The 69455-nt window shown below is 34.8% G+C and overlaps 11 protein-coding genes and 1 long non-coding RNA gene across 16 annotated transcripts in view; 5 read left to right on the top strand and 7 right to left on the bottom strand.

Moving 5' to 3' along the window:
• LOC109585040 (uncharacterized) overlaps positions 1-1042 on the bottom strand; it is a 4840-nt gene extending 3798 nt beyond the window's left edge. Inside the window, exons 1-3 of the mRNA XM_020000964.1 lie at positions 936-1042; positions 542-892; positions 441-494 (exon numbers count right to left, since the gene is read on the bottom strand). Of these exons, the coding sequence (XP_019856523.1) occupies positions 441-494; positions 542-892; positions 936-999 (469 nt within the window). The 5' untranslated portion in view covers positions 1000-1042. The remainder of the gene's footprint in view (positions 1-440; positions 495-541; positions 893-935) is intronic.
• A 2794-nt stretch (positions 1043-3836) lies between these two features.
• LOC100633057 (fibrillin-1-like) lies at positions 3837-7565 on the bottom strand. Its single transcript, XM_020000962.1, has 20 exons — positions 7437-7565; positions 7264-7363; positions 7095-7217; positions 6931-7047; positions 6769-6882; positions 6603-6725; positions 6438-6560; positions 6249-6374; positions 5959-6198; positions 5792-5911; positions 5623-5745; positions 5462-5575; positions 5280-5405; positions 4986-5231; positions 4815-4934; positions 4648-4773; positions 4473-4601; positions 4391-4425; positions 4279-4348; positions 3837-4230 (listed from the first exon to the last, which is right to left on the bottom strand). The coding sequence occupies exons 1-20, from the start codon at positions 7563-7565 to the stop codon at positions 4037-4039; spliced, it is 2598 nt and encodes an 865-aa protein (XP_019856521.1). The 3' UTR covers positions 3837-4036.
• Positions 7566-10121: 2556 nt separating this feature from the next.
• LOC105314031 (neural Wiskott-Aldrich syndrome protein-like) lies at positions 10122-12532 on the top strand. 3 transcript variants are annotated; one of them, XM_020000970.1, is made up of 8 exons: positions 10122-10285; positions 10488-10625; positions 10837-10923; positions 11020-11113; positions 11228-11408; positions 11666-11711; positions 12130-12327; positions 12405-12531. In XM_020000970.1, exons 1-7 carry the CDS (start codon positions 10190-10192, stop codon positions 12145-12147), a joined length of 660 nt encoding a protein of 219 aa, XP_019856529.1. In that variant the 5' UTR covers positions 10122-10189; the 3' UTR covers positions 12148-12327; positions 12405-12531. The 3 variants fall into 3 exon arrangements, with proteins under 3 accessions (XP_019856529.1, XP_019856528.1, XP_019856530.1); XM_020000969.1 differs by having other exon boundaries at positions 12384-12530; XM_020000971.1 differs by having other exon boundaries at positions 10153-10235; positions 12384-12532.
• A 657-nt stretch (positions 12533-13189) lies between these two features.
• Positions 13190-25289, bottom strand: LOC105314038 (serine/threonine-protein phosphatase 6 regulatory ankyrin repeat subunit A-like). Its single transcript, XM_020000968.1, has 6 exons — positions 25211-25289; positions 24849-25169; positions 24205-24276; positions 18076-18797; positions 17988-18030; positions 13190-17927 (listed from the first exon to the last, which is right to left on the bottom strand). Exons 4-6 carry the CDS (start codon positions 18562-18564, stop codon positions 14014-14016), a joined length of 4446 nt encoding a protein of 1481 aa, XP_019856527.1. The 5' UTR covers positions 18565-18797; positions 24205-24276; positions 24849-25169; positions 25211-25289; the 3' UTR covers positions 13190-14013.
• On the top strand, positions 20986-23757 carry LOC105314037 (uncharacterized protein K02A2.6-like). The gene has a single exon (XM_011407944.2). The coding sequence runs from the start codon at positions 21202-21204 to the stop codon at positions 23734-23736; it is 2535 nt and encodes an 844-aa protein (XP_011406246.1). The 5' UTR covers positions 20986-21201; the 3' UTR covers positions 23737-23757.
• A 28-nt stretch (positions 25290-25317) lies between the features above and the next one.
• Positions 25318-29862, top strand: LOC100632931 (neural Wiskott-Aldrich syndrome protein-like). Its single transcript, XM_020000967.1, has 10 exons — positions 25318-25504; positions 25705-25842; positions 26093-26179; positions 26278-26371; positions 26472-26652; positions 26900-26945; positions 27379-27718; positions 28414-28571; positions 29070-29184; positions 29632-29862. The coding sequence occupies exons 1-10, from the start codon at positions 25409-25411 to the stop codon at positions 29679-29681; spliced, it is 1305 nt and encodes a 434-aa protein (XP_019856526.1). The 5' UTR covers positions 25318-25408; the 3' UTR covers positions 29682-29862.
• LOC100632805 (ubiquitin-conjugating enzyme E2 Q2-like) lies at positions 29827-36077 on the bottom strand. Its single transcript, XM_003389170.3, has 8 exons — positions 35733-36077; positions 35418-35540; positions 34917-35024; positions 34407-34579; positions 33690-33874; positions 32908-32968; positions 31422-31786; positions 29827-30104 (listed from the first exon to the last, which is right to left on the bottom strand). Exons 1-8 carry the CDS (start codon positions 35889-35891, stop codon positions 30073-30075), a joined length of 1206 nt encoding a protein of 401 aa, XP_003389218.1. The 5' UTR covers positions 35892-36077; the 3' UTR covers positions 29827-30072.
• A 31-nt stretch (positions 36078-36108) lies between these two features.
• LOC105314036 (uncharacterized) lies at positions 36109-38591 on the top strand. Its single transcript, XM_011407942.2, has 4 exons — positions 36109-36233; positions 36303-36449; positions 38016-38282; positions 38444-38591. The coding sequence occupies exons 1-4, from the start codon at positions 36222-36224 to the stop codon at positions 38534-38536; spliced, it is 519 nt and encodes a 172-aa protein (XP_011406244.1). The 5' UTR covers positions 36109-36221; the 3' UTR covers positions 38537-38591.
• A 1183-nt stretch (positions 38592-39774) lies between these two features.
• LOC105314034 (heat shock 70 kDa protein 12A-like) lies at positions 39775-46803 on the bottom strand. Its single transcript, XM_020000972.1, has 4 exons — positions 46025-46803; positions 45819-45960; positions 41235-41311; positions 39775-41182 (listed from the first exon to the last, which is right to left on the bottom strand). Exons 1-4 carry the CDS (start codon positions 46442-46444, stop codon positions 39851-39853), a joined length of 1971 nt encoding a protein of 656 aa, XP_019856531.1. The 5' UTR covers positions 46445-46803; the 3' UTR covers positions 39775-39850.
• A 4717-nt stretch (positions 46804-51520) lies between these two features.
• Positions 51521-56266, bottom strand: LOC109585044 (uncharacterized). Of its 3 annotated transcripts, XR_002186290.1 has the most exons (11): positions 56177-56266; positions 55644-55686; positions 55431-55589; positions 54823-55013; positions 54465-54623; positions 54264-54416; positions 53891-53962; positions 53718-53847; positions 53126-53460; positions 52368-52483; positions 51521-51793 (listed from the first exon to the last, which is right to left on the bottom strand). It is a non-coding gene; the product is annotated as an uncharacterized LOC109585044 (long non-coding RNA). The 3 variants fall into 3 exon arrangements; XR_002186289.1 differs by having other exon boundaries at positions 54264-54623; XR_002186291.1 differs by lacking the exon at positions 53891-53962 and having other exon boundaries at positions 54264-54623.
• A 131-nt stretch (positions 56267-56397) lies between these two features.
• LOC105314033 (ankyrin-3-like) lies at positions 56398-62513 on the top strand. The gene is made up of 9 exons (XM_020000961.1): positions 56398-56455; positions 56511-56705; positions 57558-57623; positions 57730-58457; positions 58502-58547; positions 58624-58656; positions 59089-59280; positions 59419-59619; positions 59707-62513. The coding sequence occupies exons 1-9, from the start codon at positions 56398-56400 to the stop codon at positions 62424-62426; spliced, it is 4239 nt and encodes a 1412-aa protein (XP_019856520.1). The 3' UTR covers positions 62427-62513.
• Positions 62514-63427: 914 nt separating this feature from the next.
• On the bottom strand, positions 63428-65139 carry LOC109585038 (lon protease homolog, mitochondrial-like). Its single transcript, XM_020000960.1, has 4 exons — positions 65116-65139; positions 64963-65076; positions 64417-64626; positions 63428-63526 (listed from the first exon to the last, which is right to left on the bottom strand). Exons 1-4 carry the CDS (start codon positions 65137-65139, stop codon positions 63503-63505), a joined length of 372 nt encoding a protein of 123 aa, XP_019856519.1. The 3' UTR covers positions 63428-63502.
• Between the last annotated feature and the right edge of the window lie 4316 nt (positions 65140-69455).

Here is a 69455-nt window from a genome sequence, read left to right as displayed (position 1 = left end):
TAATTGTAGGTATTTGAAAATAGTTAATGGGCTAATTTTGGTAATTTCTATTATGTTATAATTAAAAGTTAACTTTTCTTTAAAAATTCATGGTTACACAGGACAAGAAAAAAAATGAAAAAGTACACAATCATGACTAATTAAAACAATATTGTTCAATCATTTAATTTGCATATTATTGTGGATTTTTTGTACAATAATATGCAAAATCAAATAATTCAACATTATTGTTTTAATTAGTCATAATTGTGTACTTTCATTATGACTCATGAATATGATTAATTGATCTGTTGTTACAACAGAATTACGGTATAGCATTGAAGATTTTGTGGAAAACTATTTTTTTACCAATTTTTTTCGAAACTGCAAAATTGAATTTTAATTGAATTTATGTTAAAGGATTCACAAAATTATTTTTTGAAAAATTGAGAATCACTTACCAGTTGAACTATTTGATTTTCCATTTCCAGGTGATATTGCATCCCTTCTATTTCCTAAAAATATATTCACTATCATTTCTAATTTGGTAATTATAGTATACCTATTGAACCAGGTGACATTCCTTCATTATGAATAACATCAGTAGAGACTCCCACAGTAGCTGGTAGAGGATGTTCACGAGCTATTTCATCAGCTAATGCTGGATCACCTCCTCCTTCTTTAACAGCTACACACACTCTCCTCCAGCAAGGAATACCATGAGATTCATAATCATAATCTTTCCTTAACCAAAACTCTATGACTTTCTGCAGACAAGCAATAGTATCTCCACGACAATCAGCTTCTATCCTGTTAATTGTATCTAGTTCAAGATGCCAGGAAATGGCTATCTGCTTCCAGCCAGCTGAAAGTGGTTTGATTCTATCATAAACAGCATAGAAATTTTTTTTGCCTACAAAATAATCGTTAAATGTCAAATATACCCATAAACTTACTTAGTTCTTTATTGCAAACGTTTATAAAAGGAGCAAAGCCACAGGAAGAAGAGCTTGTATCCATTGTTACCTCGATTGTTGCTGAGGCAGAGTATACACCCACGCACAAACATGACCCCACCCAAGAAAAAATTCATTAGCACTCTAATTAAGCACTGATGAGTGATGACTAGACAATAATGGGTTGAAAGCGGCTGAAAGTCTTAAACATAGATACTACATGAATAGCCCCGAGTTACTCTAAAAGTTATTTTATTAATTTTATCAAGAGTAAATTATTAATTTTAAGATCAACTGAATATAATATTATAGTGTTGGGTCATGTGACAGCAAAAGAAAAGTATATAGAAATGCAATTAATTGTTATTATTAATGTCTTCAGGGGAAGCTGTGTTGATAAGGTTTTGTGGTTGCTAAAAGATGTGTCCTCGGCTCCTGGTACATACTTAGTTTAATAACAAAAGTGGCCAGAGGTTTCTATTTTAAGTTTAAGTCTTTTAACCCTTCACTGCTCAGCATAGATGATAATAGTACCGTACAAGATGATTTATTGGTGAGAGTAGTATTTGCTGGATTTGCCTTTGGAAAGTTAATTGATGAATTTTATATTGGCAATTTTGTGCCACATGCCATTGAGCATGCTCAAATTGAAACAAGATGGCAGACTTTATATTGAAGATTTTATCATATAGAATCGCCAATTGCTAATATTAATTCCTCGCCAATAAATCATCTTGTACAGTATTGTTGGATGGTGATAGGCTGATGACTACAGTAAAAGTTTCAGTTGTTTATTACAAATAATTCATTATTGTTTGGCCAATGACTATTGACTAATAGTCTAGATAATAGATCTAGTGTGCAGTGGCTAGATTTATTATAATTTATTATTATTAATTATGTGTATAATTATTACATATATTTATTCTATTCCTAATATACATTCTGTATTAAAGCCATTACTACAAACTGATGGAATGCATGACTTACCTAATGATACAGTAGACTGGCTGACTTATAATTTTAGGAAATGAACCATGAACATTACATCTGAAGTAAATAATAACAATAGTATTAATATGTACTAAGTACCATAGTTGGCCTGATTTTTGAGCACCTTAATACTTGTAAAAAATCCAATTTTGATTAGAATGAACTGAAACTTCTACATAATGAATGATAAGTGCATGTATGGTTATCACTTATCAAAAAGAAGTAGTAAAAAGGAGACATCTTTTTTTATTTTTGGCAAAATTTGGCCAAAACCTGTGCTACAACACAGGGACTTTTGTTCAATATTTTAAGCAACTTAAACAATTTGTTGTAAAAATCCAATTTTGATTAGAATAAGCTCAAGCTTTCTCCACAACATAAGTACATGTATGTCAAGGAAGAATAAAAAAGGAGAAATCTCTATTTTTCATTTTTGGCGAAATTTGACCAAAGTCCCTGTACAGGACTTTGGTCTAATAACTAAGCAACTTAAAAAACTTGTAAAGAATTCAATATTCAACATAAGTACATGTACATATAAAATTACGTATCAGACAGATTTGGTTAAAATTGTCTTGTAATTACACGGCATGATGATATTATTGTTAAAGTGGTGACAGTTTCATAGACTTTATTAAACTGGAATATTTATAATTATAAAAATGTACTAATGTGATGCATCTATGCTGCTGGAAAACCTGGAATGAATGAGGGCATAGGCTACTGAGATTCTGTTGCACTTAATCCAATCTTTCACAAAAATGACTGGACTCTGGCTTGACCTTATTGAAGATATCTACTAAAATATAGAAGAAGTTCTTGTATCCTGATATCTAACTCCCCAATTCGACCTGTAGTAACAACTATTTTTTGTGAGTCAATAATTTACTCAACTTGGTGGTAATCTATATTTTTCTATACTTCTACATTAATCTATGATAAATTTTACTGTGCATAGTCCACAATTTCATCAACTCATAATCTTAAAAGTCAATTTCAATCTCACCTACATGATGATCCCATAATTCATTATTGGTTGGATCATGTGGTTTTGTCTTTGTTAGACCATAGACACTGTAATAAAGTGTCTATGGTTAGACAAAGTATGTGTAATGAGGGTTTCAATCGGATTATAATCTTGCTTTTAGTGTATAATCATTATTTGTGCAAATACTGTTAATATTTTTCGGTGACAATTTTATGAGTAGCTACATAGTATGTAGTTTTATGACTACTGGTCAATGACAGTCTTCCTGAAATCTGTAGTTTTAATTCAAAGTTACTAAAATCAAACTATTAATAAGTAACACAAATCTATATGGTCAAAATTTATGGCAACAGGTGACACAAAAAATGTAATAAAGTAACAACAAACAGTATAAATCTAGTATAACAAAGATAGCATTATATAGCTATGTGATGTTAGGGCAAGCTTAGCTTTCTTCAGTGTTAAGAAGAGCTCTTGTCTAAATTTGTGGCAGTCAATTGATTGCTTATTCTGAAAATTTGCTGCTTTTTAAAATGGCCATAACTTGACAATTATTTGTTAGAATCATTAAATCTAGTCTCTACATTATAATGTGTATGCATCAGAAAGTGTAATAAAATTTGGGAGTGAAATCTAAGCATTTTTTGAAAAAAGCATGGTATTTTTAGAATTTTTAAAAATGTCCATACATATTGATGTCCTTAAGCTATTCCAAATAATAAATGGAATAGCTTAAGAACATCAATATGTATTAGAAAATGTTAAAAATTGAAAATAACAAGTTACCTACCACCGAATACATGTGTACTATATAAAACATTTTGTCAGAGCATGGTTTGTTGGGCATACAGATTGGCTTGCCCTAACACTTATTTATGGTTAATTAATCTTTGCCTGATAGTTGCAGTTATCAATGGTTAAGTCTGGTTATCTATGAATGATTAAACTAACTGTAAACTTTATTTTACTATTGTATTGCTTTTACCACAACAAAAATAAAGCAATACAGTTTGTAAAGTACAGCATTAATTTAATGACAACACATTTATTATAATAGCGTAGCTATAATCAATACAAAAGTATACTATTAGTTACATGATATAAGATAGACCTAAATTTACTATGTGCAAGTTTCATAGATATCATTTTCAATGGCTTCCTTATCCATCGTTAGATCTTCCTTTTCACTTGAAAAATACAGGGGATTAAATCTTGGTTCGTGATCTTCCAAATTCGACACTGAATATTCTTGAGCCTTCTTTTTGCTTTTTAGAATCAAAATCAATAAGGCAGTAGCAATAATGATGATCACAACTAATATAAAAGTCATTTAAAGTTAGTTTTTACTTGAGAAATATTTACCTGCTGTTACGACAATAGCAACTGGAATTCCAATGTATGCAGAAGTTTGATCAGATTCAAGGTTTAAATGCTACAAACAAATAAATCTTAGTGTACATCATGACACACTTACATTATTTCCATTGCTTATAGTTGCAAGCCCTTGCACTAAAATTAAAAAAAATCATGATGTTAATTTCTCAAATCGAACATACTTTTGCAGGTAAATGTACGTGTATCATTATTTAACACATAGCCATCACGACATGTACAACGAAATGAGCCATCTCTATTGATGCAAATCTGATCACAACCTCCATTAGCTTGACTACACTCATCAATATCTTTAAGTAGAATTTAGGAACACTGAATAAATTAAGTTGAACTAACCAAAACAAGTATGATTATCACTGCCCAAGTAGTATCCAGGCAGGCACACACAGCTATAGCTACCTTGTGTATTTACACAATTTTGACTACATTTGTACATTTCGTTATGCAAACACTCATTAAAATCTATAAAGTATAACTTTAAATTGAATTGACACTGTTGATACCTATGCATTGAACATCATTTTCTAGAGTGTAGCCACTTAAACAAGAGCACGTAAAACTACCATCTGTATTTGAGCATGTCTGATTACAACCTCCATTTTCAAATTCACATTCATTGTTGTCTAAATATAGACAATAATAATTAATACAATTATAATTATAATTTAACTTACCAGCACAGCTTTGATTGTTGCTAGTTAATGAATACCCTACCCTGCATGAACATACATAACTACCATCTGTGTTACGGCAAATGTGTGCACAGCCTCCATTGTTATCAGTGCACTCATCAATATCAATACATGTGTGATTATCAGTGTTCAATTTATATCCATTATGACAGCTGCAAGAGTAGCTACCAATAGAATTTATACACATGTCATCACATCCAGAAATGTCTTCTTCACATTCATTAATATCTTAAAAGAAGAATTATAACATCAATCGTAATTTCTCAAATTACTTACCATAACAAGTAGCATTTGTTGTAGCATTCAATTTAAATCCAGAATCACACTGACAATAATATGATCCAATAGTGTTTAAGCATGTCTGTTCACAGTTATTATCATTTGTTATACATTCATTAATGTCTAAAACAACCAAATAACACAAACATAAATAGTAGAATAATTGGAAAATAATTTACCTGTACAAGAAACACTGCCAACATAACCAGGATAGCACGAACATACAAAACTTCCATTCGTATTTTTACACTCTTGTTGGCATCCACCATTACTGATGGAACATTCATCAATATCTATATTAAAGGAATAAACACAATACAATAGCAATATGCCAGTTTACCTATACAGTTTGGTGAATTATTATCAAGTTGATATCCATCATAGCATTGACACTGATAGCTACCAACAGTATTGATACACGAGTGATAGCAGCCACCATTATTATCAGTACATTCATTAATATCTGTTTACGTAAACAAAATAGTTGCAAGACAAAATTTATAGTTAACCTGAACAATTGTGTCCATCAATATCTAGATAATATCCAGTGTTACAAGAGCAAACATACGAACCAATGGTGTTGTTGCAAAAGTGTGCACAACCACTATTAGCACTGCATTCATTAATATCTTTAACAAAGCCATGATTATTAATATTACTATCAAATCAAACTAACCAACACAGTCATGGTCATTAAGAATAAATCCAGCAAGACACGAACATGCATAGCTACCATTAGTATTCTGGCAAATATGTGCACAGCCACCATTGTTATCAGTGCATTCATCAATATCAATGCAAGTGCGATTATCTGGATTCAATTTATATCCATTATGACAGCTACACGAGTAGCTACCAACGGAATTTATACAAATGTCATCACATCCAGAAATTCCCTCATTGCATTCATCAATATCTTTAAAATAATTGTAAAGTGAATTATAATTATGCTTCAGAACTACTTACCATAACAAGTAGCATTTGTTGTAGTGTTCAGTCTAAATCCAGAAACACACTGACAATAATATGATCCAATAGTGTTTAAGCAAGTTTGTTCACAGTTAGAATCATTTGTTATACATTCATTAATGTCTAAATTAGAAAGCGCAACATATATATATATATTATACTTATTATGAAAATACATGCACATGCCTTCGCAAACAATGCCATTAGAACTCAATGTAAATCCACTGTTGCATCCACAATGAAATGAGCCATGGTCATTTGTACAAACCTGATCACAATAAGCAATGCCAGTAGAGCATTCATCAACATCTGAAGTAATAAGTAAAATTAAATATACTCTAAAAAACTAACCTAAGCATGTGTGACCGTCATTATTCAAGTAGTACCCTGTTTCACAATCACAGTAGTAGCTACCAACAGTATTAATACAAGTTTGATTACAACCAGAAGCATTCAGATCACACTCATTAATATCTGCATGATCAATTCAAAGTTAAACTTATGTACAATGAAATACCTGAACAAAACACACTACCAAAGTAACCAGAATAACAAGAACACTCAAAACTTCCATTTGTATTAGTACATACTTGCTCACAACCCCCATTTTCAGCAAGGCATTCATTGATTTCTATAAATGAACATGCAATTATAGCACATGTAATTGGCTTGAACATACCAATACAGTTATTATCATCAGATTGATATCCACTGTAGCATTGACACTGATAACTTCCAAAAGTATTAACACATAAATGGGAACAGCCACCATTGTCATACTCACACTCATCAATATCTGAAAATTAAAAGATAATTTTTAATAATTTTTATATTTAAACTGATCTGTGCAGTTAAACATGTCAGAAGAAAGAGCAAATCCGGTATGACAACTACAGGAGTAGCTACCCAGACTGTTAGTGCATAATTGACTACATCCATTACTTTCAAAGTTACATTCATCAATATCTGTTTAAAGACTTTGTTTTTTTAGCTTGTAGAACATTAAACTAACCTGTGCAATATTCTAGTACCAGTGAGGTCCATATAAAGTTCAAATACAAACAGGGTTTGCAAGGAATGGAGGACAAAGTTGTATGACTGGCCTGCAGTGACTAATATATTAGAAGCACCACTGAGCTGTGGATCTGAAGGGACAGTGATGCTGTTTGAAGGAACTATGGTCACACTGCTGTTGTCAGAGCAACCGACTATCAGGAACTGACTGGGCTGATCGGACCAACCTGTTGTGGAAACAACATAGTAAGTATATTCACTAGTCAGCTGTGAGTGACATGGAAGAGCAAGATAGGACATGTAAGCTGTAGAGTCTCAATAACTCCAGGCCACAACAGATACAGACTCTGTTGCAGATGTTGATATTTTGAGTCCCTTTCTCCTCGAAGAGTAGGTGCGGTCATACACTTCATCATAGGTGTTAGGGACGGCAACGACTCCAGGGTTGTTACTGGTAGTTGTCCCACTGTAAGTAAAGCCTCCATCAAGGGTAGTGATGCTGAAGGAAACTGGAGATGGCTTACGAGTGTGATGTACAATGTGATTGACTGTGCTCCACTAATGTGCTCATAGAATCCCACAGAAAAATTACTTCCAAAAGCACTAATATTTTTTGTTAGCCCTAAAGCTGAAAGAGATATAAAATCATTGAGATGTTAGTGTGATACTATTTACTGAAATGAAAAAAGGAAAGCAAAAAACAGAATAGACTTCATGCTTAATTTTGCAAAAATGCACTCTAATTGTGGTGTTATGTAATTATATTGTACTAAATCACAATATTCACAAAGTGGGGTGATTGTGTGTATCGCATTACATTACAATGAAAATGTAATTCATAATTAAGGTGGAGTGACTGGTCAGTGGTGGATGCGCATTCATATTGTTTCATTCAGAATAGGAATATTAGATGCTAAGTTGCACTCAATTGAAAGACAATGAAAATGCTATTCACAAGGTGGAGTGATTAAAAATGTAATTACAGCTATCATGCATCTAAAGACTACAACCTTTTGACACATAAAATGATACCAATCAAAATTAAATTTTTAAAATAAATTCATAAAGTTACTCAAAAATATTTTGTGAAAAATGGCTCTACAAGAATTCTTTTTTTTTTTCTGATACATATACATGTACAATGTTCTTTGCTGTGTTGGAGGTTTCAGCTGATTCTGATTAAATTTGGATTTTTAAAAGTTGCTCCCTATACACATACGGGTGTACATCTACATATACATGTACTACTATAGCTTGTCACCTTATGAAGCATGCTTTTTAGTTCACTTAGCATGCTTTGTGAGAAACTCAGGTCCATCAGCCATTTTGACTAAGTGCAAATCTTTGCGGCAACTAATGTTAAACCTATTAATAAATGTGGCATTGACTTTTACATGGGTAAGTCACATTCAATTTCATGCTAAAAGTATACTCGATCTTCAGCCTTGTGCACCTCTTTAGTGAATCGACTAGAAGCTTATGCTGATAAACACATTGCCTCATGGATTAACTGTTATATAATCTCTTTTGCACCAGATCATGAATACACACTTTGAAGAAGGCATAGATGTATTGGACAAAATAGCTTTGATGCCATGAATGGCCCTAATACTGTATAGCTAGAAAATTCGGAGCGTTAAAATTTGGCGAAATGACTCTAAAAGAGGATTGGAGGTTAAAATTTTGGTAAAATTTTAACTCAGTGTATGATTCTATGGAACCTTAATCAAATTGGAGACTAAAAATTTGGCGAATGGACCTTAATTTGCCAAAGTTTAACTCCAAGAAATTTTCTACTTTCAAGAAAAAATTTAATTCATTGGACATCAGTTTGCTAATGACAACAATGGAGACATAATAGAAAAAGCCTTGGTTCAAGGAAATCACTCTGTATTAATTCATAGCAATTTTTCAGGTGACTGCTAGACCCCAATAGATCCTCAAAATGCTTTCTAAACTTCTGAAAAGGGCCTCAAGAAGGTAGCAAGGCAAGATGGTTTCTGTGTGGGCTAGATATACAGTACTTAAAAGTTATGAATATACTGGTATCTATGTTAGAATGCACATCCTTTATTAGAAAGAGATTTTTAGTGATTGGCAGGTATTTTAGTGAACTGCAATTAGAACACCAAATCCCCCTAGATTCACATAGCCAGATTGATCCCTTTTTTATAATACTGCATAGCGGAAAATTTTCGTGGCCCATAATTTTCATGGATTTTGCGTTTTTCAAAATCCACGAAAATGAAATTTGCGAAAAATGATTTAATACGGTTCAAGATGGCCGAAAAGTAAAAAAACACAAAAATTAAAGCCACGAAATTGATTTCTGAACGAATCCGCAAAATTTTGGGGCCACAAAAATTTCCAGCTATACGGTATTGATCAATGGATGCCGGATTGGGTGGGTGACACCCAAATATCAAAAAGTGGAGGAGTCTGGCTATCATCCAGGCTATGCAAGACTAAAAAGCATCCAGTATGATAAGTGTTTACCTTTTGAACTATATCCACTTTTATTACTTGATCCTGCACCTGCAGGTAGGGTAGCTGATTGAGGATGAGGAGTAGCTCCTCAGTCTTGCAGTACTACTGAAGTGGCGTTCCTTCAGCTCACAACACAAGCAAGGTGTATACTTCATTCATCAGCTAATGCTAGGTAACTTCCTTCGTCTCTACTTAGTCTCAGAGCTTAGGGGTCTGGTCTACGAGACTGCTTCCTTTTTAGTATTTACAGCATTCTATGATTGATCGATGGCTCGACATGCCAGTAATGTTGCCACATTGAAGAGGGTGTGGTTTGACTTGACCCCGCCCATAAGCTTGATCATTATCTCTCACTGTGCTGTCAGTGACAGTGTTACTGTTTTGCGGTCTCTCTCTCTCTCTTTCTTCATCCTCTCTTCGAGCCTCTCTTGGCCATTATGTCTTCCAATGCTCCTGCACAGAACGAGCCCTCAAGTCTTCTAAGTAATGAGGAGAACCAAACCATTTTTACTATTCTTGGGGCAAGGAGAGTGGTAAGTGACTGTATCATTCCTCAGTCTTCTTTAAAGCTCTCTCTTCTTCTTCTGAGCCTGTTGTTTCCTTTTATACTTGCCTTTCTTTTTTCCTTTTGAATTTTCCTTCACTTGATCTTTATTGCCTTTCCTATTCTCATTTCTTGTTCTTTTACATTTTTTGTATTATTCTTCTTTTTTTATTCTCCCCTCCCCCTCTCAGACCAGAGCTACTGCTGTGGTTCAGATGTATCATGCTCATCCAAATCCAAACAAGTGGCAGAAGATTAGTACAGGTGTTGTTTGCTTTGTGAAAGATAATATTCAAAAATCTTATTTCATCCGGCTCATTGATCTAAAGGTACGTGTATAATATCAATTACATGTATATTAATGTACATGTACAGTGTATGCATACATGTATTTAAAGTTCAGTGTGTATTGTGATACCCTTTTGTGTACATGTATATTGTATAATGTTACAGCCTACAGGTGGTATTATTTTTATCGTACATGTACGTGTGTGTGTGTGTGTGTGTGATATTGATTTTTATTTATACGTGTTTGTGTAGAACCGTTCTGTGGCTTTTGAGCAAGAGCTGTATGATGAGTTTTGCTATTCAAAAGATCGTCCTTACTTTCACTCATTCCCTGGACATGTGAGTTGTCTCTGTTATACATGTACTGTATACATTCATTAATTATTCTCTTTCTCATGTTCCAATTATTGTACTTGATCCCTCTTCTTTTCTCAGGATTTCATGGTTGGTCTCAACTTTGCCAGTGAAGAAGAAGCTGAGAAGTTCTGTGCTGCTGTTGAAAGCAAAATCACTTATGCACGAAGAGCAAGTAAGCTCTTTAGACCTTAAGCATAGACCTGTACTCCTTTCCTTCTGTCTCTTTCCGTATCTTACTTATTCTTCCTTGTTATTTATGTCATTTGTGACTTTTCTATTCTTCTAGCCATGAAGAGGAAGCCTCCTTCTGAGCCTAAGAAACCAGTCAACACTGTTGCCCCTGGTCCTGTGGCTAATAAGGATCCATACAGTCTTGGGGTTGATGGCTCTGATAAAGGGAAACTAAACAAACCAAAAGGAGGAAAGAAATTGACTAAAGCAGGCATTGGATTACCAACTGAATTCAGGTAAAAACATGAAAGGAGGGAAATGTACATGTACATGTACATGTACATGTACAGTACATGTAAATTAAAGAAGTGAAGGAAGAAGTTACATGTACTTGTATGTGTACTGTTGATATTATTTTGTTTTTTATTGTCACTCAATCACTTGCTCAATTATATTGTGTACATGTACATACATGTACTGAAGGCTGTGCCCATGTATCAAATGACGCACACCCCATCATTCACTGATTGTTATACTTGTTTTATTTCAATAGGCATTTGGCTCATGTTGGTTGGGATCCACAAACTGGTGCTTTCAATGTAAGATAAACATGCATTCATCATACAGTTATGCATATTTTCATATACATTTTACGTGTAGATTAACATGTACATTTATGTTGTACAATACTCTTAGCCATTACTTGTGTACGTACATGTATATGTGTGCGTACATGTATATGTGTGTTCTTGTTGTACATTGGTTGGATAATGTGTGGCATTTACAGATGCATATTACACCTGACAGTTACAAAAAACTTTATTGTACACAATATGTACATGCACTTCTTTCCTTTCTTTTCTACATTTACGTGTACATTTGTACACCTTCTTTTTACCCATTTCTATATGTACCATATACATGTATGTACTTTATTGTATGTATGTACATCAGTAATTTACATGTATCTTTACTTCTTTTCTTCCATAAATTCTTCTCCTATTATTACCTTTCTAGTTTGTGAGTAAATCATAAATGATGTCAGTCCTGATTTGACCTAATGCATCCTGAATCATGGATTTTGCATGGGCAGCTAACATTGCAATGAGCCCAGCTTTAATATTATAGAGTATAAATAGTTTGATCTGGTTAAAGTCATGCCATTTTCTAATGGTGAAATTAATAATTATAATAAAGATCAATGGATGAACAAAGGTACCATATGTTTATGTATTAATTAATAATTTATTTATTGTATTGTGTTACTATAGAATTAAATGGACAAACTCTAGCTAAACAATTGACACTGTCTGATGGTGTACCTGGAGAACTAAAGAAGACGCATGGATATTTAACTTGTATAATAAAAGTATATATAAAAATTATTAAAATATAAAAATAATTTTTAAAAATAATATTATTAATAAATAAAAATTATTATTATTAAAAACATCGGTTAGACAAACAATTACTAATGCTAAAAAAATATTAATAGTGATAAAAGTGTATGAGTACAAGACCATTGGATTCATGGCTATTATAAGGTGTAATGGTATCATAGCAATACAATGGTTCATGGTACATGTATAATGACACAAGGTAGGACAATGGTACGATGGTAATAAGGTGGTACGATGTAATTGAGGAAGGTGGCCATGGGTACGTTAGTAATAAGATGGTACTAGGTATTTGGTGTACATGGTAATGATAAGATGACAATGGTGGTTAAATGTCAAACGTAGGCCATGTTTACACAGCAACGAAAACGATGTGATCCGTATAGTTTTTTGCCTGTTTTATGCTTCCGTTTACACAGAAACGAATGAAAACGTGATACAATCTTGATAGAATTCTATGAAAACGAAAACGGTGTTCAAAGTGGATACTTTAAAAACGATGCGTTTTGCGTTGCTGTGTAAATGTAGCCTTAGTATAAAGGTGCTAAGATTAATGGTGAATCAAGTTAAGATATTACACAAGTATTGTATAGGTGATATTGATAGCCATTGGTGTATGGTGTAATAGTACAATGGTGATACAATATAGCCCAATGACTGTAGGCTGGGGAATGGTCTGGTATAGGATTGGTGATATTGGTAACCATTGTGGGTATATGGTGTAATGGTGATGATGGTACTAAAGTGGTGTAAGGTAGTTAGATGGTGGCAAGGTGGTAGAATAGGTGATGATAATAGGTTGATATGATGGCAAGATAGTAATATTCATGGTGATAAGATATATATGTAGGATTGGTATAATGATATTGGTAACCATTGTAATGGTGATGATGGTACCAGTACCACAGTGGTGAGGGTGGCAAAGTGGTGCAATATATGTAATTGTTATATTGTTAGAATTATTACTTTCATTGTATTAGTATAATAATAATTATTATAGTTATACCATCATTATTATTGAACAAATGGAAGAACAGCAGTAGCAGTCACAAAATAATTTATAATAAGTTAAAATTTAAATATTAAATTTATATGAAATAAGTTAAAAATTAAGGATAGAAGGGTTAATAGGAGCATCATCTTCAATTAACATTGGTCTCAATCTGCTCCTAGTACCTCTAGTACCTTATTATTATAGTTATTATTATTATTTTGTGACTATTATTTCTATTATTATTACTTCTTTACTGCTAGGTTTTTCAGTTCTTCGTTATTATTATGATTTATGATTATGCAATGATGATGTAACTACGTGTTAATTTTGTTTATGTTCTGTTATGTAGTCAGTAACTGTTTATATAAGTGCATGCTTTTAATCTGTTATCAGTTCTGTAAAAGCTCTATTCAGTGTCATCCAAATTCTGAAATATACTTCTGAGAGTTTTGCCGTGGTTGCCTTTCATGCGTTTCGGTCACAGCAGTAATGGTGATACATATCGAGTGTTTAAGATATGATATCTTTCTTTTGTGTGCCAGTCTGTTGTTGTTGTTGTTGTTCAAGTTTCTCATGGTAAGTTTCCCTTAATTTTTTTTGTTCCTCCATCATACCAAATATCATATCCTCATTAATCTTTTGAAGATATTTAACAACTGATGAATCAGGAATAACTGATTGAGCTATTTCAATATCATGTGGGCGAGGTTTTAAACTGAATGCATTAACTAAAAACCAACAAAGCTCTAAATTACAACTTATACTGGCAAAATAAAGTAGAGTTTTTTGTTGATCAGTTTCAGCTAGTGCATTACATTTGAGATCAGTTAGAAAGTATTGTACTAACTCCATACTACCAGCTTCACATGCTCCATGAACTGAAGTGTATCCATTATTATCAGGATCATCAGGAGTACAGGGGAAGGTCTCTATGAGATAACGTACCATACGAATATTATCAGAACGAGAAGCATAATGAAGAGGAGTACGACCAGACTTGTCCTTAGGTACTGGATTAGAGACAATGTTTGGTTCCAAATACTGGTATATATAAACTCTCTTTCTCTCTGCTAGTAAGTGTAAGCAGGTGATGCCATCTTCATCTTCTGCTAAAGGATCCAGTCCATGTGTCTCAATTAGTGTTCTTACTATTCCAATATCTCCTCCCTCACATGCTGCATGAAGTAAACCACGTCTTCTATTATCCATTATATTAACACCTTGAGGATAAATACTGGATAAATAACGAAACACATCAATATGGCCATTACTGCAAGCTGTATGAAATACAGTGGATCCTTCATTATCAGTAGCTGTAAGGAGATCATGATGAGTAGAACTACCAGTGACTGAGAAAAAAGTTTCAGCAGTATAGGCAGCTGCTAAGTGCAATGGTGTCTGTCCTTTCTTGTTTGTGATTAAAAGATTGTGAAATAGATTGGCCTTTATTAATAGTGACACCATCTTCTGTTGTCCTTTCCTACAAGCAAGATGCAATGGTGTATTACCATCTTTATCTTGTACATTAATAAGTACAGCATTATGTGGATTGTTGTATATGTCATGAGGACTGTCTAATAAACACTTTATCTCATGTAGCCAGACAACACTCATTGAGGGTATACTTTTGCTCAGTAAATATTCTAATGCATCAAGTTGATTAGCTAGTATAGCTATATGAAGTGGTGAACAGTCTCGATGATCAGTTACATTAGGATTACAGTAGCTATTATCAATGAGATACTTCAAGACATTCAAGTGACCCCACTCCGTTGCTATGTGAAGTGCTCCTGAACCTTGATTATCAGTAGCTGTTAGATTACACTTCTTACTAATAAGATATTCAATAACTTCTGTCTGATTGAAGAACACAGAGACAAGAAATGGAGTATGGCCACGTCCTCTGACAGGTAGTTCAAGTAACGCTGGTGTGTGCTCTAAAATAAACTGGACCAAGTTTAATTTTCCAAAGCTGCATGCTGTGTGAATAGGAGCCATATCAATATTATTCACTGCAAGCAAATCTAAATGAAGATTTTCTATCAGGTGTTTTAGTATAGGAAGGGACCCACTGTACCCACAGGTAATGTGAAGAACTGTGGATCCATCAGAAGTCTTAGCTGTTACATTACACTGAGGAAGACTAGTAAGGCAAAGTACAACAGGAACATGACCTCCTTCACATGCTCTATGAAGAACTGTACTACCAGTATCAGTAGTAGTGGCATTAACATCACACTGATACTTGTTGATCAGTTCCTGTAGACAATGTAGCTTACCTTCGTAAGCAGATAAATGAGCTAGTGTGTACTTGTTATTGTTGGTGTGATTAGTAATATCCATACTATACTTCTGACTGTACCATTCCAGTATATGAGTATGACCAGTCTGTGCTGCTGCATGTAATACTGAAAAACCAGTGTCATTAATATTGATAGGCTCAAGCTTATATTTATGTATCAGTAATGCTATCAGATTAAGATTGCCTGAAAAACAGGCAAACATGACACAACTACTACCATTTGTATCAATAGCAGTCACATCACATTTCATGTCATCTGCTAGATAAGTCACTAATTGGACATTACCACTCTGACAGGCTAAATGTAATATTAGTGTACTCATACTATCTGTTGTTTGTAGGAAAGTGATGAGTTGAGGATACTGATTGATGATGTGCTTGATAAAATGAGTATGCCCATTGAATGCTGAAAAATGAATAATACTCCAACCATTGTTATCTGTTATGCTCAAATTACACTTGTAACCCTTCACGTATAATTCCAGTAGTAAAATATCTCCAGATTCAGCAGCATAGTGAATTGGTAGCTTACCATTACTGTCAGCTTGATGAGGATCTAACTGATAGGTAGCTATTAATTCTTTAACAAGACATAAGTTAAGAGACAGTGAGGCATAGTGTAAAGCAGTGAGGCCATTCTTAGTAACTGCAGTAGGAGAAAAACCTTGTTCAGTAATAAGATACAGAACTAATTCAAAGTTACCACTCTGTGCAGCATGATGTACTAACGTGCATCCTTCATTATCTGTTTTATTAATATCACAATGCTGTACCTCAATGAGATATTGAGTGATATCAATATGACCATGATGACAAGAATGATGAAGACATGCCATGCCATACTTATCAGTGATATTAGGATCACTGTTATGATTATTAATAAGATATTTAACAGAATTAATACTACCTGACCAGCAGGAGTAGGCTAATGGTGTACAACCATTAGTATCAGTATCATTAGCATTGAGATTATACTGAGATATGATATAACTTAATAAACTAGTAGAACCTGACCTGGCAGCATAATGTACTGGAGATGCTCCTTCTCTATCCAATGAAGAATTGATGCCATATTGTTCTAATACTTTCACTAATAACACATTACCACTACTTGATGCTGAATGTAATGACGTTGACAAGTCACCATCAGTAGCATTTATGTCAAAGTTAGCACAAGTTTCAGCTTTCTTCAGAGTTAATAAAAGAAATTTAGCTCTTTGCTTGAATATGTGGCAGTCAATATTACATTTTACTCTAGTATTATGAATAGCTGTAATAGTTGCTGCATCACGTTGTACAAAAAGCTTACTGCATGCAATACCAATAGCTTCAATATTCATATAGGCATCGCTTGCAGATTGTAGACATGAATAGCCATCAATATCATTATCTAATAATGCTTCATTACCTTGAATACTAAGAATATACTCAACAACTGATGATGAAGCAAACCATAAAGCATAATGAAGTGGAGTCCTACCATATCGATCCTTTATATCAATGGATAATTGATATTGATTTAAAAGATACTTTAAAAGATCAACACTATCTGACATGCATGAATAATGTAAGATAGTTGATCCCCTAAAGTCTATTGAAATAGGTGAAAACAGGTTTAAAGTTTCAAGTTTACGAACTAAAACTAGCTGTCCGCTTTTACAAGCTAATAATGAAAGAGATGCACCATTACTAGTATCCTGTGAGAGATGATTGCAATTCCTCTTAATAAAGAATTCCACTAGGTCAGAATGGCCCCCCGTTGCTGAGTACAGTAATGCAGAGTTATTGCCACTGTCTGGTTGATCAGGAGGAACGTGACACGTGTCTACTAGATATTGTACTATAGATAAGTGGCCTTTATAAGATGCCATATGTATACTAGATACACTATTATCATCACCTTCATTAGGATCAATACCATATTGATGGATGAGTAGTTGAAGGATCTCAATGTGCCCACCATATGATGCAGAGTGTAGTGGAGTCCAACCATGAAGACCACGATAATATGTGCTGTAACCAAACTTATTGAGAAGCCATTGTACTTCATCTTTTAATCCTCTCCAAGCTGCTTCATGTAATGGTGTACTGGTATTCTCATACCATAATGGATCATATATATCTATAATAGAAGTCACAATAAAATATAAATTTTAGCTAATTTTGAAAAAAATTAACTTACCCACAATAGAAGATGAATACTGAGACTTGTGCAATGATGATACCTTTAATAATAATTATTATTATAAATTTAATGTTAATCATCTAACCTCTTTTAAATCATAAATATATTTACCACATATCAGTTCAGTGATACCAATACTAGCTAACTGTCCCTGCTGATTTGCAGTTAGAGGAAACAATAAAAAATAAAGATACTCAGGAATTAGGTAACCCAAACAGAGGGAACCAATGCGGACAAAACTGAAGTAAAGATCATATTCAGGAACATCCAAACTTTTTGGTATTGCTCTACGAAAGAAGAATATGTCATCCAGTGTGTAGTCATCTCTGTCAACTTTAGCAATCATTACTCGTGTACCAGGAGGAACACCTTTTACACCAAACTGTACAGCATCAGCATCTTTCAATAGTCCACCACTGTTTATAAAATAATCCTTTAACTTCTCTTCATATTCTGACCATGTTCTTTTTAATGAACGATTTTTGGGTAGAAATATTCTGACAAGTTTTATTATTAGTTTATAGTTAAACCAAGATATATATTTGTCTTGTAGTACAGAAAATAATTTTTGCATGGTTGTTATATGTTGAAATTCTTCTCTAACAGCTTCTGCAGTTGTTTGCTCTCTCTTTTGACGACCAAGTAATGAATTTACATGTGTACTGAGGTAGTCAATGATTTTAGGTAAATTGGTTGATTTGAAGGACTTCTTTGTTATTCGAATTGCCTCATCAAAATCATCTTGCAGGTCATGCAGTTTGCTAGCTAAGTGGAAATTTTTTTCAGAAGAGCCATATCTGTCACTACCTAATAAATAAATGTAAAATGATATAGGTTACACATAATTTTAATGGAACCTAAGGGCAAAGCCGGAGTGGTGTAGTATCACATAGACGTTGGGGCACCCCAAAGTAAAAAAGTAAAGGAGTCTGGTGTAGTGTACCAGTACTGAAATGGTTTTTTGTTATGATAGTGACAATGCGTTATCAAAACCATGAATTCAGTGTGTAATCACAATTAATATCCTCTAAAAAGTCTGGTAAGCATAGGAGCTCGTTTTCCCGGTATAGCTAGGCTGCAAAAGTCGTGGCAGCCATTTTGTTTGGGGGTGAATCCTACTTAGTAACGCTACCGCGTTACTAATAGTCAGTTCAAGTTGAGTTGCCCAAGTACCACCCCTTATAACTTTTTAATCACTAATGCTAGCAACCTAAAATTTAGTATACTTGCAAAACGGGTTCTTCCGAAAATCTGTACCAATTTTTGAGTCTCTAGGTACTCTGGAAGGTTCTGAATGGGTTCTTCCACTCTAGTTCAAAGGGAGCCGCCATGATGAATCATTACGTGTAGGCTACGTCACACTCGTGAATATTATTTGCATTTCATTACTATTAATGTTTTTTTATTTATAAAATAAAATCAAACAGATAAGGTCCTCTAGAGAAGCTGGTATTCAACTAGCAGACCTTGCTACTGGAAACTTACTGCTACATCTGTCTATAGCCTTCTTGGTTCTAGTTATTCTTCATCATCCTCAATCTAGGTTGATATCTTCCGTATCCGAGGTCTTTGTCAACTTTATAACAGAAAAAGGTCCAGCCAGTGATAATTAAAGGTAGTTGTACTGGAGTTAGTTATTGTGTATTGTATTATCATTAATAATTATTGTGATTAATAATTATGAGTTTACAGTAACACTGATTTAGAGTTTTTTGTATTATTATTCCGGTATTGCTTTGAATCTTATGATACATGTGATCGACTGAATCTTGGTTATTACTACAGTGTGAGAACATTACATGGTGGCAGCGGTGGCCAGTAACACTACTGACCATTGTTGAGCTTGTTATTCCACTTTCTACGGCTGACTGTAGCGCCGACTGTGATGGCTACAGCCTCTTATCAAGTTACTCCTCCCGACCCGTTTCCATTCAGAAAGCCAGAGGAATGGCCTAAGTGGATTTGAAGGTTCAAACGCTTCAGAGTTGCATCTGGACTTGCTGAGAAGAGTGAAGAGATGCAGGTCAATACGCTTATATACTCTATGGGAGACGAGGCGGATGATCTTCTCCGATCGTTTAAACTTACCAACGCAGAAGCGAAGAATTATGCTACTGTCAGAGGAAAGTTTGAAGGGTTTTTTGTCAAACGGAGAAATGTTATTTATGAGAGAGCAAAGTTTAATATGAGGAAGCAGGAGGAAGGAGAGACTGTAGCCGCTTTTATTAATGACCTTTATATTTTGGTGGAGCACTGTGAGTATGCAGCCTTACAAGAAGAGATGATTAGAGACAGATTAGTCGTTGGATTGCGTGATTCTAAGTTGTCTGAGAGGCTTCAGCTTGACTCAAGGCTGACATTGGATTCAGCTATAACTGCTGTACGTCAATCAGAGTCAGTACAGCAACAGCAGAGGGACATTCGAAAAGATGAGGAGAAGCAACTGCCAGTGGACAGTGTAGAGAAGAGAAAGAAATTTGTGAATCGAAAGAGAAGTAGCGCCCTACAAACCAAGAAACCTCCACAGCAATCGAAGTGTTCTCGTTGTGGGCTCAGCCCAAATCATGAATTTAAAAGCTGCCCAGCGAGGGACAGTGTCTGTAGAGGATGTAATAAACGGGGACACTATCAGAGAGTGTGTAAGTCAGCGAAAGTTTCAGACATACACAAAGAGTCAGAAAAGGATGATGGAATATTCTTAGGACTCGTGACAGAAACTCAAAGTAAACCTTGGACTGTAGAGGTACAAGTGAATGGGAGCAACATAGAGTTTTGCATAGACACTGGAGCTGAAGTTACGGCTGTCTCGGAACGCATACATCGGTTGATTGGTAGTCCAGCACTACAACCACTTGACAAAGAGCTAAAGGGACCAAACGACAAACGTCTAGACTCACCTGGTCTTTTTGAAGGTCACTTACAGAAAGGTGATTACTTGGTCAAGCAAGCAATATATGTTGTAAGGAACTTACACAGACCATTACTGGGCAGACCAGCTATAGAGAAGCTACACGTACTAGCTTGAATTGGTTCTGTGGAGCATTCAGGCCAGTCTATTGTTAATAATTTTCCCCATCTTTTTGTAGGTCTCGGAAAACTAGAGGGTGACTAAAAAATACGCTTGAAGGAAGGAGCAAGACCCTTCTCTCTCTCAACTCCAAGGAGAATTCCGATACCATTGCTAAAGCCAGTGAAGGACGAATTAGATAGAATGGCTAGATTAGGGGTGATTTCCCAAATCAAAGAGCCAACAGAATGGTGTGCTGGGATGGTCCCTGTTCGGAAGAAAAATGGTACGGTACGTATCTGTGTTGACCTCACCCACCTCAATCAGAGTGTGCAGAGAGAGCGCCACCAGCTACCAGCTGTAGAGCAAGTACTGGCACAACTGACAGGTGCCAAAGTTTTTTCCAAGTTAGATGCTAATTCTGGCTTCTGGCAGATCCCACTAGCACCTGAATCAGCAATACTTACCACTTTTATCACACCCTTTGGAAGGTATCAGTTTCATAGATTGCCCTTTGGTATAACATCTGCTCCTGAACACTTCCAGAGAAGGATGGCTGAGTTACTCAGTGGCATTAAAGGTACTGTGAGTATGATGGATGATGTCCTAGTATTTGGTAAAGACCAAAAGGAGCATGACTACAATCTCACAGAAGCACTGACAAGGATAGAGAAAGCTGGTCTAACATTAAATAAAGAAAAATGTGAGTTTTCAAAAACAACTATTTCATTCTTAGGGCAAGTTATTGATAATACAGGAGTCCATCCAGACCCAAGAAAAGTTTCTGCTATCAAGAATGTCCCAACCCCTCAAACTGTGGGAGAAGTACGCCGGTTCTTAGGTATGGTGAACCAGTTAAGTAAATTCATACCCAATCTAGCAGAGAGAACCAAATCTATGAGAGAGCTCCTGCATAAGAACCGTCAATGGACTTGGGAGGAACCACAGCAGGAAGCTTTTGATGCAGTCAAGCTAGCATCACTTCTTTGTACACCAGCCCTAGCCTTATATAGTTCAAATGCTAAAACAATCGTGTCAGCTGATGCTTCTAGTTTTGGGCTAGGAGCAGTGCTACTTCAAGAACAGAAGAATGGGGATGTCGAACCTGTAGCATATATTTCACGATCATTATCAGCAACTGAGGAGAGATACGCTCAAATAGAGAAAGAAGCTCTTGCTTTCACATGGGCTTGTGAGCGTTTCTCAGATTTTCTCATTGGTATTCAATTTTCTATCCAGACAGATCACAAACCCCTAGTTCCTCTGTTTAGTACTAAAAGACTGGAAGAGCTACCAGTTAGAGTACAAAGGTTCAGAATAAGAATGTTACGATTTCATTTCTCTATTTCTCACGTGCCTGGCAAAGACCTGGTGATAGCTGATATGCTCTCAAGAGCTCCAGAAGGTACACCCAATGAACAAGACCTGCTTCTAGAGGAGGACACTAGGGCCTTTATTGAATACATCATGGAGAGTCTCCCTGCTTCAGAGATCAGATTAAAGGAAATTGAAAAGGAGCAAAAGAAGGACCCAGTTTGTGCTAAAATAGCACAATACTGTACTAAAGGGTGGCCAGATAAAGCAAGCCTCTCTGTATCATTGAAACAGTACCACTCTCTCTCTTCAGAGATATCTATTGTTAATGGTCTCCTAATGAGAAACTCTAGAATTATCATTCCTTCTAAACTTAGACAACAGGTCCTCAATCAGATACACACAGGACACCAGGGGCTCACTAAATGCAGAGAGAGGGCTAGACTATCTGTCTGGTGGCCTTGCCTGTCTCAGGACATACAAAGACTCATTGAAAGATGTCATTCCTGTCGTGTGTCTCAAGAGCAGAGAGCTGAACCATTAATTTCTTCTCCATTTCCTGAACTACCTTGGCAGAAGGTGGGGATGGATCTTTTTGAATTCAAGAAAACCACTTACCTTCTGATTGTTGATTACTACTCCAGGTATATAGAAGTTGCTAAGTTGAGACATCTAACAGCTGGGGAAGTGGTATTACAGTGCAAAAGTATTTTTGCTCGACATGGTATACCTGAAGAAGTCATATCTGATAATGGGCCACAGTTCACTGCACAGTCATTCTCTGATTTTTCTTGTGAGTATCAATTTCGTCATATTACAAGTAGTCCCTATCATCCCATGAGCAATGGTGAGGCTGAAAGGGCGGTTAAAACAACCAAGTTTTTATTGAAGAAGGAAGGTGATCCATACCTAGCACTGTTGGCGTATAGAGTCACACCGTTATCGAATGGTTACTCACCGTCACAATTGTTAATGGGGAGGACACTACGGTCTACTCTCCCAACTACTAGAGAGAATAGAAAACCACACCTTCCAGATTGTGATGTACTAAAGCACATAGAAGAGGAACAGAGACGAAAACAGAAGGATCGCTTTGATTGTCGCCATGGAGTAAGAGACTTACCATTATTAGAACCAGGAGATGTAGTTTGGCTGTCAGATCGCCATGAGAATGGCACAGTTGAAGAACAAGTTGGTCCTCGCTCTTATCAAGTGGTAACACTCTCAGGTTCATACAGAAGGAACAGGCGAAATTTGGTTACACTGCAACAGCCTAATGGAAATGGTAGTGAAACTGTTGGTGAGTCAACACACACAGAGAATGAGCCGGCTGTATCCGAAACAACTACTACTACTGCTCCACCTCTCCGAAGGAGTACTAGGATTACATTCAAGCCGCTTCAATATGATCCAAGTGCTACTTGACTTAAAAGGGGAGATGTACTGGAGTTAGTTATTGTGTATTGTATTATCATTAATAATTATTGTGATTAATAATTATGAGTTTACAGTAACACTGATTTAGAGTTTTTTGTATTATTATTCCGGTATTGCTTTGAATCTTATGATACATGTGATCGACTGAATCTTGGTTATTACTACAGTGTGAGAACATTACAGTAGTAGTATCCAAAGCAAGGATAAAACAGATGACAAACAGTCTATAAAAGAGCTTGCTTGCACTGTACCACCATTTTTGGGTGTGGCTAGTAGTGACGTTTTGATGATGCAAAAATTGATTTACTTCCTGTGACAACTCAACTTGAACCGACTATACCAGTAATGCATTTGAAGTTGCTAAAACTGGCATTAAATCGAGCTGCATAAAAATTTGCCAATGCACATAGCATTATTATTAATTCCCATGCATGAATCTTACAAATACCAAATTACCTGTTACTCTCTCAGAGCTTGCTGGTTACATAGTTATCTCAGAGTCATTTGTTTCTGGAGTTACACTTTTTTCTGCAAAAATGGATATTCAAACTATAATAGAGCTACATGTCACTTTAAAATGTTGCTAAGACAACTCAACAAATGGCTATTTTAGTTTCGAATAGACTTCCTGAAATGAGGTAACTTGCTAAGGATTTAATGCATTAATATGTTATAATGACAACTGAAAGTGCCTGGAATGCATCTATGTCAGTAAGAGGTAGAAACTTTTCTGACTCTTGTATGTACATGTACATTACACAACACATTAATACAATACAAACACTTCTGGTCAAAATGCATTGCAGCATGAACTGACCTTAAAATCTGTTTTAATGACTAACTAGAGGTCATGAATTGTCAAATACACATGACATTACTACTGACAATGGGATTATAATTTATTGATATTCATTGCAAGATAATGATAGTTAATGCTCCAATATAGTCATTTGGGAAAAGGTAGCCAAGGTCACAGACAAGAACTAATGAATATGTATTTCTGATCATCAGTTACAGGCACAAGCAGTTATTATCAAGAAGTAACTTCCTTTCATTTTGAATTTACTGATAATAATGTATTGGAAGATCAAGTAATGTACCTTTTGAACTAGTTAATCCATCAGGAGACATAGCTGGTAGAGGATGTTCACGAGCTATTTCATCAGCTAATGCTGGATCACCTCCTTCTTTAACAGCTACACACACTCTCCTCCAACAAGGAATACCATTAGTCTTGTAATCATAATCTTTCTTTAACCAATACTCTAGAACTTTACGTAGACATGAAAGATCCTTCCCACTAAAGTTAGCTTCTATGCTGTTGATAGTATCTATTCTGAGACGCAATGAAATAGCAATCTGTTCCCAATGAGCTGAGAGTGGTCTGACTTTATCATAAACAGGATAAAACTCATTGATACCTATTAAAATTAATGAGACATGATTTTTCAAGTAAAATTACTTAGTTCTTTGTCACAAACGGCAACAAAATCGGCAAGAGAGCGAGAAGAAGTGCTCAAGTCAGACATCGTAATCGGAGGGTGTGGCTTACGCTTCATGACCACGCCCATAAGCTTCATCATCACTTGCTGTCCGCTGTCAGTGTTTTGCGGTTGACTTTCCTTCTCATTCTCTCTCTTTTCTCTTTCCCTTGACTATTATGTCTACAAATGCTGCTTCACAGAATGAGCCCTCAATTCTTTTAAGTAACGAGGAGAATCAGCTCATTTTTACTATTGTGGGGTCAAGGAAAGTGGTAAGTGACTGATGTGTTCTCTTCTTTAAAGCTCTCTCTCTTCTTCTAAGCCTGTTGCTTCCTTCTGTACTTTCCTTTCTTATATCCCCTTTCTATTTTCTTTTAATCGCTCTTTTACCACCTTGCCTTACTCTCATTTCTTGCCCTTTTACATTTTTTGTATTCTTCCTCTTCTTTTTATTCTCCCCTCCCCCTCTCAGACAAGAGCTACTGCTGTGGTTCAGATGTATCATGCTCATCCAAATCCAAACAAGTGGGAGAAGTTCAGTACAGGTGTTGCTTGCTTTGTGAAAGACAATTCTCAGAGATCGTATTTCATCCGGCTCATTGATCTAAAGGTATATCGATTATGTAACTGTATACTAACTTAAGATATAAAACTCATAATAATGTACATGTATAAATTAATGTATGGTGCATACATGTACATGTACATCTACATGTTTGGTATGTATTGTGATACCCTTTTGTGTGTATTGTATAATGTTATAGCCTACAGGTGGTATTATTTTCATACATGTATAGTACATGTACATGTACGTGTGTGTGTGTGTGATTTATTGATTTTATTTATACATACTTGTGTAGAGGCGTGCTGTAGTTTTTGAGCAAGAGCTGTATGATGAGTTTCGCTATTCAAAAGATCGTCCTTACTTTCACTCATTCCCTGGACATGTGAGTTTTTGTACTACATGTACACATACATGTACACTGTATTTTGTTCCAATTATATTATACATGCATATTATTCTTGATCCCTTTTCTCTCCTCAGGAGTTCATGGTTGGTCTCAACTTTGCCAGTGAAGAAGAAGCCGAGAAATTTCGTGCTGCTGTTGAAAGCAAAATCACTTATGCACGTAGAGCAAGTAAGCTCTTTAGTCCTTGACCTGCTCTCTTCCTTCTGTCTTTTTTGTGTCTCTACTTCTTTCTTGTTACTTGTACTTTTCTTTTTTCTTTTTTTTCTAGCCATGAAGAGGAAGCCTCCTTCTGAGCCTAAGAAACCAGTCAATACAGTTGCTCCTGGTCCTGTGGCTAATAAGGATCCATACAGTCTTGGGGTTGATGGCTCTGATAAAGGGAAACTAAATAAACCAAAAGGAGGAAAGAAATTGACTAAAGCAGACATTGGGTTACCCACTGAATTCAGGTAAAAACATGAAAGGAGGGAAATGTACATGTACATGTACAGTACATGTAAATTAAAGAAGTGAAGGAAGAAGTTACATGTACTTGTATGTGTATTGTTGATATTATTTTATGTTTTTTATTGTCACTCAATCACTTGCTCAATTATATTGTGTACATGTACATACATGTACTGAAGACCGGGCCCATGTATCAAATGACACACACCCAATCATTCACTGATTATTATTCTTGTTTTATTTCAATAGGCATTTGGCTCATGTTGGTTGGGATCCACAAACTGGTGCTTTCAATGTAAGATAAACATTCATACAGTACTTTACTGTTATGCATACTTTCATATACATTATACATGCAGATTAGCATGTACATTGTACAATTAATACTCTTAGTCATTACATACATGTATGTACATGTACAGTATGTGTTCTTGTTGTGTATTAGTTGATAATGTGTGGCATTTATGTTACACCTGACAGTTACAACATACCTTCTTCTACCATTATTCTTGCTTTCTCTTTCCCTATTATACACAATATGTACATGGACTTCTTTCCTTTCTTTTCTACATGTACATTTGTACACCTTTTTACCCATTTCTACATGTACATGTACACTGTATGTAAATCAGTAATTTACATGTACATGTACCTTTACTTCTCTCCTTCCTCTATTCCTCTCCTATTATTACCTTTCTTCCTCACTCTATTCCTAATTCTCCTCACAGAGCAGTAACATTAAACCTGAATGGAAGAACCTCCTTGACTCCGTTGGTGTGACAGAAGAGCAGCTAAAGGACAAAGAGACTGCTGACTTCATTTATGATTTTGTTGAGAAGCATGGCGGCATTGAGAAAGCAACTCGCCAACTTGAGGCATCAAAGACTGCCAAGGCACCTAACCCTCCGTCTCACCGAGGCCATGCCCCACCCCCTCCTCCGCCTTCTCGTGGAAACCGTGGACCACCTCCCCCTCCCCCAAGAGGAGCTGCTCCTCCTCCCCCTCCTCCTCCTCCTAGCGGTGGAGCTCCCCCTCCTCCCCCACCACCACCTCCACCTCCTGCAGTTGGTAAGAGAAATTAAAAGGGCACCATAGAGAAGAGAGAAGGAGAAAATGATGCATACTACACATGTACATGTATATACATTTGTAGCTCCAAATTTTTGTCAGTCAGAAATTATATATTGTACATGAAGAATTTTTACTTGACCAAGTTTTTAACCGATGAAATTTTTTGGATTTATAATAACTATGACGAAAATTAATTCTAACAAGAAATAACGATTTTGACGAATTTTGACTGACAAAAATTTGGAGCCATACAGCATTTAAGTATACATGTACATGTATAAACATTGAAATCTGGAATATGCATACATGTATGTAGTGGTGGTGTGCTGGACCTTGCTGGTAGCTACTAGCTACTAGCTGTGTTACTTATGTCTCTGATATTTACCTTCTTATAACAATCTGTCAAACAAAATAACATTCATAATACACAAGAATCCTTTTAGACTCATCAACTGTTAGCCCTTGTTAACACGCTTGGGAAACCACCATTGACATCTTAACCATTCTCTCTCTCACTCTCTCCCTTCTCCCTCCCTTCCTCCCCCCTCTCTCTCTCTTTCTGTCTCCCTCCCTCCCTCTCTCCCTCCCCCTCCCTCCCTCCCTCCCCCTCCCTCCCTCCCCCTCCCTCCCTCCCCCTCCCTCCCTCCCCCTCCCTCCCTCCCACTTCCTCCCTCCCCCCTCTCTCTCTCTAGGTGCTCCTCCTCCTCCCCCTCCTCCTGCAAGTGGGCGGGGTGGACCACCCCCTCCTCCTCCATCATCTAAACCATCAGCCTCATCAAACCTCCCAGTGATTGATGATGCACGTGGTAACCTCCTCTCCAGTATTAGGGCTGGGATAACACTGAGATCTGTGAGTTGCGGATAAATAAATAAATGTAATACTGTATAGCTCAAAACTTTCGAAGTTAAAAACTCTCGCAAATTTTGTGGTTTAGATGCAAACCCGAAAGTTTTCATCGCGAGAATTCAAAAGGGTGTGGTGGCCTTTATTAGCTGTACCTTGACAAAACTCTCTTGCAGTCATGCTTTTCATTTGCCTGATGCTGTGGGAGCTCTCCCAATCTTTAAGTACCTGGACCTGGGCCATTTGCGAAAGTTTTAATAGCAAATACATGTATCTCTCTTGTCACTCATTCGTGAAAGTTTTACCCTTGAAAGTTTTGAGCTATAGGGTAACTGATTATTACTGACATGTACAACAGTGTACGAATGATGCCAGAGCTGATTAATGCCAGTGTGAAGTGTGAAATACATATGTACATGTACATGTATGCAATAAAATAGCTAAATTCATTGTTCTCAGCATAATTGCTATAATAATAATTGCAATCTCATTCTTCCATTACAGGTTGCTCATACAGAGCCTGAAGAGAGTAAGTCACCAGATGAAGAGGTTGGTGGTATGGCTGGAGCCTTAGCTAGGGCACTGGAAATGAGGAGCAATGCCATTCATGGGGACAGTGGTAAGGAGTGGTACATGTACATGTATAGTTACATGTACATGTAACTATACATGTACATGTACATGTATGTGCACATGCATTTATAGTGTGGGCAATGAGAGAACTCCACACATTGTTTAGACTACATGTACATCCATATCATTTATTAGAATACATTTATTTGTATTTATACTGTAACATATACCATCATGAGAATGTTATTGTTATTATTTTCGTTTTATTATTTAAAATAATAATTCGAGTTAAAATGAATGTAAGCATATATGTACATGTATTAAGTGAATTACATGTACATGCATTATGGTATATTAAACTTGACAACGCACAACATAAATGTATTTTTAATCTGTACAAGTACATGTACAACTAAAGAATAATATTTTTGTTCTTAACACGTCAAGTGAGGTGCATGTAAATAAACTTTCTTTCCCTTTCCTTCCCTTGCAGATAACAGCGATGGAGAGTTTGAGGATGATGATGAAGAGGACTGGGACTGATGAGGTGTATGGATCCAGCTATGTAGCTGCTGATTGTGTTGCTTTATAACTTTATAATTTATTATTAGCTGTGTGGTTTATTAGTAGACTAATACTAGAGTCTGAGATGAGATTTATTAACAATAATTTTTCATCATGCAGGAAATTAAATAAAAAATAGTCTTGATAATAAATTGTTTTCTAGAGAAAACTAAACAGTGAGAGAGAGAAGGAATCAATAACAGAGTAATTTATACAGAGAGGAAGCAGAGAGAGGAAATACATGTAATAATATCATTGATAGTAATAATAGTGAAATGACTTTGCACACGTCAGTGACAGAGTGAGAGTAGGTGGGTGATTTGATAAAGAAAAGATAGAGAGAGAGGGAGGGAGGGAGGATGTGTCGAGTTCAGCCTTCATCTTGTGGAGGAGTAAACCAACCTGCAATGAAGAGCAATAATAATTAATAAATTCAATTGTTTCCTGCCCAGATGGTAAGAAATCACTATTAATTAATAATTCTACATAGCAGAAGGACATCAATAACCCGAAATTTATAATAAACATTGGCAGGGAGTGATATCAGGTGTATTTAGGGTTTCCCATAGCTCATGCAACTCTTAGTCAAGTTGTTAAAAATTGGGGCCAAAAATCAAATTCAGCCCAAATTTCGTCAAAGAAGCTTAAAAAACGTTTTTGATTTTTATAATTTTTTCTGATAAATATACATGCCCTTATGCTCTAAATCAATTCTGAACTGACTCCAATTAAATTTCGATTTTTATAAATTTTTAAAAGTTGCTCAAAAATTAGTGCAACAAATTTCGTCAAAAATGGCTAGGATAAATTTTCCATTTTTATAACTTTTTCTGATACATATACATGTTCTTATGCTGTGCATCAACTTTGAGTTGTTTCCAATCAAAATTGGATTTTTTTATGAATTTTTAAAGTTGCTCCAAAATCCAGCCAACAACCCAAGGCTATAGCCTTTGGTCACAGGCCAAATTTTGTCAAAAATGGCTAGGAGAGAATTCTTTATCTTTATAATTTTTTCTGATACATATACATGTTCTTATGCTGTGTATCAACTTTGAGTTGATTCCAATCAAATTTGGATTTTTTTATGAATTTTAAGAGTTGCTCCAAAATCCAGCCAGCGACCCAAGGCTATAGCCTTTGTTCACAGGCCAAATTTCGTCAAAATGGCTAGGATAAATTTTCAAATTTTTATAATTTTTTCTAATACATATACATGTTCTTATGCTGTGTATCAACTTTGAGTTGATTCCAATCAAAATTAATTTGGATTTTTATGAATTTTTAAATTTGCTCCAAAATCAAACAAACAACCAAAGGCTATTATAGCCTTTGGTCACAGGCCAAATTTCATCAAAAATGGCTAGGAGAAAATTCCCATTTTAATAATTTTTTTGGTATGTAGACACGTCCTTATGCTGTGTATCAATTTTGAGCTGATTCCAATTAAATTTGAATTTTTATTAATTTTTAAAGCTGCTCCAAATGTATTACACATACATGTATATGTACGACAATGGTACAAAATCAAGTCAAAAATCTTAAAACTGGCTTGAGGAGGGCAAGATGCTAATGCTGCTAGGGAATTTCTGAGGGTTAAAGTTAATTTTACTCTAAAGCTTTTCTCTGAAACACACAAACTTAATGAAAATTAAACCCAATGAAAAAAATGTCTCAGTATACACAGCAATGAAGATACAATGTCATCATTATACGTACCACTTTTCTCATGTATTTTAACTAATGACTTGTAAGCATGCTGTGCCTTTGCTAACGAATAGCTCTCTCCTCTCGACTGAGAGAACACAACCCTCGCCTTTCCCTTGACTAGTGTAGCTCCGATTTGTAGTACGACTGCCTCCATTGTATAGGCACTGCTCCAGCCCTGAGGTGTTAATAATTCCATACAGATAGCTCCACCTGCTAGGATATAGCCGCCTTTAACGACCGGTCTTACCAGTCGTACAAAAGGTGGGGTGTACGGGAACTTGTCATCAAAGACGACGTGAAAGAGGAAGTGGTCCATGTTTTCGCTTTCCTTCAGACGCTTCATGTCTTCGGATAACGGACTGTCAGGATCAACCCTACAACACAAAACAGTCATATACTGTACATACATGTACATAAGGGAATAAAATACATGTATAATGTACATGCACATGTATGCATGTACACAGAATGACAATGTATAATTACACAATGTATAATGTAGATATACAATGACACTACAGTACAGTAGCCTTAGCAGGTAATTTTAAAGTTTAGAAAACACTAAGGATTAGTGCAATTTAGATAAAGGAATAATTTTTTTCTCAAGTGGCTCATTTGAAGAAGACAAAAATTCTAAATTTTGATATTGCACAAATGTAGCTTTATCAGTAATTGTTAATTAACAAATCACACACAAAAACAATTCTCAATAATACAGTATGTCAGTATATCAATAGTCAAAAGTATTCTAAGCTTAGGTTAATTACATTTAACTTTCTAAGTATTGCACCATGCCGAAATATTATGGAAAATCCTGTTCTTTTATATTAAGGAACAGGATTTTCCATAATATTTCGGCATGGTATTCAAGAAGTTTCTTGTCAGTAAATTGACAAACTTACTAAAAAATGAGCCAAAGACCCTGTAGTGTAGTACAGGGTACTTAGCCAAATTTTGCCAAAAATAACTATGAGAGAAATCTTCATTAATTTTTTATTACATTTTCTGATGCATAATACTTATGTTGTGTAGCAAGTTTGAGTTGATTCTGACCAAACTAGGAGTTGCTCAAAAGCTGGGCCAAATACCCTGTACAAGGGTCTTGGTCAAATTTTGCCAAAAATGAAAAGGAGAGAATTCTTAATTTTATTACATTTTCAGATGCATATACATGTACTTATGTTGTGTAGCAAGTTTGAGCTGATTCTGATCAAAATTGGATTTTGTAATGAATTTTCAAAATTCCTCAAAATTTAGGTGAAAGACCCTGTACGTTAGTACAGGATCTTCAACTGATACCCTGAGTCCTGCAAATGATAAGACAGAAAAGTCACCTTCTCCAAATTGACTTAACTATGATGTAACTTAGCTAATTTGAAATGATTTAATCTTAATAATACAATAATGATGTTTATCATCACAATACATACATGTACAATGTATATACATGTAATTATACATGTACATGTACATGTAGTACATGTACTGTACTTACTTAAATAATTTGATGTACCAGTTGTACAGACTCTCATCTATTAGTTCAACTGTATACATGCCTAATAATCAATAAAATAAAAATTGAATTTATATTAGCAATTAAAGCTTTACAGTGACCATCAATTAACAGAATAGGCTGCAAAATCTTAATTTGATTAATAAGAATTATCACAAATAATTTATTAAATGATTAAACTTGAGTAGATGCATCTCACATGTACATCACCGTAATTATTACGAAAACTCTGATAGAGATCTTTCATATAATCAAGCCAATATTGAAAATAATCAACTCAAAACAAGTTGTGCTTTTCCCAAGAGAAACAAGAACTTACAAAACCCTATGGTGTATAATCCCACAGATACGATAAACAGTAAACCTTGAATGCGAACACCATCAGGTCATGCACCCACAATCAATCAATTGATTGTAGCCAATCAATCATTAGCAGAAGCTATTAGCCTATTAATAGACACTATTACTACAAATATCCTAGCTGTGTTTTCAATAAAAGCCTTCATACAATCTTCCATCCATTAGACTTCAACCTAAGGCATGATAGGCAATTTCTGTTGCCTTTTGCAATCTATTCAATGAATAGAAAGTGGCCTCATTATCAAACAATGAAGCATGTCACTACTAACAGTGTCCTTTAACACTTAGTTTAGACATAACTTTGTGATGTCTTTATCTTAAGGAGGACACATTTAAGGTTTGAAGTTCACTTTACATGTACATGTACTTATTACTACTTAAACCACACCAACTCAATGACTCACCATCCTTAAAGTTTTGAGACCTGTAGATATCCCTTAGCTCTCTCATCAGACGGTCAGAGGCTCTTACAGAGCTCGTGGCTCCTCCCCCTTGTATGTACTCCTGTCGAGTGCTCAACCGTACCTTCTCTAATATAGCCTTGTTCTCATCGGCAATACCAGTGTCAGCACCTATGTCCTCTTGATCACTGAAAGAGAGAGAAAAGAGGAGAGAGATTATTAACATAAAAGTATAATATGAACTAAAATCACTCAAAATACATTACATGTGTACAAAAGTGAGATTGTATATGCATGTAAAGTAAACCATAAGGATGGGCGCTACATTGTACATGTACATACATACATGTATAAATACCATAGAGTCAGAGACAGAGAAAGGAATTTAATTCAAATTAGTCTGTCTCTTAATAGTGATTATTCATGTACATGTACATGTACATTACAAATGTCTCAATGATTGATTAGAGTCAATAGTGAAAGAGATTATTGTGTGTGTTACTAATATTACATGCACAATAGGTGTCCTTTTGATAATAAAAGACACAGCACCCAATGTATACCACATGAATTATCATGATGACTCAACACACAAAAACACATTTGTACTCTCATTAATACTAATTATCCAGTTACCTTAGAAAATAACTGATAATAAGTGATAAATAAACTAGCTCCATAAACATACTGTATCTGTACCCTCTACCCTCTTTCTCTTACTTTCTCTTAAGATCTATGTCTTCGCCAAACAATTCCTCTTCATCAATATCATAACCTTCATCTTCCTCCTCATCTTCATCACAGCCACCGACTGCTCCCTCTACACTTTGATCATCACTGTCATCTTCACCTGGGTTAGGCATATCCTCACCACCTGAATCAGTGTTATCAATCTGAGGAAATAAACCAAACAAAGGAGATAAGAGAATAGAAGAGGAATAAGAAAGGGGAAGAGACAGAGGGAGAGAAAAGAGGAGAGAGAGAGAGAGAGAAAAGAACAAAGAAGTAATAAAGGAATGGAAGTAGAGAGAGAGACAGGGAAAGAATTCAGAAGGCAAAAGGTATAAAGAAAGAGATGAATTGAGATGTAAACACACAATACATGTATCTAGATATAAAATAACAGCCAACCATGGAGGAGGGAGCTACAATGCAGGGTAATGTTATGTACAGAACAATTCACATTTACAGACAATTCACATGTACCCAACTTCCCATCATAATACTCACATGAGCAGCTGAAGCAGCTAAACTAAACAGCTCACCGACCACTGGCGGGACAGGAACATTGAATGTCTCGCATAATCTTGACACTAAGTAACGCACCTTTGCCAAGAGCTATACATGAAGAGACAAAAGAGTGAGAGAAGGGAAGAGGAGACAGAGAGAGACAGGAAGGAGAAGAAATAGTGTGGCCAAGACAGATAATGAAACACAAAAAGAGATAAAGGGGAAGGAAAAAATTAAAAAATTACCAGATTGAGGAAATATATGTATTACAAAAAACTATGTCAATCAATGAAGTACATTATATGCACATGTAATGTACTGTATACCAATTATTATTATTATTCACGAGATTTTTGGGATTCATACAGGGGAATTCTATGTTACAACAACATTATGCAATGTTGTAAGATAATAAAAGAGTATCCAAAATATGGCATAAATAATTTTAACAACAATCCTACCCTCATTGCAATAAATACACTTGACGGCCTATTGACTCACGGGATGGGTAGCTGAGGAGAGGTGGGAGTCTGAAGCATCATTTAGCTGCTCAACAAGTGCTGGGATAATCGGAGAATCAGAATCGGAGAACCAAACAGGCATAACCGTGGGATAGTTACTAGGCTAATAAAAGAGAGAGAGAGAGAGACAACAGAGATCAATGTTTATGTGTACAAATAATTAAAGTAACCCAATGACATATCATTTCAATGAAAGCAATAAACATAAAGCATTACACATCACCACAATAACAACAACAATCATAGGTCTAAATATCGTGTAAAAATAGAGAATTATATTTATTATTTTTCTCACTGATAAATGACACTGTATCGAGTATTTGGTGCCTTTGGAGTCTAGAAAGACACAAGTCATCTCATCAGGGGTGGCTCGTGGTATCTGGAACCTCTCATGGTCGGGCGGGAAGTGCTTCTCTAGAATACTCAACTCCAGGCGAAGAGTGTTACTCGTCATTGAAGGACCAGTAGTGGACGGTGGAGATGGGAAGGCAGTAAGTGTGTTGTACAGGATGAAATGTGAGTATAAGTTAGCACAAAGTCTCTTCAAAACAAGGCACGGGTTAGAGGGACAAGGGAGAGCGAGGGACAGAGAGACTGTAAGAGAGTGATTGTTTGCCGGACGAAATTAGAGCAATTTAGAACCACACCCAATGGGCGTGGTTCGGCACACCTCTTCTCGAAAAGTTGAAATCTAAGCAAATCTTCAATCTTGGCGCCTTGTTTGTTTTGGTTGATAGCTGCTTGATAGTTGTTTGATACAGTTTGGACAGTTTCAGTACTTGTCATGGAGAAATCTGTGAGCATATGATTGTTTTCATACTTTAGATGAGCTGCTTCTTACCTCTATTCTATCCTATTCCTCTAGGTTACTTCTCAAGATGTCTTCGACTCACACACGAGAATGTTTGAGTTTTATGAGTACCCACCTCGATTTCTGGTTGATCAGGTTCACATGCTATTTATTGAACAAATACGTGAAGCTATGAAAGCCACGAGTGATAAAATGATTGAGGTACATTGTATATAGACTACTGAGACATTATTAAAAATAACAAACCCCCAACCCTTTAAATAGGCTGATTTACAATGTTACACTAGTCCTGATGTTACCATATAGCAGGTTATTTTTGAGGATAACAAATTTCATGGATTTTTCAAAATTTGTGAAATTAATTTTTTTGAAATCTACATTGTATTTAATATGGTACAAGATAGCAGATTAGTGCAAATTTGTGAACATTAATTCCGCAAACTTTTGGATTGGGGTCATTTGTGAAATTTATTATCCTTGAAATATAAACCCACTATATAGTACATTGATGATAGAGTTGAATTTGGCTCCACTCTAGAGTAAAGCATTTGACAAAACAAAAGTCCATTTTTTGATTAAAAATCGACAGTATACACTGGCCTAACGTAATATTGTAAATTTGTCTTAGTACTGATGAGACAGTGTGGTTGGTTGCATATGTTAAACTTATTTGTTATCTACAATGTTTGTTTCAGTGTTGTGTTCAAGCACTGTTAGTGCTTGTGCTTAAAAGTGCTTTAAGGTTTACTTTTGAAGTTTTTGATCCAGCCTCAGGCTTTATCTAATAAAATACTTGTACTTAATTTCAAGTGCTTCATAATCAGTTTGCAAGCACTAAGCACATGTGATGAGACCAAAAGCAAAAGTGCTATCAGAAAACTAGCACACTGCTATTGGCACAGTAAGCACTTCATGTAATATAATAAATTCAGCCAGCTTGAGCAAAGTGTTAGACAGATTAAATGAGAGGACATTTGTGTTTATTATTTAAGTATTTTAGTAATGTCAAATTATTATAATGGTCTCTTGGTAATGTACATGTATAGTTTAAACAGTGTGCATGGATTTGTGCATAAGTATAATTGAATATTGCAAATCAATGAGACTGTGCCGTTTCTTGTTGGTAATACTTTTTTAAGAATAAATAGCTGATGCTAATTGAAAAAAAGAATAAATACATGATGAGGTGATAACATAAAAATCAATAACTAAAATTAAAATTTACTATCCAAATAAAATTTTAGATAAGAGATAGAGGTTGATTGTTTGATGTTACTTGGGAGAGAGTTCCAGAGTCTAATGGTAGATGGAAGGAAGGAGAGGCGATACGACAAAATGGGACAATATATAGTTATAGGGACAATAGTACTTGACTAGCCTCTACTAATACTTGACTGCCAGGAGGGTTGGGTTTCCCAGAAAGCATGCTGAGTGAGCTACAAAGCATACTTTATGAGCTTGCAAGCCTTATACACATGTAGCATATAGAGCAACTTTAAAGATTCATAAAAACTTCTTATGTATTTTGACCGGAATCAGCTCAAAGTTAAAATTGATGCACAACATAAGGATATCCTTGCTAAGTTTTATGAAATTCCTGTATATTTTACCATAAATGGCTTGAGAATTTGCCATAAAACAGTGATATGGAGGCTTTTGAATGAAATTAAAGTTTATATTATATGCCTGTAAAATTGTAGTATTTATAATTTTCTATTATTATATTACTATATTTCTTATCATGCATACACTTGTTACTTCATATAGCTGTTTCCAGACAGAGAGGAAGACATTCAAAAATCATTTACATCATTTTCAACTGCTCTACGCAGTGACATTAATAAGACAATGAGGAGATTTCAGAGATATTTTAATAGAAACTATTGCTTACCAAAGAATGTGCCCAGTGAGGAGAAGACAAAAGGAACCATGCTTGGAAGAGATTTCAAAGAAAAAATTAATGAATTGTATGAAGAAATTCTCACTACGGAATCCTTCAATGATATGAAAAGAGAAGAGATACCTCAGATAGAAGTAAGAGAGTAAGAACTAGAGCTAAATGTAGAAAGAAAAGTTATGATAGATGCCATAAAGCTGGTAGTTTGACCTACATACAATGTAAGATTTTTAGCAGAAATTGCTAGCTATGAGAAATACTTTTATTGAATGTACATTATTATTAGTATTTTTATTAGGAGCAGATCTTGATTAAGGAATCAGCAAAGAAAGAGATAACAGAAATGAAGAAGCAAATAACAACGCTGCAAGAAATGAATGTACTAAACTAATACCATCATTTAATATTATAATTATAATTAAAACAAGATTCCTTGATTAAAATAATAGAGCTACTGAGATATTTATATTTTAAAAATGAGAATGTACTGTGACAGGACTGGCCCTGTGATTATATTCTGTTCAAATATGTGAGATAATAGATATTCATCCTGTTACACTTAGACTTTAGGCAGAGATTTACAGCACCGTTTTAATACTGTTTTGGTTGTTGCCAAGTTGGTGTGGGTGTGTCATCATGCTCATTAATTGCCAAGATATCTTGTTGAAGTGGGTGAAAAATATCTAGATCTAAATGCATCCTTTCTTGTAAGTGACTCAACAATCAATTGTATCATATTGAAATGATTTACAAAGCATCTCATTTTTGAAATTTATTATAATTTGACAGTATGATTAGTGTGTGTAGTTGGTGTGCATGCTTTCAGTTTCAGGGACAAAAATTGTTGATAGATCTATTGTAAAGTAATAATCACTGTTTTACTGTTAATCTCTATGTTCTGTTTAGGATATTAATTATACCGTTCACTTATCCCATCATTAATTCTAATGCATTCAGGCTCTTTTCAGTGGATTTTAAAGTTGCTCAAAAAGTTGGCAAATATCTTGCATATATATATATATTGTACAGTTGCTAGGGAATAATTTTCTATTTTTATAATTAAAATACATAATACATGCACATGTTCATGTCTTGTATGAAAAATTTGCTGATTCCAATAAATTGGATTTTTTTACAAATTTTTGAAGTTACTCAAAAATCAGGCCAAAATCTCTGTTAGCTAAAAATGACTAGGAGAAAATTCTCAATAGGTATAATTTTTTGAATACATATACATGTTTTAAAATTGTATAGAAAGTTTCAGATGACTCCAATCAAATAGATTTTTAAAGTTGCTCAAAAATTGGGCCAAAGTCCTTGTACTACTTTGATCAAATTTTGTCAAAACTTTATTTTTATAATATTTTTTTCTGATACTTATATATTTTCGTATGTTATGTAGAAAGTTTGAGCTGATTCTGATCAAATTTAGATATTTTACAAATTTTAAAATTTGCTCAAGAGTCAGGCCAAAGTCCCTGTGACTTGGGCTAAATTATGTCAAAAGTTAATTTTAGCAAATTCTTCATTTCTATAATTTCTCTGATACCATTGCCAGTTTATGAATGATTGTCTAGGATTACACTGTCACTGCAATTTACTATAACTCTACTTGTTCTAGTTAATAATTATAATCATTATTTAATGGTCTACTAATACTAAGATGTTAGCTTGTTACGTAACTTTTTGTTTTTTGCATAATACTTTAAGTAGAAAGAAAGTCACAGACAGTTTTAACTTCCTTGCCAGTCACACGATAGCGAGCTTTTGCTTGTATCTCTGTACCACTGAAATCCATTGTGATATCAACTTTACGCTGTCTTAGAGGCAAGTTGTCAGGATTAGGAACATCAAGGACAAGTTCACCAACTTTAGTAACAATTAGTTTCTTATTCTCATTTTTGACATACTGAATTCCAAGCTGAGGTGTTGAATAGATTCGGATGCGCATCGTTCTTTCACCATCACGAGCTGGAGTCAAGGTTGTAGTGACAACTTCATCAGCTTTAGCTAATTCTCCTTTTTCTAGAAATATTCTGAATAAATTATTACATCGGTCTTCTTTACGGTCTTCATTATAAAATTTATAAGCTTCATTATGCTTTTCAGGATCAAATCTAGTGGCACTTCCTATCCCATAAGTGGCGTCAACTCGTCTTGCTTTGAATTTCTCGGGATTCTTACGCCACATAGCAGCTCCAGTAGCAACAGCTAAGTGAGGAGTAGGAGGTACTATCACAGAACATGTGTCAATGTGACCTTTTGACTGATAGTACCTTTCTATAGCAGGACTAACCTTTTCATGAATGTATTTGCACCCTCCAAAAGCACCGACCAGGTAAAATGTGTTGGTATTGTTGTCAATTTTTTCAATAGCTAACAGTGTGCAATCAATAATGCCTTGGATAGCAGAACCAAACAGCTTAGACTCTATGACACTTTTACCAATGTAAAGTGTGTCATCTTCATATTCTATGCCACTCATTTTCTTTACTCCTTGATAAAGAGCTTTCTCATAAAATTTGACGAAGTTAATTTGAAATTCTACTGCGATTTCTTCTGTTTTTCCTTGGCCAAAAAGCACCTTTTGCTTTTCAAACTCATTGTATATAATTTTATTTAGTGTAGCTTGATTTTTTGTGTAATCACCTGAAGCAATAAATTTCTTGAAGCCAGGATCATTAATGATTTCCTGAAGTAGTTTAGAAAACTCTTCATTGACCTGTGTACCACCCCATGCATTGCCACTAGGTACATTCTGGACTACAATGCCTCCATCTACTTCAACGTGAGCAGTAATATCAATTGTACCACCTCCAGCATCAATCACCATATACTCTGTTGGATGACTGATAGCTGCTGCTAATGGCTGACCTTTGATCTGCTCTGCTATCATTTCCTGGCTATAAAGAGCTGCTGCTTCAGGCTCTAATGCTAGTGACAGCTTGTCAGGATTAACTTCATCTGGTACTGGTAAAGGACTACTTGATATAGGAGTGAACTCATTGATCCTTTTAGACTCTGTTAGGAGGCCAGCCTATATAATTATGGCAATGATAATGGAACAATTCAAATTTTATTATACTTACCATATAAGCAGCTTCTCTCATCATTCTTTTTCCTCGTGCATCCCATATAGCAGGTACAGTAATGACCCAATCAAAATCTGTTGTCTTCAATGGTGTAACACCACGACAGTGATGGTCTATCAACAGGTCCTTCAAGTACTCGAGTATGAAGGCAATGACTTCAATCAGATAAAATTTCTCACCAGAAAATGACTCCACTAGTGTCTGCCTGTCAACATTCTAAAAGTGATTATTGTGATAATGGATAAGTTGGCTGTATGACTTTTTAGTTGTAACTTACTTTTTCTCTTTTTAGTAACATTTTTATCCTTTCAAAATAGATATTTTCTTGATCATAGTTCCCAGTTTTCCTCATTGTTGTGAACCGTGATCTAGCTGTATTCCCAAAAGCTGCCACTGATATTGATTTTCCTTCTCTCTTGAACAGCACAGCATTGGTATCTCTTGCTGCTTTCTCCTGAGGATCAAGTATAAGTGTATTGACCTTCTCATCTCCTTTGGTAGTGTAAGCCAGTGAAACTGATGTAGTACCAAAGTCAATGGCTGCAATGTTTCCTTCAGTAACTCGATAGTTTGCATCTGTACGGGGAACCTTTTCAGCTCTTTCAAGTGGAGGCTTGTAGTCTTGTGGACGCAATTGCTTTTGAGCTATTTGAAAGGTTTGAGAACCAATAGCAAGGACTTCATCAGCAGCCAATGCCATTTTAGATTTCACTCCACTCTTGGTTATAAAGACACTCTGTGTGTGTAGATGTAACAGAATTGTATATAGCTCTTATGAGAGTTGTTATGATTATGGGTTTTTCATATAGTACATAGTTCCTGGAATTGTATAATATTATTCATTAGGCTTAGGTGCAGTTGCCACTGCTCGCTCTAATTCTTGGAACTGGTTGCATGTTGTGCAGTTCCTGGAATTTACAATGTTATTCATGCACACAAAACTAGATAGATAATAATTATATTCACTTCAATTCCTGGAATTGTTATGATAGGTTTTGCATTTAACATATGTGACCATAATTGACAAAAGGTACCTTATAGCGGATTTTAAAATTCATCATTATGATGAAAAATATGAACCTGTGAGTGCTCTGTTAGACAACTATTGTTTCTAAAAGTTGCATAGTAACTTTTTGCATCTTCTGGAGTAATTTGATGATGAATGGAGCTCAGGAAGTTGGATTTTTAAGGCTATAAAGACCAATTTTGCTATCCGCCATAAGGTACCTTTTGTCAATTATGGTCACATATGATATGTATACTATAAGTATCAAATATACTTTAAGGATAATGTCACTTTTTGTTACCATTATAGGATATTAAAATATGGCCAAGTCTTCAAATGAATTGTTTTATCAGGTAAAGTAAACACATGCCTTAATATGTAAGATAATAGCTTCTTCTTATACACTTTTGGTGCAATCATTGTGCTATATTCTTGTAGATAATGAAGTACATGTATAATTTTACAAGATCCCATCATTCAATAAGTTTGTGTTATCTGTAATGAGAGACATATACATGGAGACAGATAAAGAAAATGATAATCTCTTTCCTTTCTTTCTCTATATATCTGTGAATATGTACATACAAGGTACTTGAGTGTCTTTCTTTCCAAACACTATAGGAGTAATGGCTGATGCTGCTGAGTCTGTAGCAACTGATGCATTTGTAAGTAATAGCACTATCCAATAACATACACATGTAATGAGTTGCTCAACATGCAAATACACTACATCTTTGTATCAGATAAGTGTACTGTGTACATTTATATAATTTTGGAGCTGTAGAGGATTGAATGGAGTGTTATTTATGTTATAGAGAGGTATAGATGTACTCACAATAGTCTAAAGGTAGTCCTTGATTCACATCATATATCAGCATTCCCTCTGATGCAGTGGTATAGCCTCATTCATTATAATACTCTACTATGCTGTACATTGTGTACTGTACAATGAACAATATCCAGAGTACATAATTTACAGAGAGTGTCTAACCGTACTCTTGACAATATTGATAGTGTATAGCAACTGATAGAGCTTTTATTGTAATGCTTCCTGAAAACAGGATGTGTTATTAATTGTTATAATTATTATTATTTATTTCTAGTATGGATACAAAGTACAAATGTATCATTTCCTATTGACCAGTAGTCCACCAGCTAAAGAGATGGCTTTTCAACAAGCTAAACTTATTAAACATGGGAGCACATTTGCATTTCAGTTAGTCAATGAGTTGGGTGGAAAGCATATTCTAATAATGTGTCCTTATGTTGTGTAGAAAGTTTGATCTGATTTAGGCTTTAAGTGTTTGAGTTATGGCCATTTTAAAGAATAAGCAAAAATCCGAAAAAATTCCTGTACTATAGTTCATGGTTATTCAAAAAATGGCTCTAAAATCACCCCAAATTTTATTACATTTTCTGATACATATTGATGTTGTTATGCTATGTAGAAAGCTTGAGTTGATTCTGACTCCATAAGTTTTTGAGTCAGTTATGACCTTTTTATTAAATTGGCTAAAATCTTTAAAATACTCTGTACTAAAATAGCAGGAGAAAATTTTTCAGTAGGGTTTGTGTAAAAGGTCCACATATGCGCCCACGGGCTTCTACCAACAATAAGAAGTTGTTGGTCATAGAACCTACTCACTACCCACCAAAATGGTTTGGCTTTTTGTATCATTCTCAAAAAATGTTGGGTTATATATACACATGGTACACATGTGACATTGACAGTTCGATGACACCCTGGGCAGCCTTGCCAAGCTGCCATCCTTCAAGGCACGCACAAAATATAATTTTAACAGACCACAAGTAATCAATCACACAAAGACACACACAGATGTTATTGAAATCTATGTAATAGTAACTATGCACCTACACATGTTTGATCCGAACCAGTTCAAACTTTTTACACAACATAAGTACATGTATATGTATCAGGAAAAATTATAAATATGAAATATTCTATCCTTTTCATTTTTAATGAAATATGGCCTGAGACCCTGTACAAACAAGTACACGAACATCTATCTTTGGTAAATTATTAATGTTAATTATCTATTAAATAATGAGCACAGCTAGACTAAATGCTAAAATGCTAATTTTGTCCAAAACTAAGGAGAAAGAAAGTCACAGACAGTTTTAACTTCTTTGCCAGTCACACGATAGCGAGCTTTTGCTTGTATCTCTGTACCACTGAAATCCATTGTGATATCAATGTTACGTTGGCTCAAAGGCAAATTATCAGGATTGGGAATATCAAGGACAAGTTTGCCAATGGTAGTAACAATTATTTTCTTATTCTCATCTTTGATATATTGAATCCCAAGTTGAGGTGTTGAGTAGATGATGATACTTGCTGTAGTGTCATCTTTATATCTTGGAGTTGCGTTTGTAGTGATAACCTCATTAGTTTTAGCTAATTCACCTTTCTCCAGAAATACACTGAATATGTAATCACAATAATATTCTTCACGGTCTTTGTTGTAAGTCTTAAAAGCTTCATTGTGCTTTTTAGCATTAAATGTAATTGAAACCCCTATTCCATAATTGGCATCAACTCGTCTGGCTTTAAATTTCTCGGGATTCTTACGCCACATAACAGCTCCAGTAGCAACAGCTAAATGAGGAGTAGGAGGTACTAACACAGAACATGCATCAGTGTGACCTTTAGACTTGTAGTAACTTTCTATAGCAGCACTGACCTTTTCATGAACGTACTTGCACCCTCCAAAAGCACCAACCAGGTAAAATGTGTTTGGGCAGTTATCAATTTTACCAATAGCTGCCAGGGTGCAATCGATAACGCCTTGGATAACTGGACCAAACAGCTTAGACTCTATGACACTTTCGTTGATGTAAAGGGTGTCATTGGTATCTGCATCATACTCTATACCATTCATTTTTTGTACTCCTTCAACAAGGGCTTTTCTATGAAATTTGATAAATATTGGTGGAAGTTCTATTGCAATGTCTTTTGTTTTCCCATTACCAAATAGTATCTTTTGCTTTTCAAATTCATTGTATAAAATTTTAATAAGTGATGCCTGAGTTTTGATATGACTTCCTGAAGCAATAAAATTTTCAAATCCAGGATCACTAACAACTTCCTGAAGCAATTTAGAGAATGCTTCATTTACCTGTGTACCACCCCATGCATTACCAATAGGTATATTCTAAACGACAATAGCTCCATCCACTTCAACATGAGCAGTAATATCTATTGTACCTCCTCCAGCATCAATCACCAAATACTCTGTAGGATGACTAATAGCTGCTGCTGATGGTTGACGTTTGATCTGCTCTACTACTGCTTCCTGGCTATAAAGAGCTGCTGCTTCAGGCTCTAATGCTAGTGATAGCTTGTCAGCATTAACTTCATCTGGTACTGGTAAAGGACTACTTGATATAGGAGTGAACTCACTGATCCTTTTAGATTCTGTTAGGAGGCCAGCCTATAAAAACAACAATAATGGAACAATTTTCATTGCGTACATGTACCATATAAGCAGCTTCTCTCATCATTCTTTTTCCTCTTGCATCCCATATAGCAGGTACAGTAATGACCCAATCAAAATCTGTTGTCTTCAATGATACGAAGCTACGAGAGAGTTCATCTACCAACCGGTCCTTCAAGTACTGCAGTATAAAGGCAATGACCTCCACCAGATAAAACTTCTCTCCAGAAAATGACTCAACTAATGTTTGCCTGTCAACATCCTGCAGAAAAGATGCATGATTCAACAAGAAATTTAAAATTGTTACAATTTAATAGTCTACTTACGCTTTCTCTTTTCAATATCATTTTTATTCTTTCAAAATAGACATTCTCTTGGTCATAGTTTTTAGCTTTTTTCATTATTATAAACTGAGACCTAGCACTATTCCCAAAAGCTCCCACTGATACTTTTCCTTCTCTCTTGAACAGCACAGCATTGGTATCTCTTGCAGCTTTGTCTTGAGCATCAAGAATGAATGCATTGATCTTCTCATCTCCTTTGGTAGTGTAAGCCAGTGAAACTGATGTAGTACCAAAGTCAATAGCAGCAATGTTTCCTTCAGTAACTCGATAGTTAGTATCTGTACGAGGAACCTTTTCAGCTCTAGCAAGTGGAGGCTTGTAGTCTTGGGGACGCAATTGCTTTTGAGCTATTTGAAAGGTTTGAGACCCAATAACAAGGACTTCACCAGCACCTGATGCCATTTTCAGATTTCACTCCACTCTTGGTTAAAGCGGACACTCACTGTATGTGACTTATAAAAAGAATTTTATAATAATCCTTTGTTCTTAGAAAATTCATGATTTGTATGGTTCCTGGAATTTTATAACTGTTGTGTGTATACTTATGGGTGAAGAAGTTGCCAGTTCCTAGAAATGTACAATGGTATTCATTTGCTTTATATCACAACTAAGGACTACAAAATGTATGTATAATTCTTGGAATTGTTATGATAGGTTGTAGCATCAATTTAATTTAAATGATTATGAATATTACTTTTATGTTTTGTAAATGACACATTCCTTTTTACCATAGGATATTAAATACGACCAAATTTTGAAGATGGATTTTTTGTCTGGTAAGAGTTTTGTGTTATCTGTGATGAGAGATGTGTATACTAGAAACTGGACTACTGAGAGTAATCATAATTATAAAGAATATATTTACATGTTGAATTGTATTCTTTCTCTTGTCTGTCATTCTCTTTATTTTACTATACATTATTATTTTTTTCTCTTCTTTTTTGTTTCTTTATTCTTTGTAGCCATGTGTATGTACAAGGAGTAATGGCCAATGCTGCTGAATCTATATATAGCAAATGATGCAGGTGTAAGCAATAGCATACATGAATGCATATACATGTACATTTATGCACTACAAAAACCACAGGCTATAGCCTTTAAAATAAATTCATTATAAAAAAGGAGAGAGGAAGAGATGAACAATAAATAAGTTTGATAATACAGGAAATCAGAAATTGACAAAAATTAAATACCGTATAGCACTTTAATTTTGCGGAGCTAAAATTTCGTGGATTGATAAAAATCAATTTTTTGCCGAAATAACTTTTGCGGATTTGCAATGTTAGTGCCACGCCTTTAATGGCAATTGAAATTTTAGCTGATCTTTAATTTCGCGGTTTCATGCTAACCGCAAAAATAGCGAAAGTTTAGCTCCTCCAAAATAAAGCACTATACGGTAAAGAAACTAAAATCAAATAGAAGTAATATGGGCATTGGCCATGGCCTTTGAAAAATCAGTTGAATACACAAAACGAACTTTTTATCGAATTCCTCTGAAGCAACAAATTTTAGACCTTATTACAGATAAAGAGTTATTCAACATATGAATTACACTAGAATACATATACATGTACATTTATATTGCTAATTTTTGTTTTTGTTGCTGATTCATTAATTGCATTGTACAATGCTGCTATACCAACAGCAATAGAGCCTCAGTCATTCTTGAACCATCCCATGCATGTATTGTTGATCCTGCCAATCCACACAAACTTGCTATAGATGTATCTGTATTATTAACTCCTCTCTCTCTCTCCTTTTATTTTCTCTTTCTTGCTCAGGCAAAGGTGGTGATAACTCCCAGTATTGTTGGAAGAGAAGATTTTTTAGTGATTAAATTATACAATCACTTGAAACAAGACAATAAAAGGACTTATAGAGCTAAAGAGAGATTGAATGTAATACACACATCAAGAGAAGTGGGAGTGTTTGTTGTGAATAAGGTTATTATGATATCTCATAGAGAATAGAGAAGTAGGTATACTCACAATAGTTAAAAGACAGTCCTTGATTCACGTCATATCTTAGCATTGCCATTAATGCAATAGTAAACTCATTCAACATACTCTACTATTGTATTCTGTACAATAATGAATCATTGATTTAATTGTATCTTATAGGATAGTAGTAAATTAGCAGAGCTTTGATCAAACCAACTCATCAAACTATATTCTTATACCATTTGTTTACAATTCTCATTATTATGACCACCTTCTCCTTCCTTAACAGCCAGATATTTCCTGGCTGTTAAGGAAGGAGGAAGTGATCCAGCATTAGCTGACGAAATAGCTCGTGAACATCCTCTACCAGCTATGCCACCTGCAGGATCAACTAGTTCAAAAGGTACATTAGTCGAATATTGACACACTGTAGACTATATGCCAACTGCTTGCATAGTTAGACTACTTGAATATCATTATCAAGCAATAAATATTATTATGTACGAATTCCGGTGTCAGTAGTTTGACCCAAAAGTCTTGTACACCTTTATCTACTCTAATTTTTGTGGCTCAAAGAAGTCTGTGCATTTTTTCATAATAATTTAATGCAGTTATGTGTTGGTGGCTATAAAATTTTGTGTTTGAGTGAAAAGGTCGTAATTTTTAATTTTGAAGGGGTTAAATTTTACATTTTGTACATGCACTTGCATTAAGCCATACATTTGCCTTTGCTGTGCATACCGGCATGCAGTGAGCATTTCCATGGTATTAATTTTTGTGGTTAAGAAGTCACACACAAAATCCACAAAATTAAATACCCCACAAAATTTTATGCATGTACAGCATTTAGGCTCACTATAGCATTAGCTGTAAAGAGATAGAATAGACAATGAGGACAGCTGATCCATAGTATCACTTCTTCTTTTCTTGGAGAAAGATCTGAGTGTGTAAATCAGTCTCGTAGACTAATACCACCAACCAAAATTGAGATACACACAGACAACTGGATTGACAGGAGATGATAACTTTGAATGGATCTCATCTTCAGTGGTGTGTGCAATTCTGCAGTGCAGTGATTGAAGCATGAAAAAATACACCAATCACATATCAAGTCAGCAGATTAAATTAAGGTTTTTATTCAGCAAATGCAAATTACAGCTGCATTTATAATGCATCGTGTAAACAATTCAATAGTTTAATTATTAAAAGAAATTGTTGCTGTAATAACAAACAAAAAGGCCTAAATAATTTATGTAGCGAAATTAGTAAAGAAAAAGACCTAAATCAAATTATTTGTATGTAACTCATGTAGCAAAAATTAGTAAACAAAAAGGCCTCAATCAAATTGATTTTACAATTCATGTAGTTAGATCTATGGCCTCCAATGTAATTTTCAAGGATATACAACTTTAGCCTTGCTAACTACCGACACTCCGTACCTGTCACCTGCATTCCAGTTAAATCTGATTTCCACCCTGCCACCAAAGGTGTCTTGGAATACAAGATCCTGACACTCAAAAGAATAACGACGAAAAGTTTGGAAGCCACTCTCCCAATTTTCACACCAAATTCCTATATCTCCATTACCCACCTGTATCAAAACTACTCCTTCATTCCAGGCATTGTCAACATGAGCAGGATTCAAAACTAAGGTATCGTCTAAACATGTACCAGTGGGCATGATCATAGAAGAACAGACATCCACATATTTTTTTACCACTTGATTTTGCTGGTATGTGTAATCAGGAATGGCTATTTGTATGTTACTTGTTTCTCTGTATTCGACAAAGACACCCAGCTTACGACCATTAGCTGATGACATTGTGACCCATGTATTAGCACTAGTTCCACTGAACTTTATTCCTTTGAATTCAGTACAATTCAACAATTTATTGGCACTTGAGAACACATCATTCTTGTACTTCAGTACATGCAATACAAGACAATCAAATTTTGTTTTATCTACAATCTCAAAATCGTCTCCAGAAACACTGAATGATTCAACAGTAATAATTAGTGGTGTTTTTTCACTAGTCTGCTTGCCATCCAGGTTAGCTATCCACCTGTGCTCTCCTTTAGCAGAGCCACCTGGTACAGTGAAATATAACGGAACTCTTATGTCTGAAATAGCTTTAGGAGGCACTGATGTACTTTTGTTAGCAGCATGGTCTATATCATGATGAAAACAGTTATCAGTTGTAGAATTTGGCCATTTTACATTTTCTCCAAACGTCAATGAATATATGACAGCATTATTTTGCACATAAGTTATTATCTCGTCTTCACTTGCCTCTCCATTGTAGTTTACTGAAATGAATACACTGACCTGCATCACACCATTATTGAAGACTCTGGTGTCTTGCCTATCACTAAATTGATCAGCAAATATGTTCATCAGTATAATCAAGGATAAATTAAAAGCTGAAATATACATATTGTCTCTTTTACACGGGAAAGGTTTATTCCTCACTAGTCCTATGTACTGCAAATGGTCTCATTACTTTAATACAGTAAAAGGAGAAAGGAAGAATAAAACATGCTCCTCTGATTCACTTATTGTCCTCAAGAGAGATAAGACAAAAGACAGTCTAGTGCACTATGTATAAGTTGTATAATGTGTTGTCAAACAGTGCAATTACAGCAGAGTACTCTACTGTTCAGTTGGTAAAACAAACTCATGCTAGGCAAAAGGAAGTTTACTTTGTGATTACCATATTGGAGTAATATAACTATTTGCACTATTGACAGACACACATTGCTTTTACTGTACAATTTGCCAACTTAATTATACTTATTTTTACTCACTCCTTACTTGATAAAACAATATGGAGAATTATATTATTCTATTTTCACTGGCAAACAGAGGATTTATCAAGATAAATTATCTTAATTATTTTAGTTTAGTAATGAAACGGTTCGGATTCAATCAAACCATGATCAAACCAACTCACCAAGCTATATTTTTATACCTAGACTCTATATAGATTTGTATTATTACCTGCATGGGTGTGAATTACCTGTAATCATTCAATTGTAGAAAGAGCTCAGTTCATAAAATACATCGTCAGTAACCTTTTAAAGTAACTTCTTGTTAAAATAACAATAGGGTGGAATTATCAGGATCATCATTAAAATCTTCCAGTTTCCGTAATTTACACTTACAAACTTGCAAGACACTTCAATTATAAAGCTGAAAAATAAACAGTTTCATTTAATGCCCCCAGGCCCCAGAACATCACAACAGATCAACCAATAGAGTAAGTATCCCCAACAAGGAATTGATTGTTGAGTCTTAGAGCAGTCTTATCAATAGAAGCGAGAACAAATGAGAGGACGATTGTACCGTATATAGCGCAAAATTTTTTGAGGGCTGTAAATTTCATGAATTTACCTAAATACTATTTTGCTAATTTAATTTTCGCGAATTTTTGCCGTCTACCATCTTGCACTGTAATAATTTCATTTTCGCTGGTAATTTTCGTGAATCTTCAAAAATTGCAAAATCCACAAAATTTACAGCCCTGCACCACACACATCATTAAAGTATTATCAATAATTATTGACTATAAACCTAACATCTACTGTATATTAATACACATTATCAGTAATATCAAAGTAGTTAAAGTCAAATGAATGAGTCACCAACTCACTCTATCCTAATGCAGCTATCTTATTTCATGCTGTCTCTTGTATTGTTCATTGTTGTCAAGTCAGTGTATTAGTATCTGTTGATCTTTGATTCATTGTAGAAGGAGGTACCTGCCTAGGCCGATGCTACCTGATATCAGTGAATGACATTAGGAGAAACTACCTATATTAGTAATAGTAATTGAAAACAAAAAATACATGTAAAGGTTCTTATGCATGTTGCATAGAAGTTTAGAGATAATTCTAACAAATTTGAAATTTTTATGAACCTTAAACTTTGCTTTAAAATCAGACAAAAGTCCTTGTAGGGACATTAGCAAAATTTTATCAAAAATGCAAAGGAGAGAATTTTCCATTTTTATAATTTTTTTCTATGCATATACATGTCCTTATGCTGTGTAGAAAGTTTGAACTGATTCCAATCAAAATTGGATTTTTTATGAATTTTTAAAGTTGCCTAAAAATTGGACTAAAGTCCCTGTACAATTTTGCCAAAAAAGAAAAGGAGAACTTTTCCATTTTAAATAATTTTCCTGGTACGTATACATGTTTATATGCTGTGTAGAATTTTTGAGCTCATTCCAATCAAAACTGGATTAAAAAATCTTTAAAGTTGCTTCAGAAAGCAACTTTTAAAGCTAAAGCTAGTAGAGATGATAAGGGCAAATGCTTCCTAATCAAACTGTGCATCAACTAACATTAACATATCTTGTATTATCATTCATCTACTCTCTTACCTTTAGACAAACGAAACATATTCTTTTTTGTCCATTGATTCAGCAAAAGTTTTATGTGCTATGTTGTCCCATTGGAGCTGCCACCATTGTATTAAGCTAACATAATCTTCATTGATCTAGACAGATAGAGAGAGAGGGGAGAGAGAGTATGCTTAATAACTTGCAACAGACTATATCATTTAATAATACTTTATAAGTACCGTATAGCTCTAAATTTTCGTCAGTCAAAAATTTCGTCAAAATCTTAATTTCTAGTTAAAATTAATTTTCGTCATTAAAATTTTTGTCATTTTAGTTATTAATCTGCATACTACCCACGTGGAACAAAAATTTCGTCAGCGTCAAGCAAAAGTACTTGATGAATTTGACGAAAATTTTGACCGACAAAATTTGGAGCTATATGGCAAACTATCACTTGCTTGGAGTCTCTAGTTCACTGTATAGCTGGTAACTTTTAGAAAGCCAAAATTTTGGCTCATTGCTAAATCTTTGATAATACAATGGAGATTGTTTTAATTTGGCAAATCTATGGCCTTGCATGACTGAGCATGAACATGATTTAAAATGATGCATTTTATTTGACAAATGGCTATCAAAATGTCAGACTTGCCAAAATTTACCCCCTCTCTAAACAAGTTAGCAGCTATACAGTATTTTCATTTTTAAGCAGAAGCATATACAGATGCTACGTGTATGTAATATGTATATCAATCTTCTAATCCTTTCAATCATCACAAAAGGATTATACATGCACTTACCTCTTTTGCAGATCTGATCCTCCAGTGTGGTTTGAGGTTCAACGCTACTAGTATCATGATATTTCATTTCTTACGACTATTGTTAGTGCCTCTTTTCAAAAGGACTCTACCACCCTCCTCGTCTGTTGTTTCAGGATCTAGGGGTTCGGGTTGATCCAAAACATCATATATGACATTTCTCTTTGTCTTCTTCAGATGTACCAGTACCAGCCCTGTGCCTTGTTTCCCCTTCCATGATCACTGCTAACCGCTTAAGGTAATGCAATCAGCTGATCCTCATAGTCCCTCTTATTGGCCTCAGGCAGTATAATACAGCTTATGCCTGAGTGTTTTGCCTAAGATATAAAGAAGAGAGAAATTTAATTTTAAATTATAAATTTATTTTACAGACAGCAATGTCTTTTCTTTGATAATGTCAACTGGCAATACATACAATGCACACATACCAATTTAAATTAAAACAAAATTGATCTTAAAAAACACCCGCACATATTACATGTATAAGGCTTAGGATTTAGATGAGTCATGTGACCATTAACCCAACAAAACACTATGCAATAGGAGTCAATGAGAGTAAGGTAGAAAGAGTTACCTTTCCTGTGAGTGACAGTTTACCAGTCATGGCAATACTCTGATGTATTGGATGATCCATAGACTAGCTAGTGAGAGGAGGGCAAAGACTATAGTAACACTTGGCAAGGACCGTTCTTTGGGATAGCACCCTATAATAATAACAATAATAATTATTAATTTATAATAAATTACCTCAGGAATGTGGAGATGCATTTTTGCTTTCTAAAGGAAATCATTTGAAGGACATTTTGAAGACAAAAATGACTAAAATAATAAAAATATGATTTACATGTACATACCGTACGGGTGGAAAATTTCGAGGGTATAAAATTTCGTGTTTTAGTGAAAAGCTCTTAATTCTTTAATTTTGAGTGGGTTGAATTTTGCGTTTTTGCACGTGCACTTTTATGATGTCATTGATTTTCATGTGCTGCACATGCACAGTAAGCATTTCCATGGTATTAATTTTCGTGGTTGAGAAGTCACCCACGAAATCTGTGAAATTAAATACCCCACGGAATTTTATACCCGTACGGCAAAAGTGCCTTGCATTTTGATCTCTTACCTTAGCAAATGCATAAGCAATGACAGTGGACTCATTCATTACATCTCCCATCTGACCAGTAGTAGTCATACTTCCTTCTCCCTACTTAGACAACCCCTGCCCTTCAATCATGCCTGTCTCCACATAGAGTTGTAACACTCAGTGACGTCCAAGCTAAACCCATGATCATACTTTTAGAGGTGATCAGAAACTAAGACTGACTGACAAAATCTTTTAAATTAGTAGAAGAGACAGTGACAGGAGAGACAGCAGTAGCAGGTTTATTTTCTTCTTTTGTTTCTTCTTTTTTCATCATCTTCATCATCATCATTTTGTCTGTGTTAGTGATACGACTTTAAAGCTGCTTTACGTATATAATATCTGTAAAAGGAAGGAGACTGAACTCACAATAAAAGTATATCATAGGCATATGTACACGTATAATTGTGTATAATTATTAGCTGAATTTAAGTAACAGTACAATTACATGTACAATGCACATACATAATCAATAAAATAGATCAAAAAGCAAAAGACAATAAATACTATGACATGTGTGTGTATTCCTTGCAGTCTTAACCTTCTCAACGTGTTTCTATAGGTTCCTCATCCACTCTCTCTCTCTCTGTGTAGTACCACTTGATGAGTAACTAGAGGGCATAAGTTTCTATGAGGACCTGCCAATCCTCTCAACCAGAGAAAGAATGGGCTTGTTGTATCTCGTAATTCTGAGCAATGGCTTCTTTCTCTTCCGATATAATAACCAGAGACCTGAAAAGTGAGAAAAAAATGCTACTAAGGTTAATGAATATAAAATCCATTTTTGATTGGAATCAGCTCAAACTTGCTACACAACATTATAACACCATGTATCAGTAAACATTATAAAAATGGGGAATTCTCTCATTTTTGTTTTTGATAAAATTTGGCCAAAAACTCTGTACTATAGTACTACAGGGACTTTAGTCCCATTTTTAAGCAAATTTAAAAATTCATGAAAAATCCAATTTTAATCGGAATCAGCTCAAACTTGCTACACAACATAAGAACATGCATTTGTATCAGTAACAATTACAATGATTCACGAATCCAACACTGTTATAACAAAACTACTACAAATACATGTACACATATAAATACATATACAAGAATTATGTACAACAATATTCTATTCCCAAACTCACATACCTGGTACCATGTCCCAGTTCATCAATCAGTATGAGTGGATTCTCAATTTGTACTTTCTTTAAACTGTATCACTTTACCAGGCAAGGGACCAACATATGTCCTCCTGTGTCCCTTTATCTCAGCCACATCAGTCATACCTCCTACACTGAACCTAAAGTACTAACACACACACATACAGAGTGATTGCTGCATTACTTTATTGTGTACTCTTACTTCCCTATTTAATGCCCGGCCAATTGAACGAGATATGTTCTACCTACAGGGAGAGAGAGAGAGAGAGAGAGAGAGAGAGACAAAACAGAAGACAAACAATATGAACATTGTATAATGTAGACTGATTCAAAATATTGTTTAAAGTACATGCACTCATACAATGTAGCCATGTACAGTATATTCCTTTAAAAAGAATTAAATTAATAACCAGTAGTAACAACAGACACTAATGAGAGATAGAGGGAGAAAGATAATGAATATGTAGCTCAATTTATTAGATTTATAAAATAAATTTCCAGTAATAGTAAGTTTCCTAGAACTTAAAATCTCAATTTAATTAAAGCTTATATTCAAAATAAATAGATACCAGTATGCCTTAAAAATGATTCCAACCCTATATCTGATCGACAAAATTTTAATCCCCTGGACATTTTAGCACAATTCAATACAGAAGACAGCGGCACAAAATGTTTACCCCAAAATGCCCAATTATACTGATCAGGGGTATGAGCAACACTAAATTATATCCTTACTCCATTGTGTAGGGTCCTTACAAGCTTTTTATAAAAGGAAATAGTCTGGACCCAAGAGCTGATTGAGTGATTGCTTGGTGGTGCCGAGTGGGTGGTGCCCTACAAACCATTACTACGCACGTGTCTACTCTGTATTCTATACTGAAGGAAATTTCCGTATATTATTGAGCCACGCCTATGCGTTGGGCGTAGCTCGAACTGCGGGTATTTTCTTGTACAAAATGGCTAAGCTTGAAACAGGAACTCAGGATTTTGTGGATGTTTCTGACAAAGAACTAAGTGAGTTTTTTAAGTCGTAAAGAGTGAAGACCAGTTTTAATTTTTTTCATCATAGGCATCAAAGACTTCTATCCTCTTTATGATAAAGTCAGACCACTCTCAGCTCATTGGGAGCAGATTGCTATTTCATTGCGTCTCAGAATAGATACTATCAACAGCATTGAAGCTAACTTTAGTGGAAAAGATCTGTCATGTCTACGTAAAGTTCTAGAGCATTGGTTAAAGAAAGATTATGATTACAAGACTAATGGTATTCCTTGTTGGATGAGAGTGTGTGTAGCTGTTAAAGAAGGAGGAGGTGATCCAGCATTAGCTGATGAAATAGCTCGTGAACATCCTCTACCAGCTATGCCACCTGCAGGATCAACGAGTTCAAATGGTATAGAATTGTAATGAAAACTAAGAAATGTTGATATTAATTTTTAATAATTTGTGGCAGCCAGATTTGCTTTGTTTATTTTGTTGCCATTTAGTCATCTCAATTGCAAGAGGAATGAGTTTTGTAGGGCTGATATTTGCAACATGGCACACTGCTATGAGTAGCGTAGCCAGGAGTGGGCCTGAGTAGGAAAGGCCTATTCTAAATTTATCAGTTCATAATAAAATGGCTCTTATAGCTAGAGGAAAGAGAGCTAGAGTACACAAGCGTAAGGAAATAAGCCATGGTGCCCACCCTTACTCCATTAGCATAACTAATTATAGCTATTAATGCATGATTTATCAAGTCATTCTTCATTGAACTCATGCATACAGAATGACTGATGTAGTATATGAATATCATTATCAAGCAATAAAATAGTATTGGGTACAAATTCTGTTCTCAGTTTGTAACCCAAAAGTTTTAAAGACACTAGCTTTTAGCTACTGTTGCTCAATAATAAAAAAAAGTTAATCCTACTGTATAGCATGCAAATTTGATTTATAATTGCTCATGAATTTTTTTCAAACAATAATTTGCTAGCATTGACCCACCTTTACACATGCACATATTAGTTTGTAAAGCTAGGCTTTGGATGAAATAAGCACAGGTTCTTGATATAAAATTTATAATTTGCTATTTTATAATAATAATAATAATAGTATTATTTTCTATTTTTGTCAGAAAAAAGTGTCACTCCAGAAACAGACGAGGTAGCTATGTCACCAGCAAGCACTGACAAAGCAACAGGTAATAATAATTTTAAAAATATTGCCTCCTCTTAATGCATGCATCTAGCACATTACTAATCATATACTTACTAGACAACAATTAATGCAACTATTCATGATTTTAGGTATGTCCAAATATGGTTCCTCTGAAAAGAGCTTTGAATTAACTAGCAAGCTATATGATCTACAAGATGAATTTGATGAGGCAATTCGACTAACAAAAAAATTATTCAAATCAAGTGATCTACCTGAAATCATTGACTACCTCATTACACACACAATGTCATTACTTGGTCCTAACAGGAAACAGCAAAAAACTGCTGAAGAAATTGCTCAAGCAGTTAAAGAAGACTTTGAATGCATAGAAACAATATCGAATCTATTCACTGTACTACAAAACAAATACATATCATGGTTCAACTACAAACTAATGATAAAACTTGTTGGAGTATTTTTACCCAAGAATCGTTCATTAAAAAGAACTTGGTCAACATATGAAGAAAAGTTAAAGGATTATTTTATAAACAGTGGTGGACTATTGAAAGATGCTGATGCTGTACAGTTTGGTGTAAAAGGTGTTCCTCCTGGTACACGAGTAATGATTGCTAAAGTTGACAGAGATGACTACACACTGGATGACATATTCTTTTTTCGTAGATCAATACCAAAAGGTTTGGATATTCCTGAATATGATCTTTACTTCAGTTTTGTCCATGATGGGTCCCTTTGTTTGGGTTACCTCATTCCTGAGTATCTTTATTCTTTATTATTTCCTCTAACTACAAAGCTACAGCAACAGTTAGCTAGTATTGGTATCACTGAAATAACATGTGGTGAATATGATTATAAAAAGGTAATTGTTATTATAAAATTGACATCATCATTATTTTTTGATAGTTATCAGCATTACAAGTGTCTATGCAGTGTTCACCCATTAGTATTGGTAAGATACCGGTAGTTTATAAATCTGTTGTAAATTTACATTAACATTAAAATTAATGAAATTTATTTTTTATTAGATATATATGATCCATTATTGTATGAAAATACCAGTACACCATTACATGAAGTAGCTTGGAGAGGATTAAAAGATGAAGTACAATGGCTTCTTAACAAGTTTGGTTACAGCACATATCATCGTGGTCTTCATGGTTGGACTCCATTACACTCTGCATCATATGGTGGACACATTGAGATCCTTCAACTACTCATCCATCAATGTCATCAATATGGTATTGATCCTAATGAAGGTGATGATAATAGTGTATCTTGTATACATATGGCATCTTATAAAGGCCACTTATCTATAGTACAATATCTAGTAGACACGTGTCACATTCCTCCTGATCAACCAGACAATAGCAATAACACTGCATTACTGTACTCAGCAATGGGGGGCCATTCTGATCTAGTGGATTTTTTTATTGAGAGACATTACAGTACTTCTCAAATTAATAGTGTTGGTGCCTCTTTATCATTATTAGCTTGTCAAAGTGGAGAACTAGCATTAGTCAACAAGCTTGAGTCGTTAAACCTCTTCTCACCAGATTCAGTTACTAATTTAGGACGAGGTATACTACATTATACTTGTCGTTCTACAAATGAGAAAAGCGTTGATCTTTTAAATTATCTTTTAAATCAATATCAATTATCCATTGGTGTAAAGGATCGATATGGTAAGACTCCACTTCATATTGCTTCATGGTTTGCTTCATCATCAGTTGTTGAGTATATTGTTAGTATTCAAGGTAATGAAGCATTATTAGTTAATGATAATGATGGTATGTCATGTTTACATTATGCATGTAAAGCAGGTATACAAATTCCAGCTGGTATTGTGTATAGTAAACTAATGACACAAAGTGATGCACCAGTTATTGAGATTATTAATAGAACGCAAGTAGTACAAAATATTGATTTCTTCAAACGAAATGAAAGAGTTAAAATGTTTTCTTCACTTCTAAAGAAAGCTAGCACTTGTCCTAACTTTGACATCAATGCCACTACAAATGATGGTGAGTCATTACTTCATTTTGCATCATGGAGTGGCAGTACATTACTAGTGAAAGCTTTAGAAGAATATAATATCAATTGTACATTAGCTAATGATGGTGAATCTCCAGTACATTATGCTGCCTGGTCAGGTTCTACTAGTGTATTAAGTTATATCATATCTCAGTATAATCTCAATGCTAATGATACTGATACTTATGGTTGTACACCATTAGTCTACTCCTGCTGGTCAGGTAGTATTAATTCTATTAAATATCTTATTAACAATCATAAAAGTGATCTTAGTATCACTGATAATGATGGTATGACATGTCTTCATCATTCTTGTCGTCATGGTCATATTGATATCACTCAATATCTCATTAAAACAGATAATAAAGGACGCACATTAGTACATCATGCTGCACAGAGTGGTAACTTTGATTTAGTTCAGTATCTTATTACTGAACAAGGTTTGTCTCCTAATGCTGTTGATAAGAATTGCCTCACTGCTTTACATTATGCCTCACTGTCTCTTAACTTGTCTCTTGTTAAAGAATTAATAACTACCTATCAGTTAAATCCTCATCAAGCTGACAGTAATGGTAAGCTACCAATTCATTATGCTGCTGAATCTGGAGACATTTTACTACTGGAATTATATGTAAAGGATTACAAGTGTAGTTTGAGCCTAACAGATAACAAAGGTCGGAATGTAATTCATTTTTCATCATTAGAAGGTCACACTCACTTTATCAAGCATATCACCAGTCAGCATCCTCAATACATTAGTTTACTACACTCTACTGACAATGAGGGTAGGATACCGTTGCATTACGCCTGTGAGAGTGGTAATTTTCAAGTGGTCACATTTCTAATCAATGATATGAAATGTGATGTCAATGCTAAGAATACACGTGACAGTACATGTGTTTCATTTGCCTGTGGATCAGGTAATCTTGATCTAGTACAATTACTAATACAACAGTATAAGCTTCAGCCTTTAGCTACTGATAAATATGGTTTCACAACATTACATGCAGCAGTACATTTTGGTCATACTCATATACTGGAATGGTACAGTCAGGAGTATAGTGTGGATATTACTAATCACACTAGCAATAACAAGTACACACTAGCTCATTCAGCTGCTTATCAAGGTAAGCTACATTGTCTACAGGAACTGATCAACAAGTATCAGTGTGATGTTAATGCCACTACTGTTACTGGTAGTACAGTTCTTCATAAAGCATGTGAAGGAGGCCATGCTCCTGTTGTACTTTATCTCACTAGTCTTCCTCAGTGTAATTTAGCAGCTAAGACTTCTAATGGATCAACAGTTCTTCACATTACCTGTAAGTACAGTGACTCTCTTCCTATACTCAAACATCTGGTAGAGAATCATAAATTAGACCTGTCTGCTGTGAATGATGAAGGAATAGATTCTATTTACTATGCATGTAGTAATGGAAGATTAAACTTGATCCAGTACATTATAGAACACATACCATCATCTCTTGATCTACCTCACAATAAGTATGGTTTTACTCCATTTCTTTTTGCAGTGTACTTCAATCAGTTAGAAGTTATTAAATATCTTATTAGTAAGAAGTGTAATCTATCAGCTACTGATGATGAAGGGTCTGGAGCAGTTCACATATCAGTAGAGAGGGGTCACTTGAATGTATTGAAGTATCTCGTTGATAATAATTATTGCAATCCTAATGCAACCAATCATCAAGACCGTACACCACTACATGTTGCTGTAGCAGCTGAACAGTTTCAAATATTACAATATTTATTAGAAATTAATTCAAGTTTACTTATTAACTCAAATGATAAAGATGGTGACACACCATTACACTTAGCCTGTATGAAAGGACAACAGAAAATGGTATCACTTCTATCCAGGTTTACTAATATCAATATTACTAACAAGAAAGGACAGACACCATTACACTTAGCAGTTGCCTCTGGTCATAAGGATACCGCTGAAGCTTTACTATTTTTAGTCACTGGTAGTTCTACTCATCATGATCTCCTTACAGCTACTGATAATGAAGGATCCAATGTATTACATACAGCTTGCAGTAATGGCCATATTGATGTGTTTCTTTACTTGTTTAGTATTTATCCTGATGGCATTAATGTTTTGGATAATAGAAAGCGTACTCTACTTCATGCAGCATGTGAGGGTGGGAATATGAAGATAGTACAACTTTTAATTGACAACTGTGGACTAGACCCTGAGGCACAAGATAAAGATGGCATTACTTGCATGCACATATTGGCAGAAAGAGGCAATACTACAATATTTCAGCACATAAAGACTCAAGTAGCTTCTAACTACATCCCTTGTGACGATAATGGTCGTACTCCTCTTCATTATGCATGTCTCTTCAATCGTAATGAGATGGCACTGTATCTCATTAATAGTTGTCATTATAATCCTGATGATCCTGATAATAATGGATACACTTCAGTTCATGCAGCATGTGAAGCTGGTAACTTTGACTTAATATTACAATTTCTTACAGAGCTTTGCTGTAATGCACTAGCTGAAACTCATGACAAGAAAACTCTGCTCTATTTTGCTAGTAAGAGTTCTAATTTAGAGCTTGTTCGCTTTTTAATTGATGTATTCAGTTTAAAACCTCGTCCACACGATATTGATATAGCTCAATCAGTTAATCCTGATTCATCAGTAGTTAAATATCTTCAAGAGATCCATTATGATTTATTTCTTTTAGAACAAAGGAAAGTGAGTAGATATCATGAGAAACTTGAAAGGCAACAGGTTGACCCACCAGGACAAGATATTGTATCTTAAATACAACTTCATCACCATATTACCACCTTATCAGTCCATTGTATGTAACCTATCACCATATTACCAATACACCATCTTACTACAGCACCATATGTAACCTATCACCATTACACCATCATATACCTATCCTACCACCTTACCACCATCTAACTACCTTACACCACTTTAGAGTACCATTATCACATTACACTATATACCCACATTGGTTACCAATATCACCAATCCTATACTAGTGTCGTAGGCCAGTCTGGCTTGCGAGATTATCGTATACGTTATCGTATCTTAAACACTATTTTACCATTACACCTATCACGACCTTATCACCATCTCACCACCTTACTTATCTTTGTATCGATCACCATTGTACTATTACACCATACACCAATGGCTACCAATATCACCTATACAATACTTCTACTATCTTAACTTGTATCGCCATTAATCTTAACACCTTTATACTAAGTTTGACATTTAACCACCATTGTCATCTTATCATTACCATGTACACTAAAGACATGCAATACTATCCATTACCATTGTACCACCATATTACCATCATAACCGCAACCACCTTACCAGTTATCACCATTACACCATATACCCACAGGTACACCCCAATGGTTACCAATTTCACCAATCCTTCTTCTTTAATATATTCTCCATTAACACGTATCACTGGAGCTACTCTTTGCTTTCTTTTGCTAGTCTTCCCTTTCTTCCTTAATTAATAAATTTTTTTGTTATAGCATGTACACATGTACCTTTATTTTGAACTTACACTTAATTTTGTTATTATTATTATTGTTGTTGTTGTATTTTGATGTACTTTTATTATGAAACAATAGCATTGAGTTTTCTATTTGAAGTTTTAATAAATTTTTAATATATATAATTATTTTATAAAATCAAAATTAAATAAGTCAACAATTTTATTCCAGCTCTCCTGCCACAGTGGACTTGAAATGATTACGTCTGGACATTCAAGAACTGCTTGAATTTGATGTGATTCTCCACTGGTCAGTGCAGCTCTAAAACCAGCAAGATGTGTAGGATCATCTATAACTCTTTTACCAGCCTCAATGATCTGAGCCAATGACTCTCTGTGGGACAAGAAAGAGAGAGAAAGAGAAATAAGAATGATCATGTAATAGAATGAAGTATTTTCTCCTCCCAATTTTTGACAAAATACCCTGTAACATAGTATGGCCCATGGTCTTTGGCCAGATTTTAAAGTACATGGCTTTCAGCCAAATTTTGACAAACTTTAAAAATTTATAAAAAAATCCAAATTTGACTCAACTCAAACTTTCAACACAACATAAGAACATGTATATGTACCAGGAAATATTATAAAAATATAGAATTCTCTACTTTTCATTTCTAGTGAAATTTGGCCATTGCCTCTACTACAATTTAATTAACTTTAGAATCATCCAAAATGGCCCCAAATTTATACTACATTTTCTGATACATATTGATGTCCTTATGCTTGGTAGAAAGTGTCAGCCGATTCCGAGCTCAAATTTTTGAGTTATGGCATTTTTAAAAAATGAAAAAATTTCGGAAAATTTTCCTGTACTATAGCCCGTGGTTTTTCCAAAAAATGGCTCTAAAATGAACCCAAATTTTTATTACATTTTCTGATACATATTGATGTCCTTATGCTGTGTAGAAAGTTTCAGCCAATTCCGAGCTCAAATTTTTGAGTTACGGCTATTTTTAAAAATGAACAAATTTTGGAAAATTTCCCTGTATTATAGCCCATGGTTTTTTCAAAAAATGGCTCCAAGATCACCCCAAATTTTTATTACATTTTCTGATACATATTGATGTCCTTGTGCTGTGTAAAAAGTTTCAGCCGATTCCAACTTTAAATTTTTGAATTATGACTTTTTGTGATCAGTTTATCAAATTCACTAATTCAAGCCCATCCAAAAGTACCCAGTGTATGGCACAGTATAACTAACAATCATAAATCATTTAGACTAACCTCCACCATTTTGACAAACCGTGGGAACATTGGGTTCCTATTGAGTACCAGGAGAGGTACCTCAGGTAGAGTATCAGGTATTGATATGGTGGCAATAGCACGAGAGAGAGAGAGAGAACCCAAATCAACCTCATCCAGAGACCCTTCATCATCATTAGTCTTAGGATCATCTGATCTATCACTTGATTCAGAACTACTGGAGTATATATACTAATGAGAGATGATAGAAGGAGAGGAGATGTTATAAAGAAAATGAATATGTAGCTCATTGAGATTTACAAATAAATTTAAAATAATTTCCCAGTAATTGTAAAAATTGTTTCAATTCAGTTTAAGCTTCGTTAATAAAATAATTATACATAAAAATTCACATAATTTATGATTCTCACCTTACGTCTAACTCAATAAATTATTTTTTAATCCCCAGAAAATTTTTGGCATTAAAAGTAGACATTTCATTAAATTTCTAATCTAATTTTAACCCAATTAATTACCCAAGGCTGAGCAGTGATACATTAGCAACATTACATCAAGTTATGTCCTTACTCCAGTGTGTAGGGTCCTTACTCCTTTATTTAATAAATGAAACAGTCCAGGAGTCAATAGCTGACTGTTTGATGGTGTTCTATTAAGAGATGGAGAGAAGCTTTCAGGTGTAGACTACTACGACCATAGATATTAAAGTTTAATAAAATATACTGAGCCTGTGAGCCACGCCCACATAATCACTTTTTGCGTGGGTGTATGCATTGCACAATGGCTACAAGTACAAGCCCTAGTTCTTCCTCTGCTCCTTTTATAAACGTTTGCAATAAAGAACTAAGTGAGTTTGTGGATATATTTGACATTTAATGAAGTTTACATGAGATGTTTTAATATTTTTATTTTTAATTTCTAAGAGTTATTGTAACCCTTTTGCTTTAATGATAGCTATCAATGATTTCTATCCTGTTTATGATAAAGTCAGACCACTCTCAGCTCATTGGGAACAGATTGCTATTTCATTGCGTCTCAGAATAGATACTATCAACAGCATTGAAGCTAACTTTAGTGGGAAAGATCTTTCATGTCTACGTAAAGTTTTTGAATACTGGTTAAAGAAAGATTATGATTACAAGACTAATGGTATTCCTTGTTGGAGGAGAGTGTGTGTAGCTGTCAAAGAAGGAGGAGGTGATCCAGCATTAGCTGATGAAATAGCTCGTGAGCATCCTCTACCAGCTATACCACCTGCAGGATCAACTAGACTAAGTTCAAAAGGTACACTATGCTAGTTGAGTGTTGACATCAATAGTATCACTGTCAGTGTCACAGTATCTATGATAATACATTATGTGTTAGTGTAGGTTGGGTTGGGTAGCCAAATTGTAATAAATCAGTAGTTAATACCTTAATTATTCATTATTATTGCATTTTTGATGCTGTAATTGATACCACGTGGCTTTGCGCATGCGCAAATGTAGTACTCGGAATCGGTATTTCATTCCATCGATTCCAGTCCCAAAAGTATTTGGAATGGAATTGAATGCAAATTTCTGGATTCGCCCATCTCTACCAATTGAGGCATTGTTGTGTTTTGGACACCAAAATGGCAGTTTTGAAATTTTATGAAATTTTTCTTATTAGAGCAATACCATCTACAGTCAAACCTCTCTAAAACGAACCCCCAATTAGCAGACACCTCTTTATAACGTAAAGTTGCTCTTGTCCTGGTCATGAGGCCATTGGGTAGTGTATAAAGGAACCTCTGTATAGTGGAACCTCTCTATTCTGTATAACGGACGAGATTTACTGTCCCCACACATCTACACGTGTACAAATTAACCTCCAATAGACGACCACGGCCCACACAATGGACTTTCTAATTAACACGCATCAAGAAAATGGTGGATTTTTTTGTCTGATTAGCATGGGATAGCCTCTGATTAATGGACACCTCTGTATAAAGGACAGTGATGGTGTCCGTCTTAGAGAGGTTTGACTGTATTATGAATATATTTAGCACCAAAGCCAATTGCTTGCATAGTTGAAGCCATACTACCAACATAGTACATGAATATCATTATCAAGCAATGAATATCATTACGTACAAATTCCAGTCCCAGTAGTGAATGTCATTTGCCAATTTCAAATGCTATATAATACTATTATGAAAATGCTAAACTAGATCATCTTATGTACAAAATGAGCACATAATTTGGTTATTTGATAACAACTCACTTTCAGTATTTTGCTATTTTAATTTTTTTCTCAGAAAAAAGTGTCACTCCTGAAACAGATGAGGCAGCTATGTCACCAGCAAGCACTGACAGAATAACACGTAATAACATTGCCTCATTTTTTAGTGCATACATCAAACATATCATTAATTACATCTAATAATGCCCCAAATAAAGTCAACTATTCATCATTATAGGTACGTCCAAATATGGTTCTTCTGAAAAGAGCTTTGAATTAACTAGCAAGTTATATGATCTACAAGATGAATTTGATGAGGCAATTCGAAAAACAAAGAATTCCTTCAAATCAAGTGATATACCTAAAATCATTGACTACCTTATTACACACACAATGTCATTACTTGGTCCTAACAAAAAACAAAAAACAATTGCAAAAGAAATTGCTCAAGCAGTTAAAGAAGAGTTTGAAAACGTCAAAACATTATCAGAATTATTTACTTTATTACAGTACAAGTACATATCATGGTTCAACTATAAACTAATGATAAAACTTGTTGGAGTATTTCTACCCAAAAAATCTTTCGTTAAAGAGAGCATGGTCAGCATATGAAAAAAAGTTAAAAGATTATTTTATAAACAGTGGTGGACTATTGAAAGATGCTGATGCTGTACAGTTTGGTGTAAAAGGTGTTCCTCCTGGTACACGAATAATGATTGCTAAAGTTGACAGAGATGACTACACACTGGATGACATATTCTTCTTTCGTAGAGCAATACCAAAAGGTTTGGATATTCCTGAATATGACCTTTACTTCAGTTTCGTCTATGATGGCTCTCTCTGTTTGGGCTACTTCATTCCTGAGTATCTTTATTCTTTATTATTTCCTCTAACTACAAAGCTACAGCAACAGTTAGCTAGTATTGGTATCACTGAACTATCATGTGGTGAAGATAAATATGATCTAAGAGAGGTTTGTTACTATTGTATTGACAATTTAATCTTATTATTTTTAATTTTACAGTTCTCAATAGAAGAGGTTAAGCACTCATCCACTGATATTGGTAAGTACATGAACTGACCTTTAGTCAATCCCTCTTGTGGGCAATGGTCAAACAGCATACATGTGTTAATTATTATTCTTCATTTGTAGATATATGTGATCCATTATGGTATGAGAATACCAGTACACCATTACATGAAGCAGCTTGGAGAGGATTAAAAGATGAAGTACAATGGCTACTTGACAAGTTTGATAACAGCACATATCATCGCAGTCTTCATGGTTGGACTCCATTACACTCTGCATCATATGGTGGACATATTGAAATTCTTCAACTACTCATCCATCAATATGGTATTGATCCTAATGAAGGTGATGATAATAGTGTATCTAGTATACATATGGCATCTTATAAAGGCCACTTATCTATAGTACAATATCTAGTAGACACGTGTCACGTTCCTCCTGATCAACCAGACAATAGCAATAACACTGCATCACTGTACTCAGCAATGGGGGGCCATTGTAACCTAGTGGAATTTTTTATTGAGAGAAATTGCAATACTTTTCAGATTAATTTTCATAATGAGTCTTTATCATTGCTAGCTTGTAAAAGTGGAGAGCTAGCATTAGTCCACAAGCTTGAATCATTAAACCTCTTCTTATCAGATGACATAACAAAGTCGAGGTCTGGTATAATACATTATACTTGTTGCTCTATGAATAATAAAAGTGTAGAGCTTCTTAAGTATCTTTCACATCGATATCAATTACCCATTGATGTAAAGGATCAATATGGCAGGACTCCACTTCATTATGCTTCATGGTTTGCTTCATCATCAGTTGTTGAGTATATTGTTAGTATTCAAGGTAAGGAAGCATTATTAGTTAATGATATTGATAGTAAGTCATGTTTACATTATGCTTGTGATGCAGCTATACATATTCCAGCTGGCATTGTGTATAGTAAGCTTAAGGCACAAAATGATGCATCAGATATTGATATTATTAATAGAACTAAAATAAAAACTAATATTGATTTTATTAAAAGAAATAAAAGAGTTAAATTGTTTTCTTCACTTCTCAAGAAAGCTAGCACTTGCCCTAACTTTGACATCAATGCCACCACTAATGATGGTCGGTCATTACTTCATTATGCATCACACAGTGACAGTACATTACTAGTGAAAGCATTAGAAGAATATAATATCAATTGTACATTAGATTATAATGGTAGGTCTCCAGTAAATTATGCTGCCTGGTCAGGTTCTACTAGTGTATTAAGTTATATCATATCTCAGTATAATCTCAATGCTAATGATACTGATACTTACAGTTGTACACCATTAGTCTACTCCTGCAGGTCAGGCAGTATTAATTCTGTTAAATATCTTATTATTAATCATAATAGTGATCCTAATATCACAGATAAGTATGGCATGGCATGTCTTCATCATTCTTGTCGTAATGGTCATATTGATATCACTCAATATCTCATTGAGGTGCAGCATAGTGATATCAATAAAACAGATAATGAAGGACGCACATTAGTGCATCATGCTGCATGGAGTGGTGACTTTGATTTAGTTCAGTATCTTATTACTGAACAAGGTTTGTCTTCTACTGCAGTGACTAAGAATGGCCTCACTGCTTTACATTATGCCTCACTGTCTCTTAACTTATGTCTTGTTAAAGAATTAATAACTACCTATCAGTTAGATCCTCATCAAGCTGACAGTAATGGTAAGCTACCAATTCATTATGCTGCTGAATCTGGTGATATTTTACTACTGGAATTATACGTGGAGGATTACAAGCATAGTCTGTGCTTAACAGATAGCAAAGGTGGGAATGTTAT

This window comes from Amphimedon queenslandica, unplaced genomic scaffold (genome assembly GCF_000090795.2).
Source record: "Amphimedon queenslandica unplaced genomic scaffold, v1.1 AMPQUscaffold_13131, whole genome shotgun sequence".
NCBI classification, from domain to species: domain Eukaryota; kingdom Metazoa; phylum Porifera; class Demospongiae; order Haplosclerida; family Niphatidae; genus Amphimedon; species Amphimedon queenslandica.
The sequence above is the reverse complement of the archived record's forward strand: the minus strand, read 5'-3'. Positions and strand labels throughout refer to the sequence as shown.

Coding starts and splice junctions, on each gene's coding strand:
- LOC100633057 (XM_020000962.1), bottom strand. CDS start 7,565: ATGTCCTATCTTGCTCTTCCATGTCACTCACAGCTGACTAGTGAATAT. Junction 7,364..7,436: donor GTTGCTCTGACAACAGCAGT/GTGACCATAGTT, acceptor CTAATATATTAG/TCACTGCAGGCCAGTCATAC. Junction 4,426..4,472: donor ACGTACATTTACCTGCAAAA/GTATGTTCGATT, acceptor TTTTAATTTTAG/TGCAAGGGCTTGCAACTATA.
- LOC105314031 (XM_020000970.1), top strand. CDS start 10,190: ATGTCTTCCAATGCTCCTGCACAGAACGAGCCCTCAAGTCTTCTAAGT. Junction 11,114..11,227: donor CACTTATGCACGAAGAGCAA/GTAAGCTCTTTA, acceptor CTATTCTTCTAG/CCATGAAGAGGAAGCCTCCT. Junction 11,409..11,665: donor GGATTACCAACTGAATTCAG/GTAAAAACATGA, acceptor TTATTTCAATAG/GCATTTGGCTCATGTTGGTT.
- LOC105314038 (XM_020000968.1), bottom strand. CDS start 18,564: ATGCAAAAATTATTTTCTGTACTACAAGACAAATATATATCTTGGTTT. Junction 18,031..18,075: donor ATATTTATGATTTAAAAGAG/GTTAGATGATTA, acceptor TTATTATTAAAG/GTATCATCATTGCACAAGTC. Junction 17,928..17,987: donor GTATTCATCTTCTATTGTGG/GTAAGTTAATTT, acceptor CTTCTATTATAG/ATATATATGATCCATTATGG.
- LOC105314037 (XM_011407944.2), top strand. CDS start 21,202: ATGGCTAGATTAGGGGTGATTTCCCAAATCAAAGAGCCAACAGAATGG.
- LOC100632931 (XM_020000967.1), top strand. CDS start 25,409: ATGTCTACAAATGCTGCTTCACAGAATGAGCCCTCAATTCTTTTAAGT. Junction 25,505..25,704: donor TTGTGGGGTCAAGGAAAGTG/GTAAGTGACTGA, acceptor TCCCCCTCTCAG/ACAAGAGCTACTGCTGTGGT. Junction 26,372..26,471: donor CACTTATGCACGTAGAGCAA/GTAAGCTCTTTA, acceptor TTTTTTTTCTAG/CCATGAAGAGGAAGCCTCCT.
- LOC100632805 (XM_003389170.3), bottom strand. CDS start 35,891: ATGACGAGTAACACTCTTCGCCTGGAGTTGAGTATTCTAGAGAAGCAC. Junction 35,541..35,732: donor CGATACAGTGTCATTTATCA/GTGAGAAAAATA, acceptor CTCTTTTATTAG/CCTAGTAACTATCCCACGGT. Junction 35,025..35,417: donor TCTCCTCAGCTACCCATCCC/GTGAGTCAATAG, acceptor CTTCATGTATAG/CTCTTGGCAAAGGTGCGTTA.
- LOC105314036 (XM_011407942.2), top strand. Junction 36,450..38,015: donor CGAGTGATAAAATGATTGAG/GTACATTGTATA, acceptor TACTTCATATAG/CTGTTTCCAGACAGAGAGGA. Junction 38,283..38,443: donor AAGAGATACCTCAGATAGAA/GTAAGAGAGTAA, acceptor TATTTTTATTAG/GAGCAGATCTTGATTAAGGA.
- LOC105314034 (XM_020000972.1), bottom strand. CDS start 46,444: ATGGCATCAGGTGCTGGTGAAGTCCTTGTTATTGGGTCTCAAACCTTT. Junction 41,312..45,818: donor CGTATCATTGAAGACAACAG/ATTTTGATTGGG, acceptor TGAAGACAACAG/ATTTTGATTGGGTCATTACT. Junction 41,183..41,234: donor TGAGAGAAGCTGCTTATATG/GTAAGTATAATA, acceptor ATAATTATATAG/GCTGGCCTCCTAACAGAGTC.
- LOC105314033 (XM_020000961.1), top strand. CDS start 56,398: ATGGCTAAGCTTGAAACAGGAACTCAGGATTTTGTGGATGTTTCTGAC. Junction 58,458..58,501: donor GTGAATATGATTATAAAAAG/GTAATTGTTATT, acceptor ATTTTTTGATAG/TTATCAGCATTACAAGTGTC. Junction 58,657..59,088: donor ATTATTGTATGAAAATACCA/GTACACCATTAC, acceptor TATCATTATTAG/CTTGTCAAAGTGGAGAACTA.
- LOC109585038 (XM_020000960.1), bottom strand. CDS start 65,139: ATGTGGGCGTGGCTCACAGGCTCA. Junction 64,627..64,962: donor TAAGGACCCTACACACTGGA/GTAAGGACATAA, acceptor ATCTCTCATTAG/TATATATACTCCAGTAGTTC. Junction 63,527..64,416: donor GGTTTGTCAAAATGGTGGAG/GTTAGTCTAAAT, acceptor CTTGTCCCACAG/AGAGTCATTGGCTCAGATCA.